The following is a 60,948-nucleotide window of genomic DNA, read 5'->3' as shown; positions in this document are numbered from 1 at the left end:
CCCTGCGCTATGGCCTCCTAATGCTAGTCTATGATCTCCACTTCTTTCTCTGCTCGCTCTTCTGTCTCATCCTCTGCATCTGTGTTTTCAGTGCTCATTGTCCTCAATCTCTTCTGATCTCTTTTCATCTTCCAGTGTTGCCAACTCCACAGTAAGGAACGTAGCTATTGGCTGTCTTAAAAGTTGTTAGAAGTCGCTAAATGACATCATTGCCTAATTTGCATAATTGATTACAATGGATGCTGTAGGAGAGCAATAACGTCGTGGGAGACATAAAAAGTAAGTTAAAAAAAATGCAAATTATGATTATAATTGTTAATCAATTGTATTCGGTTGATTCTTAGTTTAGTTGTATTTTTGTATTTATGTTTTACACCGTATCAAATTTGATCAAAAGACTAAAGGCTTGTGACGTTCACAAACTAACCAAATCTATTGACTGGACACAACATGAACAATAGGTTTATTTTTATTTGAAGCATGACAGTGATGACACATTTACATTAATCTCACACTGTAAACAAAGGCAGAAACAGGGGCAGTTTTGCACAGAGTGGGTGTGGGTCTCCTCTGTGCTCTGACTGGAATAGGATGGACTTTATTGACATTGCACTTAAAAGTACAAGGAAATGTGTTTTCAGTACAAGCTGTCTAAGAGTTGACATGCACTCGACGAGGCGTCGCCCGTGAGGAAAAGGCTTAGCTGCCGCTTGTGCGTTGAGGACATTAGAGTGATACGCGCGTTCATGTCTCCAAAACATCCAAAACAGTTGCTAGATTTAGTAGAAGTAGGACAGATACCACATTTAGCAAGAAAGTGGCCAAGTTGACAACACTGCCTGAAGTGTGAGTGAAAGATAGAGATGCCAAGACTTGCTTTAGGTTGCTTCTGATTGGTTAACATTGCGTGGTGCCTTCTGTGGTTGGCTAGATTTAGGCACAATAACTTATGGATTGCTTCTTTTCTGTCAATCAATCAGTACTCGTACTGCCACATGCTGCATGGAAAAAAATGTATTATTCTAAAAAAAAATTTTGAGTAGTGAATGGGGAAATATAATCATAAAAATGTCAAGTGTTGCGTGACTCTTACACTCAAAGCGTGAGGGTTGGCAGCCCTGGTTAAGAAACAGGTAACATGTATGCAACATTGCTCAACTTACAAATGTTTACAAAGTAAAAGGAAGAATTATGATAAACTTCTTGTACCTATGTAAAATAAGATGTTATTCATCACATAATGTGAATCATAACTGACTATTTAGGAAGAGAACTGTTGTATTCAGAATTAATTGATGTAATTATGTACAAATTAAGACCAGGAAGTAAAAATATGTGTTAGTAGTGGAATTGGCTATGAGGTAGAAAATGGGTAAGATTAAATAAACTTTGCTTCTTCCTACTCCATTTCGGACATGTTGTAAATAAATGAAAATATGTGATGTATTATATATAAATTTTACACGTGTTCGGTATAAACTTCAACCAACCAACCATCATGTCACTGGTTTGCAGTGGGCTGATCCGGTGCTACACTTCCGGTGGAGACGTGGCTCTGTCCTGCTGCCATATTGACACTATCTAGCTAACTATTACACACACTCTCGTCAGCAGAAGCGTCGTACTTTACCGATTTGGAGTCTTTAAGATAATCAAAGCAAAAAAGACCAGAAACTGCAGGCCGACGCCCTAAGGATAGTAAAATAAAAATGGTGAGTAAGAATCATTGGATCCTAAAGTAAATACGTCTTGTCGGGCCTAGCACTTCAAAACATAGGCTAAATAGCTAGCTAGCTAATGCGAGATCACAGTTAGCTTAGAGCTCACTCTCGATTAACTCAACGAATGTGTTATTATATTTTGTAACAAAAATCTGAGGCAGAGTATATTTGAGTCGTTCGAACTGAGTAATGACGCGGAATGAGCGGCAGTTATGTGTAGACTATGCTGACGTGAACTAGCTCGTACCTGTGTGTAGCCGTAATCATTGCTAACGTCGTTACCTGCTGTCAGTTAAAAGTGCATTTCCCTGAGACAACATTTTACTGATATAGATTTTTCTGAAGAAGATAATGCTCTGTATTTTGTTGTTGTTTTTACAGTAAGTGTTCATTGGTGCATCATACATTATAACTTACCACATCTAAGACACTTGGCAACATCGGCACGTTTGTTACAAATGCAGTATTGCTTTGTGTACTTTTGTTAACAATAGTTTATATAGTATCAAATGTTTATAACATTTATGGCAACATACCTGCAATTACATTAAATAAAAAACTACAGTACAGGCAGAGAACTGTTGTATGTATGCACTTTTTTGTATGTCTGTCAGCACAGTGTTTGTTGTGTGAACAATATAGCATACTCTCATTTGCAGGTGCTGTTGGCAGCGGCGGTTTGCACCAAGGCTGGCAAGGCCATCGTTTCGCGGCAATTTGTTGAAATGACGCGGACACGAATCGAAGGTCTCCTTGCGGCATTTCCTAAACTAATGAACACAGGGAAGCAGCATACTTTTGTGGAAACGGACAGTGTCCGTTATGTGTATCAGCCACTGGAGAAGCTCTACATGGTCCTAATCACCACCAAGAACAGCAACATCCTTGAAGATCTTGAAACACTAAGACTCTTCTCTCGTGTGGTAAGCTTTTCGGCTAGATTAAATTGTCACTTTAGTCTGTATCCCGCTCAGGGCTGTGCGATTTAGGAAAATATATGACTCATGATTTTCTTGTTTAGAATTGAACTCACGGTACTCAAGACTCGTCATTGCCCAATGCTGCCTTAAAGAAACGTGCAATGGTCTTCCTAGCTTTGCGCATGGAAGGTCCTAAAAGGACAGTTGACAGGGGATTTTAATATACATTTTTAAAAGGCTAAAAATTATGCTCTAGGTCAAAACCGCTCACTCCCTCAGAAGTACGATCATGGGCATAATGAAAACATGTAAATTAATGAATGCGATTACTCCGACCGCAAGTTGATGGATGACTTGCTGGTGGGTGGGAAGCACGACAATGAAGTGTTGGCCGTCTAGCCTGTAACAATGCAGCTTGAGTCCTTCATTGAAATGACAGTGCACGTTTGGGACAGAGCTTGTTCAGTAAAAGACAAAATTGTTGTTAAGGCGCGATGCCACAGGCTTCTTTTTGCCAAGGTGTTGGTGATAAATGTGCCTTCATTATCTCCCTCTGATCCAGTTGTGTGTTGCAGTTTTAGAGTTTAACTCTGTACAGGGGCAATTATTCTAAAACTACGAGGGAAGCTCGGCTTCCACCAAAATATTAAAAAAAATAGTGGTCAAATATTTACTATTGTTTTTAAATTTCATTGGCCAATTATGCGTTCAACTTTTGTTTATAATCTGCTACTTTCGCGATATTTGATGCGACTTTCCTCTCATTCATTGTGGTAGCGTCAAGTGTTGAAGCCGAGTGTCCATTGACTTCAACGGGGGAGCACAGAGTTTGTTGTTCCACAGTAGCCAAACTAAACAGTCATTGAATATATGCTCCTCTTTGTTTTGCCTATTGTACGCAGAGCATCTTTGCAATTGTATGAAAAGTGGGCTTGACCTCAGCTGTCCTGGACGCTGAGCATAATGATTGGAAGATCTGTCTGAGGCTGATTCCTATATGATTGACAGCAAAATCAGCGATCTTAATTTGGGGTGCAACGATTTTAAGTTGTGACAGATCTTGTCTCACTTGAAGACATAGCATGAAGAACAGTCCAGAGACCGTGTTAAAATTTTACAAAGTTTTACCGCAAAACTACAAAATGATGAATAGAAAAACACTTCAAGCGAGCCTAACAAAGTGTCTATGACCAGCAGTCCCACATACACAAATAAATTACAAATGCCATCTCTAAATTCAGATACGTAGACATGCCCTCTTATTGATTGTGAATCGAAAATCGATTCTTAATCCAATTGTTACCTCAAAAATCGGAATTGAATCGAATCGTGAGGTGCCCAAAGATTTGCACCCCTAATACCTTGTGGCGATCCAAAGCACGGCCACACAACCGACGTCGAGTTAGCTTTTTTTTTTAGCAATAGCATCTTTGGAGGATAACTCCAAGTCACGGCTTGGTGCATTTTACCGCTACGTTCGATCACCGCAAGTGGAACTGGAAAAGGTCAACTCTTCCTGTTTGAGTTATTTTGCTCACAGCTCACCGTAAACTACCTGAAATTGATCATGATCATATAATCGCCCGATGTCTATTAAGAAGGCATTCTTTTCTTTGTGCTGGTTAGACGTTATCTTTGTGCGTGTTATCTATGCAAACACACTGACATAAATTATTTATTTCACTAAATCTCACATCTGGCATTTTTTAATTCACCATATTCCAAATATAGGCTTATACCTATATTTATATATTCATACATGGAAATGATATCCCCTTTATGCCTATCCAGATACCAGAATACTGCCGTGTGCTGGAGGAAAGTGAAATATCTGAGCACTGTTTTGACCTGATCTTCGCTTTCGATGAAATTGTGGCGTTAGGCTACAGAGAAAATGTCAACCTGGCTCAAATCCGCACCTTCACAGAGATGGACTCTCATGAGGAGAAGGTTTTCCGTGCGGTCAGAGAGGTGAGTTTAATTCTGGCTTTGGTTCTTTAAATGTACTCCTACTGATTAGGTAATACCATAACTGTCAACCTTCCCAGTAGAAATTGTAGAAGCTTTGTGTAAATATCTTTACAAATAGAATTATTATCTTGATTTACCTAAAGAAGAGCAGGTAGTTTCTCACACATCCTAATGGTTTCGTAAAATCGAATCAGACTTCACATGAGCTAGCTTGAAAAATGTAGGAGCCGTGTAGAAGCCCAGAATTTTTTTTGATTTTCATTTATGCAATATCACAGGGTTCCCAATAAGATGCCTTAAATTGTACATGCTAACTGTAAATTGTGAGTGTTAGAAAAGATGCCACAGTGGTATCACGTACGTGCAATATTGTTATTGGAAAACTGTGAAGAAATTTTAAATTCCTATTTTAACCCATTTTCCTTGGAAATTTCCCATATTTTGAAATGCAAATGTTTTAACAGGTATAGTTAATACAGATCTATCAATGACTATCAGGCATTAAAAGTCAACAAATGGACATATTTTTTAAACTAATATTGACACTTTTTTGCTTGTCTTTGATAAGTTAAAGCTTTGATTAGAAATTTGTTGGTTCAATGACTTGTTTGAGTTAAATGCTCTTAAGTTAAATGCTTCCATAGAGCGTACTTGAGCGCGGTGTACCTATTGGCGATGTGACCTGTGTTTGTGGTGGGGACAGCGGAGTTCCGTACTTTGCTCAAAGAATAACAAGGTGGAAAGAGAACAAAGGGCCCAAATAAGGCGGCAGGTTTTGCGATCATTTACAACTGAAAAAGATCAACATTGTGGTGAAATGTTAGCACTATCAAATAGAGCTGGAATTTCACAAAAGCACTACATAGATGCTGTGGCACAATTCCTGCACATTTAAGAATAGCAAACAACCAGATACATTGTAAACGATTATTTTGGCTGCGAACCACATCTTATGTTTGACTTGCATTCCGTATGTTTTATTGAAATACATGGGGGCATGTAAGGACATACCAGCCTCTACAGATTGTATGTTAATGCTAACAAGTTTTTTTTGTCCGAAAAACATTCTTCCAATTAATACCTTTTCAAATGTTAAATTGTTAAATACTTCTTCTCAATTTATCATACTTCATCAGTGTCGTTTTGCTTAGTTTGGTTACTTACCTATTACATACAGGCATCCCAGACTGCCCCTCTCCGCTATTGTGTTAGCACAGTGATTCTCAAAATGTAGTGGTACGCGGGCTCCATCTAGTGGTACACCAAAGAATCACTTGGTTAAATATAGTAATGCTCCAATGCCAATAGGTTGTATTCAGTCATGTGAGTTTTTAATGGAAGTAAACAAAGTGTTGGGCCACCAAATCAATATGGCTACTGTGCAGCAGAGTGTGAACAATCTGAGTACGCAAGGGCATTACAAACTTGATCATACTATTAAAAGCAGATACAAGCAAAAAAACAACAACTATTCAATGGAATCTATCTGTATATACATTATCACAAAACGTTTTGTGTAGTGATCTCAAGCATTATCTGTCGGGAACAGACATGCTGAACTATCTGGTACTCCAGACGTCATTCTACACGGCAAACAGATGAAAATTTGAAAAAGCATGAAGGTGTAGAAGTTAGTTGTATGTGGCTGGGTCAAGGAAATTGGTATCAAGATTCATGCATAATTTTTGCACGGGTAAGGTTGTATTTCATGATTTAACTTGGCTTCTACAGTGGTAATCGAAGACCAAAACACAAATGAAGGACTGTGCTACCAAAGCAAACATGATAGCGGTGTGGCAACATTACAAAGCCGAGCAGCCTACAAGTCGCACTGCAACATGCAAACTTTACAATATCTTTGTTTCAAGGGGTGGCACATATGGAGGACGTTTCAATTCAAGCAACTTAATAAAGCATTTGAAAGCTCGCCATGCAGACGCACACAAAGTTACCGCGGTTTAAGTTAGCAAGGCCGGACAAAAACAATAAACCCTGACAAATGTGCTTGCATGGTCGTAAATACAAGACCGAAACAGCTTTTCCCAACTTGTATTAGACTGTTGGCGAACTCATCTCCACAAAGTTACATGGCGCAAACTTTTGTCAGCCGCACGACAAGATATTCGTAGCAGGGATGTCACGTCTTTCAGTTATTATCTCTACAGCACATTGGGTCGGCCAGGCGGCTCTAGCATCTAATAGATAGAAAACTTTAGTAAGTTTTCTTGTATTTTTACAGAATTTCTATGCAGGAAATGTCTTCCAAAGCATCTCAAAAATGGTAAAATCTCTTCAACTTCAGGGGACGATGCCCCCTGGACCCCAAAAGGGCCATTTTGACCCCAAGCTGATATTTTTCAATTCCTGTATTTATTTATTTTTACGTCGCTGGAATCTCTGTACCTATATTTAGGCAACACCTTTTTTTACTTATATACTTGAAAGACCTCTTAAGTAAATGGTAAGGGATAGAGCAGAAAACAGCCAGTGGTGAAAGAGTATTTTATAAGTTATTAAAATATGGTAGGAATGTCCCGCCGCTCTGCCTCCTCACCCTCACGCTCTTTCTTGGTACCATCACACAAGTGCCCTGTCGCCCCTCAAAATACCTTAGCTAGAATTCTTGCCTTCTTCCTTAATCTACCACGTGAAAAATAAAATGTTGCATCAACTCCTTGAAATTGCCATAATATGCCAGGACTGACACCAACACGGACCTGGTCCATGTTTACTTTTGTAAACACAGGACTCCACGTATGACATCTAATGCTTTGTGTGCATGCGCGTCAGTTCACGAACGCATCCGGCTAACATGAAACAAACATAGAATTTGCATATTTTACAGTAATATGAAAGACTTCATAAAAACGATTGATGTAACAAAAAATCTAAATTGGGCTGCACACTTTGCAGTGTGGACAAAGTCAGAGACTCCTAAATGCATAATCAACAAAGTCAAAATCAAGACATATAATTTAATCAATGTGATCCCTCCTCTACACGTGATACAGAAAGTATATGAGCAATTGTAAACGGTTGTAATGTAGAGGCAGAACAAGATCGGACTGTCGTCAATCCTAAAATTATTCATTATTCATTTAACATGTGCTTTGTGTTTTGGCCCCTTCTGTGATTGGGTTTGACACCCCTAACTATATTACCCAGCACCTAAACCTTTGTTTTGTTGACTCATAGACTCAAGAACGAGAGGCCAAGGCAGAGATGAGGAGAAAGGCTAAGGAGTTGCAACAGGCTAGAAGGGATGCTGAGCGATCTGGCAAGAAGGTGCCAGGTTTTGGTGGCTTTGGCAGTGCTGGCATGACCAGCATCTCTTCTGGATCTATCATTACGGACACCATTGTTGAACCTGAAAAACCCAAGAACATACCCACTACAGTCAGGTACAAAACAATCAAAATCAACAGTTGAACAGTACTTGTTATTCTGCTTATCTCTTGAATGGTTGAGAGATGATAGACTGTTGGAGAACCTTAAATGACATTTTTTTTCCTATTTGCCTTCTTTTTTGCTTTGTCCAGACCAAGTGGACCAAGTAAGGCACTGAAGCTAGGTGCTAAAGGAAAAGAGGTGGACAATTTTGTGGACAAGTTAAAGTCAGAGGGTGAAACCATCATGCCATCCACTGGCAAGAGAGGCTCGGATGTTTCTAAAGCTCTCCCACCACCAGTGAATGTCGAAAGGTACGGACGCATTCAGCTTCTCTTTCGGACTTGGAGAGTTAGAGACGGATTGATAATGTATCATAGAATTAAAAAAGATTTTAAGTAATATTTTTGCATTGTGTAGAAATTGGTGTTGCAATTGTTCTTTAACATAAATTACCATATTTTCAGCACTATAAGGTGCACCCACAAAATTTAAGAGAGAAAAAAAATGTCCGTATACAAAACTCAAAACCATTGAAGTTGGCATCTTGTGTAAATCACAATACAGTGATTTGCACATTCTTTTCAACTTATATTCATTGAATACAGGACAAAGACAAGATATTTAATTTTCGAATTGAGAAACGTAATTTTTTTTTTGCAAATAATCATTAACTTAGAATTTATTGGCAACACACTGCAAACAGTTGGCATAGGGGCATTTTTACCACTGTATTACATTGCCTTTCCGTTTAACAACACTCAGTAATCGTTTGGAAACTGAGGAGACCAATTTTTGAAGCTTTTCAGGTGAAATTCTTTCCCATTCTTGCTTGATGTACAGCTTAAGTTGTTCAACAGTCCGGGGTCTCTGTTGGGGTATTTTACGCTTCATAATGCACCACACATTTTTCAATGGGAGACATGTCCGGACTACAGGCAGGCCAGTCTAGTACCTGCACTTTTTTACTAGGAAGCCAACGCTGTTGTAACACGTGCAGACTGTGTCTTGGCATTGTCTTAATGAAATAAGCAGGGGCGACCATGAAAAAGACGTTGCTTGGATGGCAACATATGTTGCTCCAAAACCTCTACGTACCTTTCAGCATTAATGGCGCCTTCACAGATGTGTAAGTTACCCATACCTTGGGCGCTAATACACCCCCATACCAACAGAAATGCTGGCTTTTGAACTTTGCGCCTATAACAATCCGGATGGTTCTTTTCCTCTTTGGTCCGGAGCACACAACGTCCATAGTTACCAAAAACAATTAGAAATGTGGACTTGTCAAACCACAGAACACTTTTCCACTTTGCATCAGTCCATCTTTCCCGGGCGCGGCATTGCTGCTGCCCACTGCTCCCCTCACCTCCCAGGGGGTGCTCAAGGGGATGGGTCAAATGCAGAGGACAAATTTCACCACACCTAGTGTGTGTGTGACAATCATTGGTACTTTAACTTAACTTTAACTTAATCTTAGATGAGCTCGGGCCCAGCGAAGCTGGCGGCGGTTCTGGGTGTTGTTGATAAATGGCTTTCACTTTGCATAGTAGATAGAGTTTTAACTTGCAGTTACAGATGTAGCGACCAACTGTAGTTACTGACAATGGTTTTCCGAAGTATTCCGAAGCCCATGTGGTATCTTTTCCACACTGATGTCGCTTGTTGATGCAGTACCGTTTGCGGGATCGAAGGTCACAGGTATTGCAGATTCTCTGAGCCTTTTGATGATATTATGGACTGTAGATGGTGAAATCCCTAAATTCCTTGCAATAGATCGTTGAGAAAATTTTTTCTTAAACTGTTCGACAATTTGCTCACGCATTTGTTCACTAAGTGGTGACCCTCACCCCATCTTTGTTTGTGAATGACTGAGCATTTCATGGAAGCTGCTTTTATGGCACCCACCTGTTCCCAATTAGCCTGTTCACCTGTGGGATGTTCCTAAAAAAGTGTTTGAGCATTCCTCAACTTTTCTCAGTCTTTTTTGCCACTTGTACCAGCTTTTTATAAACATGTTGCAGGCATCAAATTCCAAATTAGCTAATATTTGCAAATAATAACAAAGTTTATCAGTTCGAATGTTAAGTATCTTGTCTTTGCAGTGTATTCAATTGAATATAGATTGAAAGGGATTTGCAAATCATTGTATTCTGTTTTTATTTACAAATTACATAACATGCCAACTTCACTGGTTTTGGGTTTTGTATTAGCCGCACCAGACTGTAAGCCGCAGATATATATCTATACGTTGCAAAATTAGTTATCTACACAAAAAGTTTTTGTAAATGTTAATTTATACACCTTAATTGCTTATTAACAGTGCTTGCAACTTGGCAGTAAAACGTCTGATCAAACAAAACCGCCGTCATCGTCATGGACCCATTAGTTGCGGAAGCGAGCTCTCCAATCAGCTAAACAGACTCTGTAAGTCCACGGTGATGTTTTGGTGAATTTACTGAGGAATTTGTGAAACTGAAACAATACAAAAATAATTCCATTGTAAGTTAATAACACAAACAGAGGCACTTGTAAACGTCTTAGCATATTAGCTATGGCTAACAAACATTACTAGCTTGATTCCATTACGATAGCACGTACAAATATGCATGAAAACACTCCTACAGACATCACACATGGGGCGGTTTAGTCAGTATAATCGGTTTTAGTTATATTGTAAAATTTAACAAACGTTGCTTGGAGTGATGAATGAAGAATATATACAAGTAGGAACGCTATGGACGACTAGAAGACAGAACGGCATTTGTACTTCCGGTTGAAAGCACTAAACAGTAGGAAATACTGTAAGCGTTCAACCCACAACACCTGCTGTGAGCGGACTCGTCAAAAAGATGGCGCTATAGCACAAACAATTACACACGTTTTCAGTGTCTATTGAAAAGTATTTGAATTCAAAACATTATGGCCGAGAGCAAAGAAAAATCCATAGACTAGCCTTACTGTTTTATAAAAGTAGCGGCTTATAGCATACTTGCCAACCTTGAGACCTCCGATTTCAGGGGGTTGGGGGGCGTGGTCGGGGGTGGGGCGGGGGGCGTGGTTAAGATATATATATATATATAAGAAATACTTGACTTTCAGTGAATTCTAGCTATATATATATATATATATATATATATATATATATATATAATAAATACTTGAATTTCAGTGTTCATTTATTTACACATATACACACACATAACACTCATCTACTCATTGTTGAGTTAAGGGTTGAATTGTCCATCCTTGTTCTATTCTCTGTCACTATTTCAGAACACACACATTATACAAATATAGATTATAAAATCAATAAGAAAACGGGAGCTCTAATTTGGGTGTCTGAATTAGGATCAGAAGTTCCTATATAAACATTGCGCACTCACGTCGCCTTTTTGTAATGATTACTGCAGCTGTGCACTGGATTCATTCACAAATACAAACTACAACTCACAAACACTTTAGAGTTAGGCTCCACCATCAGAATGTGTACTTAAACTTATAAAGATCACATGGATATTATTCAGTGAGTTGATTCACCAAAACTAACCTGTTATACAGGAGGAAAAAGCACACAGGACGTTTCAATTGTTCACAGACTGGTCGCGCTCATCAGAATGACAAGACACTTATGGTCTGCAGGTGATAGCATTCAATTGGGAAGAAACGCCCTACTGCCCCCTACTGACCAATGTGAATACTGATAAATGTGTAATGACAGCTCCAAAAACGAATTCAAACCATAAAATAAATAAATCAACACAAAAATGTGACACATTATGGGTGGGTCACATATGCATGTACGGTAGATGGCAGTATTGTCCTGTTTAAAAGTGTCACAACATTGCTGTTTACGGCAGACGAACTGCTTTACGGAAGACGAAAACTTGACTGCTGTTGTTGTGTGTTGTTACCGCGCTGGGATGACGTTAATGAAACTGCCTAACAATAAACCCACATAAGAAACCAAGAACTCGCCCTCGATCATTAGCTGTTTATATTGTGGGAAAGCGGACGTGTGAACAGGCTGTCAACACGTCACTCAGGTCCGCATGGAGCTGGAGGGGGCGTGGCTTCCAGCTCCGCCTGAATTTCGGGAGATTTTCGGGAGAAAATTTGTCCCGGGAGGTTTTCGGAAGAGGTGCTGAATTTCGGGAGTCTCCCGGAAAATCCGGGAGGGTTGGCAAGTATATGGCTTATAGTCCGAAATTGACGGTGATTAAATGATTGATTGATTCATCAGAAAGACTTTGGAAAAAAAAACTAATGCATAAAATAAATAGAACAAACACAAAAATACTTAGTCCCACAACAACACTTTCTATCTTTTAGCCATCTTTAACTGTTTTGTATGCATTAGGTATACTTATTACTGCAATTTCCACTTTTTTTTTTTACACAGTGTACATCTGCGTGTTGAAGAGAAGATATCACTGACTTGTGGGCGTGACGGCGGGCTGCAGAACATGGAGCTGCTGGGGATGGTAACACTCCGCGTTACTGATGACAAGAATGGACGCATCCGACTCATTATTGTCAATAATGACAGTAAAGGATTACAATTGCAAGTAGGTTTTTTCTATGATATAAACACATCCTTGTACAACCCCTCTGGGAGACAAAACATGTTCCTCCTTCTGAATTGAAATCCTAATGAGAAGTTGGCAATATTTATTTTATGTCCTCATTACCAGTAAGTTGAAGGGTTATGTATTAGGGCTATGTAGTTGGGCTGCACGGTTTTGAAAAAAAGCTTTATGCTAGGGGTGTAATGGTATTGAAGATACTGCGGTAATGCAGTTTCAATGTCTTCACAATAGCGCTGTGACGTGTGACTGTATCAAACAAAAATTGTGTCGTTTTTTTCTGCCGCATTCACTTTGGCTGTGTCTGAAAATCCCAAAATCCATTGCGCAGTGTGGAGCCGACAAAGTGGGGGGGCGTGGAATACCGTAAGCAGGAAGTGAAGTGTGTTCGTAGAAGATGAGAGGAATTGTATTCCTGAAAAATTCATCAAAATCTACTATTTGAGTTATTTTGCTAACAAACACAAACAGATCCTGGGGAAAACATAACCTCTTGGCTGAGGTAAGAAAATATGCGTTCTTGTAAAGCAAATTTTGTCTGCAGCGTTTCCAAGGCAACACAATCACCAAAAACAACTGTACGCCACCGGAAATAGGAGTAAACTGAAAAGCTATTCTATAAATCTCAAATCCATCCATCCATTTTCCACCGCTTGTCTCTCTTGATGTCCCTCTTTATAGTCTATACATTTAGAGTGATGTGATAATCAAACACTCTAGAAGTCTAGAATGAAAGAGCAGCAGTATATAAGAGAATTGACAGAGTGTGTACCTTCAGTGCTGAATGATGAGCAGAAGCAGAGTTTGGAGAGTTTTCTTTAGCTCGCTTTCCATTTTTATGTCCTCACTGTCCAGGTACTTGGAACATGTTTTCTGTGCCATTTGCTGTTTGACGCCGGTATCGTGCTAATTAGCTGCTTGAAATCGGGTGACTCCACTGTAGAAATAGCCTGCATGTCTTCTAGCACATAAGCTGCAATGGCTCTATCAATGTTGTCCTGGCTAGCAGTGCCTCTGTTAAAATCCTTAGGTGGAGTTGGAGGTGAAGGTGAAGTGTGTCTCTCTTTACTAGCTTCGTCGAAGCATGTTCCTTTTGTAGGTGTTTCAGCAGATTTGAATTGCTGTTTTGGGCAGTAGATAGGATCTTTGATCCAAGACAAGACACAACTTACATTGAACTAGAATGTGCTTTTCTATGTGCTCGACAAAAGAAAAGTAGTGAGAATATCTCCATCTTAAAAAACTGGACTTCGGCTCCGCCATGATGTCTTGTTAGTAAACACAGACTTGCCGCTAGTTTAATGCTAACGTATAATGAACGAGCTCATAGACAAGCTAACTCAAATTAGCATAGCCAATAACAGGGCACAGACAATCCTTCACACTCAAATTTATATCTGTGGACAATTTGCAGTCCCCAATGAACATAACATGGATATCTTTGGAATTTGGGAGGAAACTGGAGGGCCCAGACCAAACCCAGAGATGTCCAAATGGAGGTTCAAAGACACCCTCGGCGTAAAGTTTGATGTTATTGTCTGTAGTAATGTCAAAAGTTAGAGGGTTGTTTACACTGTCTTAAACAAGAAATGCATTAGTTAACTTAAATTACCTTTCTCTTCAACTTTCTCTCCTTACTTTTGCCGGTTGTTTACTCGTTTAGGTGCACGGCCAGCTGCTGACGCGCTTCTGACAGGAGATTTGGATACACATTTTAAAAAATTAAACAATGAACAATTTTATATTATTATAGCCAAAAGTACGTAAATATTAGACTTTATACGGTACACACATTCATACAATATATCACTTAAATTAGTCTTTCAGTGTTTCCCACAGGACAGGCATCTATTTGTGGTGGTGTGGTCGAGGGGTGGGGGGTGGCAGCGGCGATGACCAAGAAGAACGCGCAGTTGGAATATAATTACAACACTTTATGTACATATTTATATACAGATTTGAACAATTAGTTATTCACTGAAATATATTTATTAATTGTGGCTCTTACAAAAAATATATCTTATAAAATATAAAAGCTAAAATGTCTCTTAAAGCTCTGCCCCTTTAATTAGTGAATACTAAATAATTTAACTTTAGCCTACTATTACAACCATATTATTTACCAGCATCATGAAGTGAAACAGAGGCAGAGGTGTCCTGCCACAGTCAGTCAACCTCCTCCTCCTCCTGCTGCTGCTGAACAGGTCGCACCTGTGGTCCGGACTGTAGGCTTACCTCCTCTCCAAGTCGAGCCCTTTTCGGCCGTTGAAAATATTTTTCTATACTCATCTGTGTGAAGGAGTGAACATCCAACATTAGAATTTATTACTAACGAGCAGAACCGCTCTATGTACAGTGCCGTCTAATCTTAAGCGGCAGCAGCTCAACACATGCAGGGTTCAACGTTAAGGGTTTTTTCTACTTGCCCGACTTCTCAAATCTACTTGCCCCAATATTTTTACTTGTCCTGCCTAGGTTTTTTTCTGGCTGTATAGTGCTCATGGCTTATATCTTACTAAAATACTTCCCGTTGACTATTTACAACACTACACAGTATTTATTATTATTATTATTATTATTATTATTATTATTATTATTATTATTATCTATAATTACATTTAAATGGCATTGCATACATGTAAAATTAAATGCTATTTCACATTATTTGACCAGTAGCAGTTACACTCATCTGAACAGGTCAGCCACCTGTTTAAAGCCCGATCACAGTTGAAATCTTGAAATGAAGGGCCTTTAATGGCCAAAACATTAACCTGGACAACATTTTAACAGCTGGTTGGCTCAGATTTTATTATTTTCATTGCATTCACATGCTGCAGTGGACAGTGGACAATTTAGCTTCAGTCCACGTGTGTTTATTGACAACAGGGTTATAACCTGGACACGTTAGCTCGTCGGTATGAAAACAGGTGGCTGTTACTACGTGCGTCTGCCCCGGCCCCCGAGTCAAACAGCGGCGATGTTAATGAAGCAGCGTCAGTGAAACGCTCGGTGAAATCGCGGATTAACGTTAAATATATGACGAGCCGCGAGCGATGCAGCTATAACCTATCTACCTATAACCTATATTACCCTCGTATTTTGATCCTTCGTCGTCGTCGTCGTCGTCGTCGTCGTCGTCGTCGTCGTCGTCTTCTTCTTCTTCTTCTGGCCAACCAGGTGAATTAAGTGCTATTGGCGGAGTTACAATGCATAGTAGGCTACTGCCACCTACTGCACCGGAGTTGTAACTACAAGGTACATTCACAGACAGAGTCCCATTGCTTTTATGAGCGGTCGAGCGAGTCAAAAGCCGAAAAATCCATTTGTGGCGGACGTAATTCTTTCGTGGCGGGCCGCCACAAATAAATGAACGTGTGGGAAACACTGTCTTTTAATGTTGTAAAAAAAAATTCATGTAAAAAAAAAAAAAAAAATTGACATTTTTGAAGGTGTGGCGGCAGTAATCTTGCCCTGGCATTGCGCTGTGATCTTTACATGTAGGGGAAACCCTGCCCATAATCAGCCACTTGTTCCTAGTTTTACAAATGATATTACGAATATTCTCACCATTTCTGACAATCAAATACCATTGTGTGCCCTTAGACCCATCCGAATGTGGACAAGAAGTTATTCACAGCTGAGTCAGTGATTGGCCTGAAAAACCCAGAGAAGGCGTTCCCTCTCAACAACGACGTTGGCGTGCTTAAATGGAGACTACAGACCACAGACGAGTCACTCATACCTTTAACCAGTAAGTCTAAGGGACTTGGACAAAAGTTGGAGATCTTAGTTTTAGGCCACATCAGCCAACCCTGTATAGCAACCAGATGTTCCTCCAAAGGGACAACTCTATTGTCCTTTTTAACAAATGCATGTCATGGTTTTGCATTGTAAAATATCTATGGTAACTGTCATGCATCCCTCAGTAAACTGCTGGCCTTCAGAGAGTGGCAGCGGTTGTGATGTCAACATTGAGTATGAGCTGCAGGAGGAGAGCCTGGAGCTCAACGATGTGATCATTACCATTCCAATACCGTAAGTAGAGCAACATTACTTTTTTGATTGTTATAAAGTGTGAAGGATATACTATCTTCTCTTTAAAAAAAAAAATTAAAAAAAATACATATATATATATATATATATATGTCTTAATAAGGTTATCCAAAAAATAGTGCTCGATACCGTAGTAGAGCGCAATCATCAGGAGATTGAGGGTACCCCCCTCATGAAACAGGCCTGTAGAGATGAAATAGTCTTGTGATTTTTTTCCCCCACACATACATATATATATATATATATATATATATATATATATATATATATACACATTTTATTTGTCAGGAACAACACATCGAACATTATTTCATATATTTATCATAGTCAATACCATAATAATGTAACGGAGCAAAAGTAAACATGTACTAGATGTGGGCCGTGCATCAACGACATATCAGGATTGTGCCTTTTTGATGTTTTTTTCAAGGTCTTTACTTCAACAACAATCATGACAAAACTGTCCTCAAAGACAAAATACTGTGTTAGGAAGCCATGAAGGGTTGTTTGCATGGAGTTTGTAAAGGTTTTGACCAAGTATGACCATACTGGAACATCTTTTGGAACACCTGATCCCAACTTGTGTAAAATATTCTTATTTGCGTAGTATCATTGTCAAATTTTAGTCCTTACCTGGTAATTCATGGTCCCATTTAGGGATGCAACGATTAGTCGACATTGTAGACAATAAAATTTGTCGCCGATAATCATTTTTGTCGACAATAGTCTTAAAGTCATCAATCGTGTTTTTCCGGGCAGAAGCAGATCCACGGCGCAACTAACAAAAACATTGCTGTGAAAACATGTATAGTGTGAGAACATGTCCTCCTATTCCTGTTAAAGACATGAATACCTTGCTCATTTTGCAAAGCGGACCTTGTTTTTTATGGCAGTACATCTGTGGTTTGTGAGCATTTATAGCGGAGGCATGATGTCGGACGTGTGGATGATGCGGACTCAACCTCGTTGATACAAAGTTGTGTGAAAAATAACTATAATTTTAGCCAAAGTAAGCTACCTAAACTTTGTCTAAATAATTTCAGGTACTTTTGAAAGCAGCGTTAGTCGGCAATGCAATAAAAAAAAGAGTTCAATAACAAACGCTAACTGCGCGTGCGCACACAAACACACACACACAGAGACAGACATTAGGCACCAATGTGGAGGTATCATACATTTAAACATACAATTTATTAGATAGCTAACATGTTAAGAATTAATCAATAATACAATTCCATACGTTGAGTCTATTAGATTGCTAAAACTGCCAGGAGTCAATCAAGAGTCAATATAACATTGTGCAGCTTTTTAACCACATCATCGCAAAATGCTTTTTTTCTTTTTGAGGAAATAAGAGATTTGGTGGTTTGATTTTTTTGCTGCTTTTTTATATACATGAACAAGGTTTTTGTTTTTTTAGCACATGGTCATTTTAATTTTTGTAACAGTTGAATAAGCAGCACAGTTACAGTATGAATAAATATTTATGAATGAATTATTCACCTTTCTTGTTTGTAAGCAAATGCTTAAAGGTGCCATATGTAGTAATGTGGCCAGAAATGGTACTGCAACCACAGTCAAACTTCTGTAGTCCTCTCCCACTCTCCTTTGCTGAGTTTGCCAGATACGCAGCCCAGTCCGAATCCTACTCCAAGGAACTTCAAATGGCAATCGACTAGTCCTACGCTATAGGTTGCTCTTGTTTATGCTACTTGCAAGATGGTTTACTAAGTAATTATGCCACATTTTACTGATGTCGATTAGCCAAATCTATTTGTAAAGTTACGCAGCAATATTTTTTGTTAGGAGTCGGGACAGATTGTTGGCTTTACCCTGCTAAAATGTCCAGTTTGACCGCACGGACCACCATTGAAATAATGATATATAATAATATATAGTATGTTATATATCGCATAGGCCTTCTTTGATGGCAAGCCAAGGCCAACAGTTAAATTACCGCCACATTTCGTTCAGTATAACTCCATGTTGCATCCAACCTGACGCACTGCATTCTCTTCCATGTACGCACATCACCATCTTTCAGTGCAGAGTGCAATTCTATGAGCCAACCCACGTTACGCAAAAACTACATTACGCGTAAATCATATACACCAGGGGTGCTCATTACGTCGATCGCGAGCTACCGGTCGATCTCGGAGGGTGTGTCAGTCGATCACCAGCCAGGCATTAAAAAAATAGTCCTAAAAATGAGCGATCATAAATCTTCACTATGGCGTCACTTTCGTCACTTGATTGACATTCACGGCACCCGAGGGTCTTCTGAGATGATGCTGGCTGCTGCCAGCTCATTAAATAATAAATAATACCGATGTTGTTTTTGCACTTCTGATCCGATACCGATACTGACCGATACTGGCCTATCCGAGCATGTATTAAAGTTTAAAGTTATTTAGCCTACTTAGTTGTCAGAATCATGTTGAAAAGGGTTTTAGTACTCTTGATAACAACTAGCCAGCTGAATTAGGGGAGTTTGAATAATACACAATGGTTGGTAACAAGAAACTGACCTGTTTATTCAAGGATAAACACAAAATAGACAAAATTATACATGGCAAACAGAAATGGCATCATTGAACTAGGGCTGGGCGATATGGCCTTTTTTTAATATTGCGATATTTTAAGGCCATATCGCGATACACGATATATATGTGGATATTTTGCCTTAGCCTTGAATTAACACTTGATGCATATAATCACAGCAGTATGATGATTCTATGTGTCTACATTAAAACATTATTGTTCATACTGCATTCATATATGCTACTTTTAAACTTCCATGCAGAGAAGGAAATCACAACTAAAAAAAATCACTATTTTTTTCATACAGTGTTGATCTGGAAAGATACCGTATTTTTCGGAGTATAAGTCGCACCTGCCGAAAATGCATAATAAAGAAGGAAAAAAACATATATAAGTCGCACTGGAGCCCGGCCAAACTATGAAAAAAATTGCGCCTTATAGTCCGAAAAATACGGCAAGCGTCTCGACAGAGTTACAATATTTGAACAATGATGACGAAAACTGTTTTCTCTGTCGTGTCTGTGTGTCGAAAATTTTTATGCGCTTATTTTTTTTTATTTGATTTTGTGCGTGGCATAGATTTGCCGTGCGCAGAGGACGCTTCAGCAGTGCGCAATTGCACAGGTGCGCACCTTAAAGGGAACGTTGCTCGCACGGCTGCGCTAGCATCACAGCTAACGTTAGCCATGCTGCTACCTCTCTGCTGGGAGAGGACGTATACGTATGTGACGTATGACGTGACAGTATGTGACGTATGTAAGAAGGTGCACTTGCTGTCTGTGAGAAGGAGACACAGGAAAAAGTGAGAAGAGCCTGTCGTGTAATGCCAGCAGCTAAAAGCAACTGCGTGAGAATCCACAGACCTGTGGATGTTGAAGGTGTGCTGGAAAATGCGGAACGGAAATTAGGGAGCAGCAGAAAAGTGGAATCCGTGTATTATTTAAATCGGTGCGCTGGAAAACGGACCGGAGTCTTTTTTTTAAACTGGATCTGGATTGGCATTTTCCCATGCCTTGCCGATAGGTATTTTTTGGCAAATATCGGCGGCCGATCCGATCCAAATATCGGATCGGGACACATTTTTTTTTTAGTTTTATTTGTCGAAAATATATGTTGCCCTGTCAGTTGGAATACACATCGACATACAGGCTTACGGGCATATATTTCTCCTGTTGCTATATGTCAGGGGTCGGCAACCTTTACCAGTCAAAGAGCCATTTTGACCAGTTTCACAAATCAAAGAAATCAATGGGAGCCACAAAATTCTTTTGAAATTTGAAATGAAATGTCACTACATACAAAGTTTTTTTTTGCTTTGTGCTATGTATAAACCAAGGGTTTCGAGTTTTGTATGAATGGCGCTTGACAGCGTCATACTTGTCAACCTCCCAATTTTTCCAGCATACTACGAAATTCAGGGCAACTCTTCTCTCGAACGTGCCGTGATGGTACAGCATTCAGCGCCCACTACATCCTGCGTGCCGGCCCAGCTACACATGGTATGGGACTTCTGCTTGCTCACGTAGATGACAGCAAATCAAATCAAATCAAATCAACTTTATTTATAAGGCATAGTTGGTCAACAACCACACAGGTTACACTGACGGTGGGGGTATATACTTTAACACTCTTACTAATAATGCGCCACACTGTGAACCCACACCAAACAAGAATTACAAACACATTTCGGGAGAACATCTGCACCGTAACACAACATAAACACAACAGAACAAATACCCAGAATCCCATGCAGCCCTGACTTTTCCGGGCTACATTATACACCCCCGCTACCAAACCCCGCCCACATCAACCGACGCACGGAGGGGGGGGGGGGTGATGATGTGTGGGGGAGCAGGGTTGGGGTGGGGGCGGGGTTTGGTGGTAGCAGGGGTGTATAATGTAGCCCGGAAGAGTCAGGGCTGCATGAGATTCTGGGTATTTGTTCTGTTGTCCAGGTGCAGATGTTCTCCCGAAATGTGTTTGTCATTCTTGTTTGGTTTTGGTTCAAAATGTGGCGCATTATTAGTAAGAATGTAAGTTATTTTATATGGCCACCGTCAGTGTAACCTGTGTGGCTGTTGACCAAGTATGCCTTGCTGTCACTTACGTGTGCAAGTAGAAAATGCATACAACAAAAGGCTGAGCTGGCACGCTGTTGTACAGATTGTAGAGGGTGCTGAATGCTGTACCATCATGGCACGCCCTTATTATTATTGTTAGAGTGAAAATCAAAGAATATTACTCCCGGGAGTTTTCTGCGAGAGGCACTGAAATCCGGAAATCTCCCGGGAAAATCGGGAGGGTCGGCAAGTATGCAGCTGAGCCGCATCAGAGTGATCAAAGAGCCGCATGCGGCTCCGGAGCCACGGGTTGCCGACCCCTGCTATATGTTGATTTGTCATTGACCGCGCTAGCATGCTAAGTAAGCACTCGTGTGATGGTGCTACGCACCTAAGCATTCGTTGCAGGAACATACTAGCTTTATTAGACAAGATCATAGACTGTATTGGACAATGTAGTTTACATTCGAAATGTCCATTTCCATTTATTACAAGTAATAAATAAACGTAAATGCCTTACTTACCTATCGAGGAAATTAGCATGTTTGGCGTCAGATGAAAAAATCTTCTCCGCCTTCTATCGTCTCCATCTTTCAAAGGCATTCCCGATACAAATCCTCGTTTTGGCTTTGTCATGAATACGTTGAGAATAGTAACGACACCATTTAGATTTATTAAGGTCTGACATGTTTAGTAATTTTAACAGTGGCTCGACGAAGAGGGCGGTGCGTAACTGGCAACCTGGATGTGACACACTCTCAGACTTTTTAATTGGTCAAACGGTGGAGGGCGGGGCATCGAAATGAAAACAATAACAATATTTTTTGGCTGTAAATCTAATTTTGAAATTAGCATATCCCGTCTGAACTACCGTTATCAGTTATAAAGGTATTCGAAAATAACATGATTTATTTATGCCTTTTGACATATCTGGGCCATTTAATGATGACTTGACATGAATTTATTACATATGGCACCTTTAAAGTTAAAGTACCACTGATAGTTAAACACACACACTAGGTGTGGTGAAATTACTCTCTAGGTTAACCCATCCCCTTGTTCCACCCCCTGGGAGGGGAGGGGAGCAGTGAGCAGCAGCGGTGGCCGCGCTCGTGGAATCTAAATAACTAAATAAATAATGGTAAATGGGTTATACTTGTATAGCGCTTTTCTACCTTCAAGGTACTCAAAGCGCTTTGACACTATTTCCACATTCACCCATTTACACACTGATGGCAGGAGCTGCTATGCAGGGCCCTAACTGTGACCAATCAGGCGCAAGGGTGACATGTCTTGCTCAAGGACACAACGGAAATCATGAGGTTGGTAGGGGGTGGGTATCGAACCAGGAACCCTCAGGTTGCTGGCACGGCCACTCTCCCAACCGCTCCACGCCGTCCATTTTAATAATAATAATTAAAATAACTTAGTTGCATTTAAAAGTTGATGGAAAAATTAGAGCCATCAAATATGTGGTCGCTTTTCATACAACTCGTCGACTAATCATTTAAAGGGGAACAGCATTTTTTTGGGAGTTTTCCCAGTCGTTCACTATCATTATGAGAGACAAGAAAACAAAAGGGTTTTTTTGTTTTCACATTCTTTCATTTAAAAATCTGCTCGTTCTTGGTGACTACCTCTAAATCATTTTAAAGCATTCAAAAACCGTAAACAATACATAATTTACGTTCCATAATCCGTATAATGACCAAGCTGTAGCGACATTGTTATTGTAAGAGCGAACACTCACTAACTTTCCATGCACTAAGTTAGTTTGATTTCTCAAATAGTTAGTTTTTTTGTATTTTCACACCTGCGTGTGAAGTCCTAGTGTCCATGCACTCTCTCTAATGCCACTATTGGTCATACGCCATGTGCCTCCCGTACACTTGGGGGTGCTATTTTCTTTTAGAGCGGTTAAATCACCCTAGCCATTTGTGGATCCTTACAGCTTGTTTTAACTGATATCCGCTGTAATATTGGCACATATTACAAGTAATACGTCGCTAATGGTTATGCCAATGTTAAATAGCAGTCAGCATCAAGAAATTATCTTGGATTGCGCTACATGACGCGACTACCAAGAATGTATTGGGGCGGATGCAGGTCGGATGCAATTTAAAAACTGGCGAAAGAGTTTTTTCAAAGGGATTTTCGGACGAAAATATTGGAAACAAAACTTTTGAATGTCTTAAAGTTCATGCAAAAGGCTCTGTGTATTGATGGAAGGATTTTAAATCCGAAGAAAAGACAGTTCATGCCGCGACTGAAGTCCAAGGGAAGGTTACTATTGTTCTGGATTATCTTGAAAATTGTGCGGAAAGTGAATCAGTTGGCTTGTGCAAATGCAGCGTGAAGAGGTTTGTGTACACTTTAATATTCGCCTTCATTCTATTTCATCTCATTCGTATTTCGTTCGGTTGTCCAAATTAAGCCGGCATTCGACCTTCTTAGATAAATCTGTTTCTTTTTTTCTACCATCGATGCACTTCAAAATGTTTTGTTCTTTTAATTTATGAAGCAAACAAACAGTGTCCTCTTCATGATTGTCGCTTATGTTTTTATTTAATGGTATCTGTTTCTGGGTTGTTTCCCGCGCCTTGAGCCTGGCGCATGCGCGAAGGAAAGGGACCTCTCCTGCCGCACAACCCGCCTCGAGAGATCTGGTTTCCAATTGCATAATCCAGGTGTGTTAGTCCGACTTTTCAAAAACCGAACACGATCGGATTAAGGTGTTTCCATGGACTGTAAGATGCTTATTTACAGCCGAATTATTTGAGAAGTCAGACCTATTTAGTGCATGGACTGAGGAATTATTTTTCTAGCCTAGTAACATATCGGCGTGCTGCGGTATTAACCGTAAAAGCTAACTATGGCAAGTAATAAACGAGATGCACTAAACATGTTTGAATTTGTAATGCACAATACTGCGATAGAACACCAATCTGTACTGACTGAAAACATTTTAAATCATTGTGACAGTCTCCTTCATATGGGTTCCCCTGGGACCGACAGAGTCTTCGTGAGCCCGAAGTACAGGGTTAAACACATTTTATATTTTTTATATTCTGCAATGTTCAGGGCTGTCTCGCCAGCGGCCTCCTTCTCGCTCGTGTGGGGGTTTTCCTCTGCTCTCTTCAGCGCTCCCCTCATGGCCTCGGACGCTGCTGATAAAGGAGACAGGTGATTAGATAACCAGCCCCAGCTGGGCAATCTACTCACCTGCCAGCTGGGTTTCGAAGCCGGGCCATACACACTCCCTTCCCGCAAGAGGGGCGCCGACCATGCCCCCTCCACAATCATATTACAGTATCTGTAAACTATTAGCCGACATTTCTTGGTTTGTTTGTACACAGTTAGCCGATATAAAGAGTGACTCACTCGAAGAACAGTTTTCTGTATGGTCCAGGTGACCAGGGACGTTTTTTCTGATGTTTTTGGGTGAGCACTCCATTTACATTCGAAATAGCATTGCTTCAAATTCCACATTTTGCAGTTTCGAGTGACTTTCACCTCACTCTCTCGGCTTTTGTCTGCTCCAACGTCTCACTCTTCCTTTGTGCTGACTTCTCTAAGCAGCAGTTAATCCTCTGTATATTCAAGATTCAAACGAATCCTCATTGTCCTAAAATAGTTCTCTTCGTTGTTTATCGAATCTGCCATGGTTAGAAGACACACGTGCCTTGTTTCCGGCCTTTGAAGGCTACAACGCTGACTCCCATTAGCCACATCTTTCAAGCGTTTTTCTAATCTTTAAAATAAAATTTAAAAAAGCCAAGTGTGTCTCTCATAATGATTGTGAAAGATGGGCAAAATTCCCAAAAAAAGTGCAGTCTCCTTTTAAGATAGTCGATGACAAGTCGACTATCAAAACAGTTGTTAGTTGCAGCCCTAGTCAGTTGCAGCCCTAGTCCCATTGTGTTTTCCAGTCCATACAACCGAACTAGTTACTTAGAAGTTTCTAAAAAATAAATATGTACAGGCAAACCTAAACATATTCCTAGTGTATTCAAACTCCTATTCCTCAGTGTCAGTAGCACTTAGAAAAAATTTTCCTTTTGGGGAAAAAAAATCTTATTAGCTTTCTGGAGAGCCAAAGTCATGATTTAATGACAGATATTTGCTTTGAGTATGACTCATTTAGGTGTTTAAACCAAAAAATCCAGGACTGCTTGGGGTTGATTATAACTTTGTCCCATAGCCATTGCAGAGTCTGTTTCTTCGTTTGGGACTATGCTTCAATTTGTAGCCAGTTGCATGTGGAACGCCCCTTGTATGACACATTAAACGGTTGTTGAAGCCGAGATACTGACTTGCATGCAGGGTTTCCCCTAAATTTCCAAAATACCTGTGGCGGTGTGGGTGTGGTCAATTGATTAACGTGGACCCCGACTTAAACAAGTTGAAAAACTTATTCGGGTGTTACCATTTAGTGGTCAATTGTACGGAATATGTACTGTACTGTGCAATCTACTAATAAAAGTCTCAAAACACATGATTTGCTGTGATGCATATATCCTTTAAAAAGGCAACAAAGTGAATATACATTTAAAACAAACCAGTTAAGTATAGTATTAACATACATATTTTTGTTGCATATTTTCATTTGTTCTATTTTTAAATTATTGTTGCTTAATATACAATGTACTTTGTTGAGAATTGTATTTTTTTTAGTTTCGCTCATTCTACTGAGCAGCATCTCTCAAGCTCCCATCAGGTTTTCAGATGTCTGAGAGATGTTCAATCAGATTCAAGTCTAGGCTCTGGCCGGGCCATTCAAGGGCATTTAGAGTTCTCTTGAAGCCATTCATTTGATATCTTGGCTGTGTGCTTAGGTACTTTGTCCTGCTGAAAGATGAACCATCACCCTAGTCTAAGTTCCAGAGCACTCAGGAGCAGGTTTTCATTCAGGTTGTCCCCGTACATTGCTGCATTCATCTTTCTCTCCATCCTGACTAGTCTCACATTTCCTGCCACTGAAAAACATCCCCACAACATATTGTGGCCACCACGCTTCACTGTAGGGATGGTATAGGCCTAATGATGAGCTGTGCCTGATTTCCTCCAAACATGACGCCTGGCATTCATGCCAAAGAGTACAATCTTTGTCTCATCAGACCAGATAATTTGCATTTTGACAAACTTTTACGAATTAATGGCTTCCGTCTGGCCACTCTACGATACAGGACTGATTGGTGGTTTGCTGCAAATCAACCCTGATCGTTCAGTTTCGACGGCCAGCCAGCTCTAAGGAGAGTCCACGTGGTTCCAACCTTCTTTCATTTATGTTAGATGGACGCCACTTTGCTTATTGGGACCTTCTAGGCAGCAGATATTTTTCTGTACTCTTCCCCAGATTTGTGTCTTCGAAGGTCTACAGACATTTGATTTGACTGTCAAGTGTTGTACATTGAGACGTGTGTGCCTTTCCAAATCATGTCCAAACCAACTGAATTTACCACTGGTGGAGTCAAATTAAGCTGTAGTAACAACTCAATGATTATCAGTTGAAACAGGATGCCATTGAGCTCACTTTTGAGCTTTATGGCAAAGGTTGTGAATATTTTTGTATATTGTGATTTTTTTTTTTTTGATTTTTTATTGATTTGCAAACATTTCTTAAAAAAAAAAAGATTCACATTGTCATTATGGGGTATGGAGTTTAGAATTTTGAGAACAAAAATTAATGTATTCCTCTTTGGTATTAGACTGTAACATAATAAAATGTGTAACAAGTGAATCGCTGTAAATACTTTTCAGATGCACTCTTATATCAGTATTATCACTTGACTCACTATGGAAGAATAATGAAAGAATAAACAGAAAAGCAATAATTTCCCATATCGATATATCGTCACACTCCTTATGTTAAACATTATAATGGTTGATTTGGTCCTGGATAGAACATATTTCTGTCTCTTTCCAGGTCTGGTGTGGGTGCTCCTGTCATTGGAGATCTGGATGGAGAGTACAAACATGACAGCAGGCGAAACGTCCTGGAGTGGTGCCTACCTGTCATTGATGCAAACAACAAGTCCGGCAGCCTGGAGTTCAGCATTAGCGGACAGCCCAGTGACTTCTTCCCTGTCAGTGTGTCATTTGTGTCCAAACGCAATTACTGCGACATTCAGGTACGTTGTTAGTTAGAAGCTTTGTTAGTGTAGGAAGTCTGCTTTAACAAGGTTCCAAAAAATAATTCCAAGGATGTTAAACAGATGATTTCACTTTTGATGTCGTTTTAGTCTGTTATGCATGCACTCAAAACAAATTATTGTATAAATTAGCTTGAAACTAGATTTTTTTTTAATTTCTTCACGCTTAATTAGATCATGGTCGACTTTTTAAAGATCGGATTGAAATACCTAGATTGCCGTTCTGTATTGCATATATACTTTTTAGTCAAGCTATCATATGCACCAGTCTCCATGGAGGATCGTGGCGCCACTCTTAACAAAACAAATACAACATTAAAAGTGAAGAAAATAAAGCCGGAGGTAAAGGGGACTGTGTTCACGTTACACCAACAACAAAACAACCTTAAGATACAGAAGCTGAAAAAAGGTAATATTTGTAAAGCCTAAGATATATGTAAAGCATAAGATATAAGTAAAACCTACCTTTTTTGATAAGTGTCTGAATGTTTTCAAAGAAGACCGTTTTAATACAATACATGACAGCTCTATAAATATATTTAAATTAGTGACAAAAACATTCACTAGCTAAATTCTTAATCTTGCTTTAATTAGCTGTGATGGGTCAACTCAAACAATACTGAAGCATCAAATGTTTTTAGTTTTTCAGTGTCTGTGTTTCTGAGTAATTGATTGTGGCGCGTCGCCACAGCAAATTAAAAGCTGCCACACCATAAAAATAAGGGTCTTTTACATAAAAACAAACGTTTAAAGTAATACGTTGTGAACATGGATTAGGGCTTTAATGGTAAACGGTATAATGATAAACCGTGGTAAAATTCCAGACGATGAGTAATACTGTTTAAATTTTTAATTATCAAAAAAACTTAATTTATTAATGCATTTTAGACAACAGTTACTTCCTGGAAACAGAGTCGCAGCAGCGCCGGCGAATGCACACAAGTGCTGTTTGGCTTTAGAAAACATGGCAGCAACTACCGTATTTTCCGCACTATAAGGCGCACCGGATTATTAGCCGCACCTTCTATGAATTACATATTTCATAATTTTGTCCACCAATAAGCCGCCCCGGACTAAAAGCCGCGCCTACGCTGCGCTAAAGTGAATGTCAAAAAAACGCTGCGCTAAAGTGAATGTCAAAAAAACAGTCAGATAGTTCAGTCAAACTTTAATAATATATTGAAAACCAGCGTTCTAACAACTCTGTCCCAAAATGTACGCAAATGTGCAATCACAAACATAGTAAAATTCAAAATGGTGTAGAGCAATAGTAACATAATGTTGCTCGAACGTTAATGTCACAACACACAAAATAAACATAGCGCTCACCTTCTGAAGTTATTCTTCATTCGTAAATCCTTCGAATTCTTCGTCTTCGGTGTCCGAATTGAAAAGTTGCGCAAGCGTGGGATCCAAAATGGCCGGTTCCGTCTCGTAGAAGTCATCGGGAGTCAGTGTCGCTGTTGTTCTGTGAATCCTGCCTTCCGGAAAGCTCGGACCACAGTTGTGACCGAAATATCTGCCCAAGCATTTACGATCCACTGGCAAATGTTGGCATATGTCGTCCGAGGCTGTCTGCCCGTCTTAGTGAAGGTGTGTTCGCCTTCGGAGCTGTGTGAAAAAAGCCACCCGGCCTCTTCGCGTAAACTTCCCTTAACCACTCGCTCATCTTTTCTTCATCCATCCATCCCTTCGAGTTAGCTTTTATGATGACGCCGGCTGGAAAGGTCTCTTTTGGCAAGGTCTTCCTTTTGAATATCACCATGAGTGGAAGTTAGCATGGCAAGCTAGAACCACAGTGAAGGATGACTTCTCATTCCCTGTGGAGCGAATATTCACCGTACGTGCTCCCGTTCCACAGTGCGGTTCAGTTGCTGTGAAATACGGTAGTAATCCGTGTGCGGATGGAGAGATTGCGTCTTTTTATGAACCGGATCGTTTAGTAGGAGCCATTTTGTGGTCTTTACAGATGTAAACAGGAAATGAAACGTACGGTGATATCCGCGCGTTTTTTCTTCTTCTTCCGGGGGCGGGTGAAGCGCTTCCTGTTCTATGGGGGCGGGTGAAGCGCTTCCTGTTCTATGGGGGCGGGTGCTTTCCTTGGCGGTTGCTTGCGTAGAAGAAGAAGCGCTTCCTGTTCTACCGGGAAAAAAGATGGCGGCTGTTTACCGAAGTTGCGAGACCGAAACTTTATGAAAATGAATCGTAATAAAGCGCACCGGGTTATTAGGCGCACTGTCAGCTTTTGAGAAAAATTGTGGTTTTTAGGTGCGCCTTATAGTGCGGAAAATACGGTACACGGACCTTGCTCTGGAAATTATCCCTTTGAGTAAACGTAGCCGATCGTTTTTGTTTTTGGTGTCAATAAACAGGATAATAAATATTCATACCGTGACATCCCTAATGTAGACTATTATTTACGCACTATTGACTAGTGATGCTATGAAAATGTGTTTACCGAAAGACTTTGATCACCCAAATGAGACTCCCTGTTTGAAGCGCAAGGCTCAACAATTCCAATTGGCAAACTCCGCTTTAAATGCTCGCATATCACAGATGTAGAGCCAAAAAAACAAGGTCAGCTTTACAAAATGACCTGCTTCCGCCCTGCGGATCAATAAAGGCGGATTGTCTCGTGCAAGATGATACCAAGCAACGTTGCTGTTTACTACTGCAGTATTTTCTAACAGACATTTCCTCCATGTTTGATCGAGATAATTTTGGTAACAGCTGATCACCGTGATCAAATTGAAATGAATTGCCCAGCCCTGATATCAGTCACATTTATTTTCCTTAAAGTGGTACACACACAGTGTAACACATTATCACTCCTTGTTTCATAAGGCATCTTTGCTTCGGTATCGTTTGATCCATCACTAGAATAAACTACCAATTCTGCCGAGAATAATGCATAACACCAGAATCTTGTTGAGGGCTACAAAATTCTAATTAAATATACTGTACATTCATACATGTGCACACAAATCTTGTTTTTAACTATTCTTTCATTTTCAAAATAATCTTAATTATCTCATCATATGAAATATAACTTACTTCACCAATTATTATTTATTATTGATTATTATTGTGATTACTTATGGAGTATATTGTGAATAAATTGAGAACAGGAAGTGAACAAAAGTTTTAGCAACTGTTAAGTAAAAGAAAAGGGGTAAGATTGAATAAGCTCTGCTTCTTCCTACTCCTTTTCGAACATGTTGACAAGAGAAACTGGAAATTGTGATGTATCATGTTCGAAATAAACTCAAACTTATTGAAGATGGATTTTGTTAATCATTCCACTCAAGTAAACCGTGAGTAATCATTAGGAGTCCAAGACTGATATTAATTGATATCAATTCCCATGATTAATATATGTAACTTTTGACCAATGTCGTACAGAATGATTTGCCATCAACCTAAAACATTCTAAAGAAGAATTAATTAATGTTTTTCTTTCTCCCCTCAGGTGGCCAAAGTGACTCACATAGATGGCGACGGCGCTGTTAGATTCTCTTCAGAGACCTCCTTTGTTGTTGACAAATATGAAATCCTGTAAAAAATGTTTAAAAAAAAAAAAAATTAAAAAATGGCCCACAAAAACAGTCCAAATCTATGCTACAGAGATCAATTGAAGATTCGTTGCCTGCCCATCTTGTATACCACCACAGACTCTGCACATTAACAGGACTCCCATCAACTCTGGCAACACCGCTCCATGTGCTGGGGAAGAGCTGTAGTGGTGTATGTATATTGTTTGTACGACAGAAAGGATAATCTATATATAGCGTTGATAGAAATTTTAAAACAACAGTGATACTGTTGCTGACCTACATGGAGGCTAAGTTGGCTAACAGATTGCAGGGCAGGCCACTGTTCGCTTCATGGTCAGTTTATCAGTACTACTCTCGACAAGGTTGTAGAGGTCCTTAAGAATGTGAGACAGTGATATCAGCATTCACTAGAATTGGCCTGAGTACTTCTCGCAACCCCCAAAATCATTCATTCTCATCAACAGGTTTGTCTCCCCTCTGTGTTGCTTTACTGTTGGATAAAACTCATTGGGGTGCTTGCTTTCTTTTTCAGATTTCTTTGACTTTTATAATTACAGAGTTATTGTCAAGATAAGCAATCACTAATCTATTGTGATTTGTTCTACAATATACAGATGTTTTTTCTTTTTCTTTTTGAGAGGACATTTTTATACAAAGGTAACATCGACCTAAGCTGAAAAGCAGATTCTCAATATATTATATTTTCTATCTGCAGTTACCTTCAGTAATAATGTTGTAATGTGTCCTTTTTGTTTAGAATGTTGGTTGTTGTTTCTTTTTGTCATTGTTTTCTACTACAAGTCATGAAGTCTGGCATTGATGAGCAGAACCCATCCACCAGTGAATACATTTGGTTATTTCAGCGTTTATATTTCTGAATGATTATTTCTCCTGTAGCCACTTGACACACAAAAAGGTGAGTCTTGTTTCCATTGCTGTATTTTGATTCCAAAAATAGTAAGATGTACTTTGATCATGGGCCAGAAACTACAAAGCTCTTAATTCAGCGTTCACAGAATTGGAAAAGCTCGCTCATGTAAAATGTTTAAAAACACAAAAACCCCTGCTCTTCCATCCCAGCATCAACAATGTAAAAGACCGTGACTCTTTTACTGATCCATTTGGTTCTGTATTTGCTAATTAAAAGTACATCAAGATTATTCAAAATTGAATGTGTTTTTCACTTGGACTCCCCAAATTTCAAATAGTATTGGTTTGTAGATTTGTTGCAGTTAGAAATAAAAAATCAACCATTTATATTGACACATCTAAAGGGGAATCTTAACATTCCATTGTACAATTAGGGGTAAATAATCTTTAATGTAATAAAATGTATTCTTGAAAAATATACTTGCTTTTTGTGTTCTTTTGTGGACCACTGACCCCTTAGAAGAGAGCATTTCCCATGAGCCACTTTATATTGCCCTACTGTCATTCAATCCTGCCATTTGTACTCTATGCAATAGGAATTATATTTCGAACTTAAGCGTCAGACCAATTTTATAAAGATAAACTAAAACAAATGGTAATTGTAACCAAATCTTGAATTTTACAGAAAATAATCTGTGAAAAGCACATACAGAGTTGTCCTGAAGACATTCACTTCATATCTTGGCTGTGTGCTTGGGCTCCTTGTCCTGCTAAAAGATGAACCATCACCCCAGTCTGAGTCTTTTTAATTTGTTCATTTCTTCTGTTATTATTTGTATTATCTTCTGTGTGTTCTCTCCTGAACAAAACGCTGTTGTATCATCCGCAAATAATACTAACGTTAAATCTTTTGTAACTTTACAAATGTCATTTATATAGAGATTGAACAATTTTGGTCCTAGTATTGATCCCTGAGGTACACCACAGGATATATTTTGCGTTGTAGATGTGTGTTCGCCTAGCTTCACGTATTGTTTCCTCTGATGCCATATCATTCTATTTTTTTGTTTACAACATTGTGATTAATTGTGTCAAATTCTTTAGTTAGATCCATAAACACGGCTGCCGCACATTTTTTACTATCTATTGCATTGGTCATTTCTTCTGTAATTTCAATTAAAGCCATCAAAGTTGAAACATTAGCTCTCTATCCATATTGGTTCTCATCGAGTATTGTATTTTTGTTTGTGAAACTCTCTAATCTGTTATTAAACAGTTTTTCAATGATTTTAGAAAATTGTGGAAGTAAAGAAATAGGTCTAAAATTTGTAAATTGGTGTTTGTCTCCAGTCTTACAAATTGGTGCAACTTTAGCTATTTTAATTTTGTTTGGGAATTTACCTGTTTGAAATGATAGGTTACTAATATACATTAATGGCCCTGAGATCTCCAATAACCTTTTTTATCGTTTCCATATCAATTCCATTACAATCAGTTGAAGTCTTGATTTGCATTTTTTCACAATTATAACTATTTCCTTCTGTGTCACATTACTGAGGAACATGGAGTTGGGATTTCGCTCTATATCATTATAGTCCTAAATTGAAACTGGGTCTGGAATCCTTTCTTCCAATTTTGGTCCAATATTTACAAAGTAATTATTGAAGCTTTCAACTACTTCCTTTATGTTGTCATTATTTTTGTTTTTATCTAAGAAGTATTGGGGGTAATCCCTCTTAGTGCCATTTTAAATAATGCTATTGAGGATGCCCCATGTTGCTCTCTTATTGTTTTTGTTCCTGTCCAATAATTCACTGTAATATTATTTTCTACATGATCGTAGTATGTTTGTTTTTTAATACTTTTTGTACTTATTTTCCGCCACTGTAGTTCTTTGTGCTATACATGTTGTATATAATGTATTCTTCTTATTACAAACATTTTTTAATCCTTTTGTCATCCATGGTTGATTATTCTTTCTCTGCTTTCTACTGAGTTGTTTCCATGGACAATGTTTGTCATAAAGTATTATGAACTTGTTTAAGAAATGTTCATATGCTTCATCAACCTCTTTTTCATTGTACACATTGTGCCAATTTTGCTTTTCTAGCTCAATTTTGAAAGCAATCATCCTCTAACTGTGGAAAGTCTTCGAAGTGTCCTTTTGTCTTCCATGTTCTTTTTGTAGTCTCCATCATATATTGTGAAAACTGGCAGATGATAATTAACGTCGGTTATAAGTAGGCCACTTGTAGTGTTATTATCAAAATCATTGGTAAAAATATTATCAATAAGCGTGGCACAGTGTCCTGTGATTCTGCTTGGCTTTGTGATTTTAGGATATAAACTGATGCTGTACATTGTATCAATGAAGTCATCAATAGACGTTTGCTTGTTAGGGTTCAATAGGTCAATATTAAAGTCACCACATAAGAAAGTTATCTTTTTACCATTGCCCATGTAATTTGTCTTGATCCATTCTTCAAATGTTTCTATACTTGATTTAGGTGATCTATATATACAGCTGATGAATATGTTTTTGATTTTTTTCCTGACATATTTTCAATGGTTATACATTCTAAGATATTATCTATAGCAAATGACATGTTTTTGTTTACCACTTTGTAGTTCAGGTTCTTCATCACGTACACAGGGGGGGTTCTGTCATGTCTGTGTTGATCATGTTTTTATTTGGCCATGTGCTGTTTGTTTTTTGGACGCTTTTTAGTTCCTGGTTGTGCACTCTTTCTTGTTTCGTTTCCATGACTACTCATTAGTTTCACCTGTCTCACGTTTTGCACTCGCGCACCTGTCACTAATCATGTCTGTATTATTTAAGCCCATAGTTGCCAGGAAGTGAGCCTGGCGACATTAACTCTGTTATCCCTGTTACTCCATTGATTACGTGTTCCATGCTATAGATTCCTGCTCTGCCAAGTAAGTTTTTGTTATTAATGCCGCAGTTAGTGACTTTAGTTTCATGTTCATAGTTTCTGCCTTTGTGCTATAATTGTTTTCATTAGTCAAGTTTGTTCTCCGCCTTTGTGTGCGCCTTTAGTTTTGTACCCCTTTTGTAGTTTAGAGTTAAAAATAAATGATGTCCTTACCTTCACGCCATGTCCAGTCCAACATTTCTTGCATCTCAGGAAAACAAAACCCTCACAGTCCACGTTATGACAAACAGTGGGCCAGCCACTTTACGAACTGTTGAGATACCGAACTGAATGGATGTGGGACCATGCACAGCAGGAGGCGTTCCAGCGCATAAAGGACATTCTGTGTACTTCTCCAGTTCTAAAGTTGTACGTTGTGAATCGACCGACAACAATGTCTGCTGATGCTAGCAGCTACGGCATCGGCGGATGGAGACTGGAAGCCAGTCGCTTATTGCTCACGTCGTCTGTCTGAGGCGGAAACCAGATACGCCCAGATCGAAAAGGAGTGACTGGCAAGCGTCTGGGAATGTGAACGGTTTGAGAAGTACCTTGTGGGCCTTGAGAACTTTAGGCCAGTCACTGATCACAAGCCCTTGGTGCCGCTAATGAACAAGAAGGATTTGGACAATGTTCCGATATGGTGCCAGAGACTGTTAATGCGACTAATGAGATTCAAGCCAACCACTGAATATGCACCAGGCAAGACCTTGACTGTAGTGGACACCCTGTTGCGTAGTCAACTGCAGAACGTGACAGAGGTGACTGACACTCACTCGGACGTGGAATGTTACATTGCAGCCGTTGTTGACAACATGCCAGCTACACCACAAAAGCTGGGGACCATAAGAGCAGCCACAGCAGCTGACGGCAACTTGCAGATGCAGATGCAGGTGCTTAAATGTGTCAAGTCAGGATGGCCGGACTATGTGGCTGATGTTCCACTAGCCATCAAAGACTATTACCCTATAAGGAGTGAACTGTCGGAGTACAACGGAATCATCACAAGAGGATGTTGCATGATAATCCCAAGCCCTCTATGAGCAGTTGTCCTGGATCGAATCCATGGTGGACATCAAGGACTGTCAAAATGCTGAAATCAAGCAGAAAGTCCAGACCTGTCAGGTTTGTTGTGAGATGAGGTCTACACGCACAAAGAGCCCCTCATCTCGACCCATCTACCTGACCGGCCCTGGAAGAGAATTGCTATTGACCTATGTGATCATAACACACATACTCACCTCGTCGTGTCAGACTACTTCTCCAGGTTCCTCGAGATACTCCACATGCCTACAACCACTGCTTCGGAGGTGGTGCTAAAAGTGTTACGGCGCACGCGCATACTGCTACTCCCTCCTCGGCGGGAGCACCTAGAGGCTCCGCTGTGAGCTCAGCAGGACACGCCCCCGCACTTGCCGCGCAGACCGCGCCCCGGAGGCAATCTGCAATTTACGCACCTGGACCTGACGAGAGGCAGCAGTATAAAGGATCACTCCACCTTTCGTCTCCCTCGTGCCTTGTCCTGATCAGTCCATGTCGTCTCCTTTTCCCACAGTCCTCCGTGTCTCAGCATTGAGCCATGCCCTTCTGTTGCTGATCTCCCCCCGGACTCTGACTGCCTTCCTTGTTCCTCGACCCCCACGCTCGGACTTGGACTTCTGGACACCTCTCTCCTGCCCCACGGACCTCGCTCGGATCAAGGACCTCTTTTGCTTCTCCCCTCTCTGGACTTGGTTGCTGCCCCAACCTACACGCACTTACAACAAATCTCCGCTAATTCACATTTGGTTAATTTCCACACATAGTATTACATCCACACACATAGTAGCATACACACCCCACGTGATCTTCAAAAGCTCAATAAAACCTGTTGAGCTAGACCTCCTGTTGTCGTGCCGTCTCCTTCCCTCTTGTCGATACATAACAAAAAGCAGTCTTTGCCAGATTCGGTTGCCCAGACCAAGCAATTAGTGACAATGGACCCCAGTTCACATGTGAGGAGTTCCGAGAGTTCGCTAGAGAGTACGACTTTGAGCACATTACCTCAAGTCCCCATCATCCACAAGGAAACGGACATGCTGAGAGAGGGGTCCAAATCGCAAAAACTATTCTAGAACAAAAAGATCCTCTACTCGCTCTCATGTGCTACCGCTCTACACTCTGCACCTCCACTGGTGCAAGCCCAGCTGAACTGCTTATGGGCAGGAAGATAAAAACAACACTTGAGAAAAACTTACTTCCTTGATGGCCTAACCTGAAAGCCATCAGGTGCAAGGATGCAAAGGAGAAGGAGAAACACGCATTCTACTTCAACCTCCGACATGGAGCAAAGCCCGTGTCGTCGCTGAGACCTGGTTATCCTGTCCTCGTCAAACTGGACAATCAGCACGCCTGGGGCACACCCACTGTCATCACCGGTGAGTCAATAGGGGGTGACACTGAGGCGCAACCATCGTCACCTGCAACATGTCCCTGAGCCAACCGGAGACACACCAACTCTACCTCCAGATGGACAGACAGCTACGTGACACTGCTACACAGCAGCCCTCCCCTGTGAATACTAATGACACTACTTCACCAACACTCAAGGCCCGTCCACCACCTGCAAAAGATGGACTGTACACACGCTCGGACAGACTGATCAAACCTGTGGACAGACTGACTCTGTGAATTTGAGAGACTTACCAAAAAAATAAAAAGACAAAAATAAGAAAAATATGAAACAGAAAATGTGCTCTGATGTTGCTATTGTTTTGTTGTTCTGAGCAGATTGAATATTGCTTGATTATTGTATTGATTGATCATTGATGGTATGTGATCTTGTTTGTGAAGAAAAGCTGTGAATGCATATACAGTAGAGATGTCCGTATCGGCCTCCCGATATTATCGGCCGATAAATGCTTTAAAATGTAATATCGGAAATTATCGGTATCAGTTTCAAAAAGTAAAATTAATGCCTTTTTAAAACGCCGCTGTAGAGAGCGGTACAAGTCCGGTAAAACACAGACATAGGGAGAAGTACAGAGCAGTTGCGTCTCCCATTCAGCAGCCCCTCCCCCTCTCTCGTCTCCCCTCTCCCACACACAATACAGGAGTTGACGACTGCAGCATGAGAGGTTTACTGGCGACGCTTGATGACCTCATCAAACCGCCGCGAGCGGAGCATAACAACAAAAAGAGTGTGTTGTTGCCGGTGCTGTAGCCGTGACTAACAAGCGAGCTCGCTCGGTGACTGACTAACGACACCATGTCTATGGTTTGGGATTATTTTAAAGTGAGTCCGACGGATAAAAAACTGGCAATTTACAATGACTGAAAAAAGTTGGTTATGCGAGGATGAACCAAGACGTCTTCCTTTAATACGAGCAATTTGATCTCCCACCTCTTCAAGTATCATAAGGAGATACACGATAAATACAAGCTGAAGATGGATGAAAAGCAAACACAGAAAAAAAAGTAGTACCACACAGTTGTCGCTTAAAGACTCCGCACAGAAAAAATTAAAATACAACAAAAACCACCCCAGGGCCAAAGCCATAAGTCAGAAAATAATGGAGTGTATCGCCCTGGATAACCTACCATTTTCGATTGCACAAAACTTGTGGAATTCCTGGAGCCACGCTATGCCATACCCAATCGCAAGTTTTTCTCAGAAGAGGCCTTACCTGAATTGTACGTAGGGATGATGTTCGTTAAGAAATTATCGAGTTCGAGCCCATTATCGAATCCTCTTATCGAACCGATTCCTTATCGAATCTTTTATTCAATCCAGATAGGTTGTTGTGTGTGCACTGAGTTCCAAAAGCCATAGATGTTATATGACTGGGCCGGCACAATGTTTATATGGAGGAAAAGCGGACGTGACTGAGTACAGAATGCGGCCGTTATAGGGTGAAGGTTTCAGGTGAGAGAGGACGCTAAAGGCACGCCCCCAGTGAGCATATAGTGCTGCTATGTGCGTTGTAAATAAGAAAAATTGCAGACAAACAAATCACCAACATGGATGAGGTGCTGCTCACTTTCGACATCCCGGTGAAGCACACCGTGAAGAAGGGGGCCAGCACGGTAGAGAATCGATACGCACAACGGGGCAAGAGAAGTCGGCTTTTACTATTGTGCTAGCTTGCTATGCTAATGGACAACGAGACTGACTTTGAAAACGACGAGAGGGAATCTGGTGTGCTTGATGGAGAACTTGCCCAGCTGTTCATTCGGGATACAGAAGATGAGGACTTTGGTGGATTTGTGGATGAGGATTGATCAAAAAATAATTAGACTTAGACTTCCTTTTTATTGTCATTCAAATTTGAACAAAAAAAATAAAAAATAAAAAATAAAAAATTAACTTTACAGCACAGTTAAGAACGAAATTTCGTTATATAAGCTCATCGTAGTGCAGGATAAAAAAGCAATAAGGTGCATATATAAATAAATACATACATATAAATAATATATATATAATATATATATATAAAATAAATAAACATATATAAATATATATAAATAAATAAATAGATTACTGTGCAGATAAATATATTGCACTTTTTCACATGCGTCCACGTTTATGGATGTATGTTATATTGTCTTTTTTATTCCAGCAAGTTAATCCATTTTGGGGGGAGTTGAGGGGCTAATTTAATTTAATTATGATGCGTTCAAGAGTCTTACGGCCTGAGGGAAGAAGCTGTTACAGAACCTGGAGATTCTGCTTCGGAGGCTGCGGAACCTCTTTCTAGAGTCCAGCAGTGAAAACAGTCCTTGGTGGGGGTGGGAGGAGTCTTTGCAGATTTTCTGAGCCCTGGTCAGGCAGCGGCTTTTTGCGATCTCCTGGATAGGAGGAAGAGGAGTCCTGATGATCTTTTCCGCCGTCTTCACCACTCTCTGGAGAGACTTCCAGTCTGAGGCATTGCAGGCTCCAGTCCAGACAGAGATGCTGTTGGTCAGCAGGCTCTCTATAGTGCCTCTGTAGAATGTGGTGAGAATGGGGGGAGGGAGCTGTGCTCTTTTCATCCGACGCAAAAAGTGCATGCGCTGCTGAGCTCTTTTTACAAGAGCTCCGGTGTGTAGGGACCAGGTTATATTGTCAGTTATCTGCACCCCAGGAACTTGGTGCTGCTTACTATCTCCACCGCCGTGCCGTTGAGTGGAGCGTGGCTGGACTGGTGCTTCCTGAAGTCAACGATGATCTCCTTGGTCTTGTTGACATTCAGGACCAGGTTGTTGGTTCTGCACCAGTCAACCAGATGTTTCACCTCCTCCCTGGCGTCCATGTCGTTTTTGTCACGGATGAGGCCCACTACTGTCGTGTCGTCTGCATACTTCACAATGTGGTTATTAGTGGACCTAGCGCAGCAGTCATGAGTCATCAACGTGAACAGCAGTGGACTCAGGACGCAGCCCTGGGGGAAGCCGTTGCTCAGGGAGATGGCACTGGAGGTGTTGTTGCCCACTCTCACAGATTGGGGTCTATCTGTGAGGAAGTCAAGCAGCCAGTTGCAAAGGGGGGTACTGAATCCAAGGGGGACCAGTTTGCTCACCAAGTGCTGCGGGATGATGGTGTTGAATGTTGAGCTGAAGTCCAGGAACAACATTTGCACGTGTGTGTCCTTTCCTTCCAGATGTTCTAAGCTCAGGTGGAGTGCAGAGGAAATGGCGTCCTCTGTGGAGCGGTTAGGGCGATAAGCAAACTGGTATGGGTCAAATGTGGAGGGAAGTCTGGAGACAATATATTCCTTTACCAGCCTCTCAAAGCACTTCATTATGATGGGGGTGAGTGCAACGGGGCGGTAATCACAGAGGGAGGAGATTGTGGGTTGTTTTGGCACTGGAATGATTGTGGTCGTCTTAAAACATGATGGTACCACAGCCTAGGTCAGCGAGATGTTGAAGATGTCTGTGAGAACCCCAGCCAGCTGGTCTGCACATCCCTTAAGCACCTTGCCCGGAATGTCATCAGGTCCCGGTGCTTTCCGGGGGTTCACTCTCCTCAGGGTTTTCCGGACATCCGCTATATCCAGGTTGAGCGGCTGCTCATCGGGGCGAGGGATGGATTTTCTCGCCGGAGTGGTGTTAAGTGCCGCAAACCATGCAAAGTAGTTGTTAAGGTCATCTAGGAAGCTGATACTGTTGTCACAGGGACAGGCGGCAGCTTTATAGTCCGTGATGACCTGTATGCCCTGCCACATTCGTCTAGTGTTTGTATGGTTCTCGAAGAAGTCCTGCACTTTCTGACTGTGAGCACGCTTTGCAACCTTAATGGCACGGTTCGGGTTAGCTCTGGCAGATTTCAATGCCACCATGTCGCCAGACTTGAAAGCCTTGTTCCGAGCCTTCAGCATTGCACGTACCTCACTGTTCATCCAGGATTTCTCGTTGGCCCGTGTGGGGATGTTCTTGATCACACGGATATCCTCCATGCACTTCTGAATGTATGGGGACACAGACTCTGCATACTCCTCCACACATGTGTGGTGATTTTCGGTGGCGGCTGCTTTGAACATGTCCCAGTCTGTGGTTTCGAAGCAGTCTTGTAGTGCTGACATTGCTCCCTCTGGCCAGGTCCTCACCTGCTTCACTGTAGCTTGCTTCCTGATCAGCAGGGGCTTGTATGCAGGAATTAGCATCACAGATAGATGGTCTGAGGAGCCAAGGTGGGGGCGTGGTGCAGCTTTATACGCCTGTTTAATATTACTAAAAACCAAGTCCAGCTTGCTTCCACCCCTGGCTGCAAAATTCACATATTGATGGAAATGAGGGAAAACTGTTTTCATGTTAGCTTGATTAAAATCCCCTGCCATGATGAAAACTCCCTCTGGATGTGTAGTTTGCAGTTCATTGATGAAGCAGTACAAAGCATTCAAAGCTTCTTTGGTGTTAGATCTGGGGGGAATATACACTGCTGTGAAGATCACAGCACTGAATTCCCTGGGTAAATAAAATGGCCTGCATTTTATAGTTAATAGTTCAACATCAGGAGAGCAGTAACGTGATACTATCTTCCCATTATTGCACCAGTTATTGTTGATGTATATGCAAACACCACCACCACGGGATTTACCAGTGAGAGATTTGCTTCTGTCCGACGGAAACATAGTTAGCCCCTCGATGCTAACTGCCTCGTCCGGAATGGTTGGTTTCAGCCACGTTTCTGTTAGAAATATGGCTCAGCAGTCTCTCATCTCGCGTCTTGCATTTAAATCCAGCTTCAGGTAGTCCAGTTTGTTCTCCAGGGAGCGGACATTTGAAAGCAGGATGGACGAAAGCGGCGTTCTGGGGGATTAGCCTTTAGCTTTGTTGTTAGCCCCGCTCGGCATCCCCGCTTCTGCTTCCGATCACACCGCTTACGTGTCTTCCGTTGACGGTCCCCGCTGGTACTTGACTCCGCTGCGTCCAAGGTCGCTGGATGTAGCCGGCGAAGTATTCCCATGCTAGCGAGGAGGTCCAACGTACACGCATCTTTCAGTCCAAAACGGCCCAATCTATCCACATCCAGAATTGTCTGGCTGTCGTATGTGACCAGGGAGTGTCCACGCTGTAAGCCAGCCATGAAATTTAAATAATTGTACAGTATTTTTGCCAAATTGTTCTATTTCTCCCATGAGCGTCTGCAAGCCGCAGCCCGTCAGGGCGCCGCCATCTTGACGTATTGTGTGTGAGTACATTGATAAATACTTCAATAAAGTACAACCGAACTCAGCTTTGCTCCTGCTGCCTTTTTAAAACAGCGTCCATGCATGCTAGCGTATGTTATAAGCTAGAGTATGTTTTAAACTAGCGTATGTTTAACCATGCCTGTGCCCAAAAATACGCTGCGCCTTATTTATGCGTTAAATACAGAAATAGCACCCGTAACTGACACGGCGCTTTTTAATATGGTGCGCCCTATGGTCGCGAAAATACGGTATAGTGGCTTTGATAAAGGGAACCGGTTCTCAAAAAGGGATTCGAATCCATGGAATCAGTTCTTTTCTTATCCAACAATCGGGAGAACCGGTTTCGAACATCATCCCTAATTGTACGGCATTGTTTCCAATCACATCGAGAAGTTCATTTCTAATGCTGTATCCCTTAGCTTCACCACAGATATCTGGTCTTCAAGTGTTAGCCAGGTTAGCATATTGAGCTTGACTACGCAATGGCTAGATGAGGATTTTGTGATGAAGAAGGCTGTGCTTCATTCTCAAGAGTGCCGTGGCTCTCATACATATGATGCAATCTCATCTGTATTTGAAGGGATATTTGAGAAATGGAAAATCCCCAAGGCGAAAGCCCACGTTGTGGTCAGGGACAATGCACGCAATATGGCAAAAGCTATGGTAGAGTTTGGTGTGGCTCGTCTGCCCTGAATGGCGCACACTTTGCAGCTTGCAGTGAACGGAGGTGCCCTGTCTCAACGCAGCATTTCAGAAGCTCTGGCTGTGGGGAGGCGACTGGTAGGCCACTTCAAGCACTCACCACTCACTAGCTTGCAGTTGTTTGGAGGACATACAAAAGGAACTCTATATGAAAGCCAAAAAGCTCCAGCAAGATGTGTCCTCCAGGTGGAATTCCACCTTTTACATGATGCAGAGCCTGGTGGAGCAGAAGAGGGCATTAAGTGCATATGCTGCTGATTACGACCTCCCTGCAATGTTGACAGCAGGGGAATTATGGAGAAGATGATCACCCTACTGCAGCGTTTCTCAAAGTGTGGGGCGCGCCCCACTGGTGGGGAATAGAGACATGACAGGTGGGGCGCGAGGAACGGGAGGAAATTTCACTTTAAATTTTTTTTTTAATTATTATATTCTTAGATTTTCTTTTTTATTATGCTTTCATTTTCTATACACACTGTAAATCACTTTGTGATTCTGTCTATGAAATCCGCTATATAAATAAATGGAAATTACCGGTACTTATTTTTACTGTAGGCTTTAAATTTCTCGGTAGGAGCGAAAGTTTGACAGACATAGCAACAGTAACTAATGGGGGCGGGGCTAAGCGGAACAAACTTTCGCGCGGATGGGTAGCAGGCTAATGTGTGGACCACAATTACACAAATATATACATTTGTGACTCGCACCTCAACGGTCGTCGAGGCAGAGCCAGCGCCTGCAGAGAAACAAAAATGTGACGGGCACACACTGTGTCATTCACCGGGAAGCACTCGCGTCAAGGCAGCTCAGCCCCGAACTCAATGAGGTTTTAACAGATGTTGTGAGCGCGGTAAATTTGATCAAAACACGACCACTGAAAGTGCGACTGTTCTCTGCACTGTGTGAGGAAATGGGAGCTGATCATACAGCCGTGCTGTTTCACAGTGAAGCAAGGTGGCTCTCCTGGGGCAAAGTGTTGTCACTTGCCCTGTCTTGCCAAATGCATAGCTCCTCCTTTTTTTTTTGCAGAGATTGCAAAGTGGCACTTTTATTTAATTTATTATTGAACTTGATGTTATTTTATGTTATTGAGTTTGAATGTATACAACTTGATATTCAATAAATTTGAAAATGTTAAAGCTTGGCATTAGCGCTCTGTTGGGGCGATGCGGGCAGGTGGGGCTTGAAAACTCCTCCTTGTCCAAAGTGGGGGATGACAAAAAAAGTTTGAGAACCACTGCCCTACTGGGACCTGTTGAACAAATAACCAGAGACATCAGCTGTGCACAGGCCACTGCTGCAGACAGGCCCGGCCCTAACCAATCTGGCGCCCTAGGCAAGATTTTAGGTGGCGCCCCCCCACATCGGCAGTGAAGTGTATATACGCACAAGAAACCGAATAGCTTTGTCTTTGACCTTTTTTTTACTTAAAGAAAGCAAATTAACAATCAGAATAGTTAACAAGATAAAAAAAAAAAAGAATAAATAAATGAATGCAAAAAATAAAAAATGAATATATGAAATACAATATTTTTTACATACATATTGCTTAATTTACATTAATGATGTGCACTTTAACAACTAGGCTTACAACTATACCTAATATATAAAGGGGCGGAAAAGTGACTATTACCTGCAGGGCAAACATTAGCTAACCAGAAGGCAATAACAATGTAAACAAAAAACACCTGCTTAAAAGATCTAATACAAATGTCCCTGAGGAATGTAAGGTGGGAGTACTGTAATTACCTAACGTTACATTATTATTTTCCATAACAATTTAGCCCCCTCCACAATATTAACCCGACGTTAAAACAGAACTAGCTATTTATTGATTAGCAATTGCCGAATCATGTAACATTAGCTTAATGCTAAAAAGCCAGGTTACTATCACATTCTGTAACAGACAAATAATTTCATGTAGGCTAACGTTACCTACCTGCTACCTCTTGTCTTTTTCTCGTTTCTCCTCCTCTTCTTTTCTCTTTTTTCTTCCCTGGGCACCTGACAGTTTTGGCCGTTTTGACATCTTGTGTTGATTTTTTTATGTGCTGACGTCCAAAAAGAGTCATGATACGGTAAGGGAGAGGGGGGGGGGCGTAATGTTGTAACAAATAATATTTCTATTATATAGGCTTTACTTTGCATTTTAATTAACGTGGGATTATTTTTTGTATTTAGAATTAATAGTACCAACTTTTTTTTTTTTTTCCTCCAACATTTGTGGCACTGGCGTGGCGCCCCCTGATGGACGGCGCCCTTAGCATTTGCCTATACGGCCTATGCCACGGGCCGGCCCTGGCTGCAGATGTTGTCCCTGCTGTAGTATCTCTGACGCGGCTGCTTGCCAAGTAGGATGACTCCGATAAAGGTGTGAAAAGAGTCAAACATGTACTACTGGAAGCCGTTCGTGATCGCTTCAAAAGTGTCTATAGTGAGCCTCTTTATGTCATCACAACCATGATCGCTATTTTGACATGGATAAGAAGGGTCAGCACGCAGTATGCTTCTGAAAGTGGCGGATGAAATGGCCAGCCATGAGAGTGAGGATCAGCAAGGAGAGGCTGCTGGTGCCTAAGGAGAGGCTGCTGGTGCCAGTACAGATGACATGGGCCAGGAGGAGTTGGACCAGGAGGACTGCCCCCCTTAAAAAGCCAGAACTGCAATCTTGACACTGCAGGACATTTACCAAGAAATCCTCGAGCAGAATGATGTCACTGAACAAGCAGCTGCAGGCGAGACAGCATCAGAGGTGAGTAAACAATCAACTTTATTAACACATTTGATTTGCTTAGTGCTTCAAATGAAAATGTACATAAAATAAATGAAATAAACACAAACATGTCTGCCAGTGCTTTGAAGACAAAATTAAATATATATATATATATATATATATATATATATATATATATATATATATATATATATATATATATATGTGTGTTTTCTTTATTTCCCCCCTTTTCTTTAGGTGTATGGATACCTGGGGGAAGCTATCCTCAAGAAAGGATGGCCCTTTGGAGTACTGGAGGCTCACCTAGGACCGCTTCCCTGCTGTTGCCCGTGTTGCACGCAAGTACCTCACCACACCTTGCACCAGTGTCGACAGCGAATGTCTGTTTAGTGCTGCCGCCCATATCATCGACAAGAAGAGAAATCGCATATATTGTGACAATTCTGAGATGCTTGTTTTCATTCAAAAAAATATACCTCTCACACGTGATGACAAGGAGAAAAATAATTAGTGCACTTTTTGAGCTTCATCTGTTGCACAAATAGACTAATAGTCTGGACTGAGTGAAGCTGTTTTATTTATGTTTTGTGCCTTTTTTCCCCATGCACTTTAAAGGATTGCTGTGTTATCTACTCGTTTAGACTGAAGCAGTTTTTTATTTTTGTGCCTTTCTTGTTTTTATTTGCACATTTTTGTTACTCATACGAATACGTTAGAGCAAGGCAGATTGAGCCCAGTTTATAATTTCCTGTTATACAGTATACCAGGCAGTCTAGCACTAAAGGAGGACTATGTTATTGTTTACTTTATTACTCTAGTATACTCTGGACTGAAACTGTGTGCCTTCATTGTTTTTGTAGCTGTTGTTTTGAGGCATGTTTAAACATTTTTTTTAAATAATGCACTTTTTGAAAGTCAAAGTATAGTATTTCCCATAGTTGTAGTGGGTATCAGGATTATCTCAGGGAGAGCATGTCCCAAATTCCAAGCTGCTGTTTTGAGGCATGTTAAAAAAGATAATGCACTTTGTGACTTCTATAATAAATATGGCAGTGCCATTTTGCCATTTTTGTCCATAACTTGAGTTGAAGTTGTTCTCTTATTTTGGAAAGCATTCTTACATTGTTTAAAGAATCCAGTGCGACATCACAACAAAATTAGGGATAATAATGTGTTAATTCCACGACCGTATATATCGGTATCGGTTGATATCGGAATCGGTAATTAAGAGTTGGACAATATCGGAATATCGGATATCAGCAAAAAAGCCATTATCGGACATCTCTAATATACAGCGTGATTTTGTTTTGTTTACAAGGAAAGAAAAACAAAAGTTAAAAAGGGGAGATGTCATATATATTGTGTATATATATGTGTGTGCTGCTGTTGCTTTAAGAATGTTGCGACGGCTGCCGTAAAGGAGATGCGTTGCTCGTTACTATGTATCAGTTAGTCGTAAAAGTGTTTGTCATGTTGTAGTACATTCCTACCACGGCTTGTACCCTGCTCAAATCACTCAGTAAAGTTCTTCATTGGGTTATACCTTTCGTTTGAACTTTATTACAATGGAGGCGATTATTAGTGATTTAGAAGTAGCTAAAACATTGCCGACTGTGGACGGACGTTAGCCGCTCGCGAGCTAACCATGATTTAAAGCACCTCTTGTAGAGCGGCGTTTCAATGTGATAGCTTCACCTTTATTGTTATTTATTAAGCCAAAATGCGTCCATTCTCCCTTTTCTGTCTACATACTGTGTGTGCTTGTAAGTACTCCGTGATTGTGCGCTGGCCAACATGCTCTCCTTCTCATAAAACCAGCAATGTCACGACGTGACGACGGCGCGCCGTCTTCCCATTAAAAAAAAGGAAAGAGAACCGGTATTTTTCAAAGGGACCACAGTATCGTTTTTGATTAATTAGTAAATAATGATAAATGAATAAATGGGTTGTACTTGTATAGCGCTTTTCTACCTTCAAGGTACTCAAAGCGCTTTGACACTACTTCCACATTTACCCATTCACACACACATTCACACACTGATGGAGGGAGCTGCCATGCAAGGCGCTAACCAGCACCCATCAGGAGCAAGGGTGAAGTGTCTTGCTCAGGACACAACGGACATGACGAGGTTGGTACTAGGTGGGGATTGAACCAGGGACCCTCGGGTCGCGCACGGCCACTCTTCCACTGCGCCACGCCGTCCCGTACAGCGTATTATACTGGTACCGGTATACCGTACAACTCTAGTATTTTGGCAACATAAGTTTTTATTATTCGTAAAAGAGCTTGTCAAAGCAATTATTGTTGGAAGTAATTATGCCACCGTACAGGGTGAGGGTTAATCCTAACCATCCATGCATTTTAGGTTGATTAAGCTTCATACCGTTTGTTTCCTGGAATGTAAAATAGTGCTAAAAATAACCACAATAAATTAGTTTTTTATGCCTATTGTGCAGAGGAAACAAATGGCCCTATATCCAGATTAGATTTAGTTATTCAGCAGCGGGTTCAGGGACTATATATTACATATCAGCCTGTAACAGGGAACTTGCTACTCCCAACCGAGTCTCCAAAACAGCTGCTGCATCGGTTTTGGTGCTTAAGACACCATGGTGGTGCAGAAACTCTTCGGCAAACTGCAAAAATAAATTAGATGCAATTAGTTACATATGATTGGCTGACAAGGGAGGATGAAACAGTTTTCTATAAACATTCCTAATTGAAATCTTTACCTTCAACACCAAAATCCAGCAGGTACTGCAGTCCTGCTCATTCTGGTGGGAAGCAGTTTTTGCAGTCCACTTGTCTCCTTGGCCTTTTATCTTCAAGAAGTTCCTAATTATTGTTCAAGACGTATTGGCAAGATATGAGATATTCTCGTCCCACAAAAAAGACAAAGCTTGAAAATCTGTAAACGGCATTTTAACATTTGACCTTAGTTTTTACAGTGAAACTTTCACAAGCTGTTACCTCCAATTTCGTAGGATCTTCCGCTTGTGGTCCTCTGCTTTTCCAAATTGATCAATGTAGTATAGTGTCCTCTCTGAAATGTTGACAACCTGTACATTTTTTACTCAATTCATGTTATTCCATCACATTTACTTTATAAAGTTTAACTGGTTGCATCAGGTCGGCAGAAATGCCCAATTAATACATGCCAACAATTCCTCTAAAGAAAATATACGAGGCACTGACCACTAAGATCGAGTGAACCTTCCACTGGAAATGTTCACTGAAAAACAAATGCCAAGTTATTTTTAATTCAGGCTACTGATTGTTGGCAATATTGCTAGCTAATAAACATAATGTTTTTAAAAGGTTGATATTGTTCCGAAAACAGGCGTCCAGTGGCCACAGCACTAAATGATGAACGGGCTTCTGTTTAAAAGAGAACAAATGGGTTATAACGCATTTGTTCTCTTTTAAACAGTAACTGTACTCCAGAGGAGGATTAAAGGTATGCCTTCAACATATCCTTTTATATCCAGCACTAGCCTGATGTTTCAGGAGAATGGAAATGTATGCATCAATTACCTTTACTGCAAAAACAAAAAAAACAATCATTAACAAGGGAAAACCTATTATTCTTTGACAATAGATTTAATTGTAACCGCTTATATCATCAACCAGCCACGTTGTCTCTTCCAGTGTACGGAAAGATGTGTCGTACAGTTTATATGGACCGACAAGAGCCACCACTTTTCCTCGATCCTCTGCAGCCCATAACTTTTGAACTAAAAGCACAACATTAATGTTAATCAGTAAATGTATTCGAGCTTTAGGCAATGTAAGCCCAACGACCAACAGGTCAGAACTTTGTAACGGAACAGCCCAAACTGCCATCGTACACAAACTGGTGAAGGCAAATCGGATGACCAACAGGTCATAACTTTGTTTTAAATGTCCAACCTTCGTCTTCAGTGCTGTCAGTTTGGGGTGACGATACTTGTTTCTTGAGGATATTCGTTAGGAATAAAGATAGTCAACAATCATGTAAAATATACAAAGTAAAGACAGCCATATCAATCTATTCAAAGGAGGAAATTATTTTTTTAAACAAGGCCAGAAGCCTCATTCGTATGGATGCTACAAAGACAATATTAAAGCCAGGCACCGTGTTGGTCACAAAAGTATTCCAGTGAAAGGCAGGTGTAAGTAAGCTAAAATTATTGTTAATACCTCTCCCATGGGTGCAAACTGAATAACTGTTGGCCTCTCTTGGATCTGACACAATTCCTCACTGAAGACTGGAGACTCATACTGTATTTATTTTGTTCAGGTTGCCCTTTTAAATCAGACAGTGTACCCTGCTTGCCAGTTATTGACTGAATAACACACGGCCCAGTAAAATCTGTCAAAATCCAGTCCAGCACTGTATACAATACCTTTGTACTTCAGAACTCTCTTTTCATAGACCTGCATCTGTTTTTCTTGTGATATGGAGATGTTTTCTTTGGTTGTTAATTTTGTCTTCTCCATAAGGGTCTTTTTCTTCCCCAAGTAATGGCCTTTGGTACTCTCTCCAGGAAGCAATATCGTGGAAAGCTGAAGTACAGAAAAAACATTTGTTGTATTAGCCGATAACATTGCATGTAAAAAAAGTAATTTCACATCATGTCTGTTGGCTCGGCTTTCAAACAAATTTGTTGACGGAATTGTCAACGCTTACTTGTTATTGTTTTGCTTGAAGATGGTCAGGTTGTAGTGCGTGAGTGTTTGAATGAGCAACTAATGAAATATGTGTGTATGCTATGTCAAAGTAAACAAACAAACAAACTCAAAGCCGATGCATGCATCAAACTGTTGGCTCAAACCTAAATCAATAAACAAAACCAAAACAGTGTCACTAAAACGCTTTCTACTTTCTTTTCATTCAAAATTAAGGTTCAGTAGTGAGCGGTACCAAGCGGTTAAAAACAATTTCTGCTGGCGTCTCTTGTGTGCATCCCGCGCACCTGTCAGCTTGATTATCAAGGCGACAGCCTGCATTGATTGCGTCACCACCCAAAACCAACAAAAACGCATCATTTGTAATTTATTTATATATGACTCCAACAATGTCTTTAATCTTAAATAAAATTCTTAAATAAAATTCTTAAATAAAATTCTTCAATAAAATTCTTCAATGGGAAGTTCTGAGGGGAATACTGTCTCCCTCCCATACATCGATAACAATAGGGAGTGTTAAGTTGTTGTGTGGACCTTCGATCGTAATGAAAATAATGTTGCATCCAAGAACATATCCCAGTTGTTTTGCTTGTCATTCACCAGTTTTGTAAGTATATATATATGTATATATATATATCAGTGACGTGCGGTGAGGTTCATGGCTGGTGAGGCACTGACTTCATCACAGTCAGATTTACAAACATATGAACCCTAAAGAGTATCTTATTCACCATTTGATTGGCAGCAGTTAACGGGTTATGTTTAAAAGCTCATACCAGCATTCTTCCCTGCTTGGCACTCAGCATCAAGGGTTGCTGAATATATATATATATATATATATATATATATATATATATATATATATATATATATATATATATATATATATATATATATATATATATATATATTCAGTGACGTTCTTTCCACTAGAGGCCTCACCTGCCTCTAGTGACTGCACGTCACTGAATATATATATATATATATATATATATATATATATATATATATATATATATATATATATATATATATTTTTTTTTATATATATTCAGTGACGTGCAGTCACTAGAGGCAGGTGAGGCCTCTAGTGGAAAGAAAAAAAATGTAAAAAGAAAAAAAAAAAATTCAATTGTTATATGTATCCAGTGATTATACTATAAAGTTATTTTCCATTTAACTTCACCAGTTTTAGATTAATTTTATTCAAAATCGCTGAATTTTCACATTTGCCGTTCAAATACTGAGAAGAGACGGTGCGGTGAGCAGCAGCCAGTTGAGGCACGTCACTCAATTGTGCCTCACCGTGGATTGCGGACTCGGCTAACTGCTGGCCTGCTGTGCAGTGAGACCGTATTGCTATATGAATTATACTATACATTTCCATAGTTTAGTTAGCTGATGTATATAATGTACAGTGTATTTTGTCAACAACTGTATGTGTGTAACGTATTTCTTGTGCTGAGCAATCATAAAACTGCTGCGAAGACGCACTGTGTGAGGCTCGCGTAACCCCGCCTCCTGGTTCCGGTTAATGCACCTCCGCGCAGACTGCATCCCCGACCGGAGCGCCACACCAACCAAAGCCCACACCCAAACCCTCCACGTGCAAGACCGAATCCACCCCAAAAAAGTCACTTAACAAGAAGCCAAAAAGTGCAAAAACAACATTGCTCGCGCCGGAGGAGCCGTGAACGACTGCAGGGACACAACATTAGGTACACCTGCAGACTGCAGCACGGATTTCATATTTCATTCATTCACAACTCCTCCAACACGAACACCAGTGTTCCCGCACTTACAAGTCAAGGTAAGACCATAATAACGTTTTTTTTAAATTAAATGTGCTTTTTTGTGTGCTACAGTTTGTATGTGTAAAGTTAAAGTTAAGTTAAAGTACCAATGATTGTCACACACACACTGGTGTGGTGAAATTTGTCATCTGCATTTGACCCATCCCCTTGCTCACCCCCTGGGATGTGAGGGGAGCAGTGGGCAGCAGCGGCGCCGCACCCGGGAATAATTGTTGTTGATTTAACCCCCAATTCCAACCCTTGATGCTGAGTGCCAAGCAGGGAAGAATGCTGGTATGAGCTTTTATACATAACCCGTTAACTGCTGCCAATCAAATGGTGAATAAGATACTCTTTAGGGTTCATATGTTTGTAAATCTGACTGTGATGAAGTCAGTGCCTCACCAGTCATGAACCTCACCGCACGTCACTGAGATATATATATATATATATATATATATATATATATATATATATATATATATGTATATATATATATATATATATATATATATATATATATATATATATATATATATACATACAGGTAAAAGCCAGTAAATTAGAATATTTTGAAAAACTTGATTTATTTCAGTAATTGCATTCAAAAGGTGTAACTTGTACATTGTATTTATTCATTGCACACAGACTGATGCATTCAACTGTTTATTTCATTTAATTTTGATGATTTGAAGTGGCAACAAATAAAAATCTAAAATTCCGTGTGTCACAAAATTAGAATATTACTTAAGGCCAATACAAAAAAGGGATTTTTAGAAATGTTGGCCAACTGAAAAGTATGAAAATGAAAAATATGAGCATGTACAATACTCAATACTTGGTTGGAGCTCCTTTTGCCTCAATTACTGCGTTAATGCGGCGTGGCATGGAGTCGATGAGTTTCTGGCACTGCTCAGGTGTTATGAGAGCCCAGGTTGCTCTGATAGTGGCCTTCAACTCTTCTGCGTTTTTGGGTCTGGCATTCTGCATCTTCCTTTTCACAATACCCCACAGATTTTCTATGGGGCTAAGGTCAGGGGAGTTGGCGGGCCAATTTAGAACAGAAATACCATGGTCCGTAAACCAGGCAAGGGTAGATTTTGCGCTGTGTGCAGGCGCCAAGTCCTGTTGGAACTTGAAATCTCCATCTCCATAGAGCAGGTCAGCAGCAGGAAGCATGAAGTGCTCTAAAACTTGCTGGTAGACGGCTGCGTTGACCCTGGATCTCAGGAAACAGAGTGGACCGACACCAGCAGAGCACCCCAAACCATCACCCAACCATGCAAATTTTGCATTTCCTTTGGAAATCGAGGTCCCAGAGTCTGGAGGAAGACAGGAGAGGCACAGGATCCACGTTGCCTGAAGTCTAGTGTAAAGTTTCCACCATCAGTGATGGTTTGGGGTGCCATGTCATCTGCTGGTGTCGGTCCACTCTGTTTCCTGAGATCCAGGGTCAACGCAGCCGTCTACTAGCAAGTTTTAGAGCACTTCATGCTTCCTGCTGCTGACCTGCTCTATGGAGATGGAGATTTCAAGTTCCAACAGGACTTGGCGCCTGCACACAGCGCAAAATCTACCTGTGCCTGGTTTACGGACCATGGTATTTCTGTTCTAAATTGGCCCGCCAACTCCCCTGACCTTAGCCCCATAGAAAATCTGTGGGGTATTGTGAAAAGGAAGATGCAGAATGCCAGACCCAAAAACGCAGAAGAGTTGAAGGCCACTATCAGAGCAACCTGGGCTCTCATAACACCTGAGCAGTGCCAGAAACTCATCGACTCCATGCCACGCCGCATTAACGCAGTAATTGAGGCAAAAGGAGCTCCAACCAAGTATTGAGTATTGTACATGCTCATATTTTTCATTTTCATACTTTTCAGTTGGCCAACATTTCTAAAAATCCCTTTTTTGTATTAGCCTTAAGTAATATTCTAATTTTGTGACACACGGAATTTTAGATTTTCATTTGTTGCCACTTCAAATCATCAAAATTAAATGAAATAAACATTTGAATGCATCAGTCTGTGTGCAATGAATAAATATAATGTACAAGTTACACCTTTTGAATGCAATTACTGAAATAAATCAAGTTTTTCAAAATATTCTAATTTACTGGCTTTTACCTGTGTATATATATATGTATATGTATATATATATATATATATATATATATATATATATATATATATATATATATATATGTATATGTATTTATATATATATATATATATATATATATATATATATATATATATATATATATATATATATATATATATATATATATATATATATATATATATAGGGATTTTTTTTGTTTTGTTTTTTGATGCATTTTTAATATCCACATACTTCATTCACACATTCTCTTCCCTGATCAGACACAATCCGTTTGGGGCAGCAATGCCTATAAACAATTGAACAGATCCGTTGTGCCACTTCAAGAGTAGTTTTGGTCTTTCACGGAAATGCCTCAACCCATTTGGAGAAATAGTCTGTGTCTGTGAGGATGTTTTGAAGGCCATCCTCATTTTTAGGAAGAAGTCCTGTTAAGTCTATCTCGACCAACTCCCAGACAGCAGACACCTCCAAAAGCAAATGAAACATTAACATTTCCCTGTACTTTAAATGACAGCACCTCTTACGGCTATTCCTCTGTATCCTCTGTGTCTGAAGTGGTTAAAGCTAAGCTCCCACCCTGGCATGACTAACTCCCCTTGGGCTCAACAGAATAAGTATAAGACTAGTACATATGCCCAAATGGCATGAAAGTAGCATGGAGTGAGACAAAATATTTTATTTTCTTAAACTAAAATAGCAGTACATACCAATATGCTTTGTAAGGGTTGTGTAGCAGCCAAAGATGTACCAGTTATCTGGCATTTGTCGCATTCCAAGACCTTTTGTTACGGCTCAGGCTCCTGCCAACGCCGCTTATCCGTCTGTGCGCACCTCGGGACACGCCCACGGGTGCGCACATCCAGGGACGCGCCGCGCGCGTCCCCGCCCTGCAGCAGCCACCAGCTGCAATCAATCACCGGCAATCATCACACCTGAAACTGATGAGGGCGAGCTGGTTAAAAGACCAGTGGACCCTAGGATCGGCGCGGGAACTTAATTTTCTCATGGTGTACCTGCCTTCCCGAGTCTTCCCTCCTCGAGATCTCCCGTTGTTTCCTTGGTGTTTTGGACTGCCTTCTTCGTTTCCCGACTCCTCACTCGCCCCTGGACTCTGACGTCTCTCTCTGCCCCCACGGACCCCTCGCTGATCTTGGACCCCTTTGCCTTGCCCTCTTTGGACTTGTCTGCCTTTTCTCATCAACACTTGGTAACACACTTCAGATATCTACACACATAGTCTTACACCACACACACTCTTGTATTTTAGTCACACACTCTATTTCTATAGTTTAGTTGTATTGTTTATTATTATATATATTTATTATATATAATAAATTATTGTGCCCCCTGGTGTCTGAGCCGTCACCTCTCTCAGTAAACACAACACCTTTAAGAAAATACACGTTAGATATAATGCTAAACTAGTCAAAGACACCAAGATACAGCCATAAAACACATACATACCCATATCAAGCGTCATGCCAAGCAAGTAAAACCTGGAGCACATTGCTGCTCTCTTTTTGATGACCCCCATATGTCCACCAATTGCAGATGCATGGAACTCATTGGAAAGTGATCTGGCTTCACTTTTCGACTGCATCACCCTTCTGGTACGATACAGGAGCTGTCCTTCTGCAGTCAACATTCAAAAAGCACATATACGGACATTTTACCAAGACATTAACACATATCTTTAAATTTACCTTTGCCTGTACTCACCATTTATTTTTTTAAGCTTTTCAATAATTGGTCCTCTAATTGCATGAATGTTTGACTTCCACGTTAAAACTTCATGTTTGGTAGTCGAGCACGATTCGTCGTAGTTCGGCTGTGCAAACGCAACCTTTGTTTGAATTGAAATTAATATTCCTAAAACAAAACTGAATGCTACCACTGTTTGCGTCAATGTGAACTACCTCACGCTGTAATTGTCTACTAATTTAATATTCCTGTCTACAAATTTAATAATCCTGTTTAAACGGAGATTACAACTAAAATGTACATGTAGAATATACAATAAATGCAATACAACAAGAGGAGTGCTGTTGTTTTCGATGGGTATTTTGTTTAAGGAAAATAGTTGAACTATTTACATTTTTGCACACAAAACTAATATGTCTACACAAGGAGTGTGTAATGATCCGCTGCCGGGATCATGTTCAGTTTGGTTTTTGGACTCCCTCAGTTCCCGTTTTTGTGCACTCCTGGGGTTGTTTTCTGTTTCCATGGGTGCTTATTGTTTCCACCTGTCTCTGATTGGTGTTTGGGAAGCTCACCTGTTCCCCGAGCACTAACCAGTAGCACTATTTGATACTGCCTTTTCCTGGTCAGTCAGTCTGGCTTCCTAATTTGCTACACGCAACGACTTTTGATTCCTGCTACCTGTATACTAGCTTCCACGCTAGGCTCTGTTTGTTGCGAGCTTCCATGCTAGCCCCTTTGGTTTTTGCCTTCCCTGCTTTGAGCACGTTTTTGTTTGTTACCGTCTGATCTATTTCTTAAATAAATACTTTCCTACCTGCACGCTGTGTCCGAAGTCCATCTGCATCCTGGGAGAACAAACCCCGCATCACCATGCGACCCGGTCGTCACAGTGTGTACATGAGGGTGCTGCTGTTTTCGATGGGTATTTTGTTTAAGGAAAATAGCTGAAATATTTGCGTTGCAAGACATTAATATTTCTGTTTAAACTGTGATTAAAATTAAAGTAAGTAACAATGTCTACATGAGGAGTGTACAAAAAGGGAGCTGCTGTTTTCGATGGGCATTTAAATAGTTGAAATACTTGCGTTTGTGCACATGCGTGCATATGCTCAGTAGCGAAATCAATGGGTGCCCAAAATTAATAGAACATCGGCCCAAAGGTTAAGAGACACTGCATTGATGTATTTTTCAAAATTCAACATCAAAAAGTTTATTTTTCAGTTTTAAAGTTAATTTGTTCACGTGCAAAACTTTTGGGCATAATGGATCTCCACAGAGAACTAAATATAAGTGTTTTACAAAAATAGGTAAATCATTTTTATTTGGGAGGAGGAGGTAAAAGTGACAGGAAAACAAATAGCGTTTAGCCTTCTACTATATCACCATAAGGTTAACTGGGATATAGACTTAATTCTGGTCTATTACCCAAAGCGATAGTTACCTTTTCATCTCAATAATGAGACCTCTATGCTGTTGAGTTACTACTCTTCTTTTCTCCATAGAAGCAGATTTTTAACATGCTTAAGGATATAATCTTTATTCATAATGATGGCAAAGGTCGAGTGATGTAGCCCACAAAGCAACTAATAATGGTGGAGAGTTCTCCTTTTTTTTGAGCTTTTTATTCATTTTCACTTCCCTCAAGCGCTATGTAAATCAAATCCATTTTTTGTTATTATTAATATTATTACCCTTTTCTTTGGCACACAGTCTGCCTCACGCTTGGGAGACATTAGGAAAGTTAACTAGTTAGTAGGGCTGTCAAAATGAATGCTTGAATATATATTAATCCACCCTAAAATTAAGTGCTGACTTGTGAAGTACAGCTGGGATAGTCTACAGCCCCCCCACTTCTTGCACCGTGATAAAATCAGCAGCCCATAAATGCGCACTGTGAAGGCTGCAGATCCTTTTTTAGTGTTTCCCTTCAGGTGCCTTGACTCCCACTGACCGAGTGGTTGCAAAAGGAAAACCATGGGTGTCACCAGGTTTGAAGAACAGGGGGGCTTAGCCCCCAGGAGGTTACTGGGATGCAAGTGTGCGAAGCGCCCAAGCAAAAAATATTTTGCACTTGCAAGATCTTTTCTCTCACAACGTTTTGGCTCTGTGTTACAAAACAAACGCTGAATACATATAAATGGTTGAAAGTGGAAGTGTAGGAAAGCTTCAGCCATCTTTAGTAATCATGAGATGGCCAAGCACAGTGTTGTTGCATGGAACAGCTAGCAAGCAACTTGCAAACAGGGAACTTCGCACAGATGATAGCAAGGGTTAGACAGGGTTGACCTGAAGACAGAGGGGGGTTTTGGTGGAAAGAAACTTTCTTGCCAGAAAAACAGGGGCTGGATGTCCACCCAAAAATATGTTGTCTGTGCACAACCTCTTTGATTCAGAATGTTTGCAATTACAATATTTTCTGTCTAACAACTTGTTTCTGTATTAGAATTACACAGCAAATTCTGAAGAAATTGAAATGGTTGTAAAGCAATATTGATACTTTCCTGTTAATACTGTAATGGTAATTTAAGGCATTTAGACTACAGATGTCAAATTCAAGGCCCACAGGCCAACCTGGCCAGTAGGGATGGGTGATATGGACTATCACAATGACCTCTGGTCCGCCCTCACTGGCACTTATCGAGGGCGGACGCTCACCTTCCCTCTCCCTATTTATCCTGCTTGTTTTGTCTTAACTTTCTTGTTGCCTCTTTTTGCTCTGCTCTCCAAATCTAAACAATGGAACTAATTAACCAGTCTCTCAACAAAATTGACAAGATATCGGGTTTGGGGGACCCTGCCCTTCTTGAGAGAGCGGTTGTTGATGGACACACAACGTACTCTTGGGATAACAAGGAGTGCCGCGTGCCTGGCGACCCTTCAGTTGAGGACGTGAAGATATCCACCTATTCGAAATTATGACAACAGGACTTTTGCTGATCAGAGTAAGCTTTGCTCTGGTTTGTCGACAAATTGGAAGTTGCTGGCAGTCTTCAAAGTACCCCAAGGCTGCCACAAATAATTGGAGGATGCGGGCAGAACTGTGGACACTTGTGATTTGGATAACATTGGCCCGTCTGCCCTGCAGGATGAATTTGAGGACCAGTAATAGACAATTAACAGTGAAAAGCAAATTAGATTTTCGCTCGCAAACAAATCATTCTAACTTGGATTGTTTTCCTGAGACTTTCCCAAAGGACAGTGCAGTGAAGACACAACAAACTCTTTACCTGTTTCTGAACACACACCTGTTGTTGTTGACTTTGGACTGACTGGCGGCTGCAAGAACACCAAGGTCACGAAACAAAGACACGCTTCAGGCTTACACACACACATGCATCCACAAAAAATATACGCCACACACACATACCCCACCCCCCAGCCCACGCCTTTGATGCTTCTCTATCTGACCGACCACATCAAATATGAGGTGGACGCGGGCAAATACTGCGGCATGGTCATGCTGGACCTTCAGAAGGCCTTTGACACCGTAAACCACGCTATACTGTTGGATAAGCTTAGAGCAATCAGATTTGACAAAACCTCATCGAGCTGGATGCAATCATACTTGGAGGGGAGGAAACAGGTGGTAGAGGTGAACGGCACTGTGTCCTTGTCCCCCCCCCCTCTCAGTAAGCTGTGGAGTCCCCCAAGGCAGTATATTAGGACTTTTACTGTGCCTAACATACGTAAATGACATGTCATCAGCATGCGACTGTGAATTGTTCCTGTTTGCGGATGACTCGGCCCTGCTGGTATCCGGCAAGGACAAGTTACAGGTGGAAAAAATCTTCAGTGCTGAACTCCTTAGTATTTGCACCTGGCTCGCTGACAATAAACTATTCATACACTTAGGTAAAACGAAATCCATCCTATTTGGGTCCCAAATCAATCTCAAGAAAGTCAGTGACTTCACTATAAAAGTGGGTGACATTGTTATCACCAGGAAAGATGAGGTCACCTACCTAGGTTCCATTCTAGAGGCTAATCTTTCCTGTGATAAAATGGCAACCAAGGCAATCAGAAAGGTCAACCAACCAACAAGATTTCTCTACAGAATCTCCACTATGGTCAACAAAAGCACCCTGAAGATTCTAGCGGGAACTCTCGTTCAACCCTTTTTCGATTACGCTTGCACCTCCTGGTACCCTAGCACCTCCAAAACCCTCAAATCTAGACTCCAAACATCCCAGAACAAGCTAGTCAGGTTACTTCTAGACCTCCACCCCAGATCACACCTCACTCCAACCCACTTCTCCAAAGTGGGCTGACTCAGGGTGGAGGACAGAGTAAAACAACTTGCACTGAGCCTAGTCTATAAAATCCGCTACACCTCCCTGATACCGAAGTACATGTCAAACTACTTCCTTAATGTAAATGACCGCCATAAGCACAACACCAGGGGAAGTTCCACAAACCACGTTAAACCCAGATTCCAATCTAACAAAGGTCTAAACTCATTCTCCTTCAGTGACGTGCGGTGAGGTTGATGGCTGGTGAGGCACTGACTTCATCACAGTCAGATTTACAAACATATGAACCCTAAAGAGTATCTTATTCACCATTTGATTGGCAGCAGTTAACGGGTTATGTTTAAAAGCTCATACCAGCATTCTTCCCTGCTTGGCACTCAGCATCAAGGGTTGGAATTGGGGGTTAAATCACGAAAAATTATTCCCAGGCGCGGCGCCGCTGCTGCCCACTGCTCCCCTCACCTCCCAGGGGGTGATCAAGGGGATGGGTCAAATGCAGAGGACAAATTTCATTACACCTAGTGTGTGTGTGACAATCATTGGTACTTTAACTTAACTTTAACTTTACACATACA

At 40.7% G+C, this 60,948-nt stretch overlaps 1 protein-coding gene and 2 long non-coding RNA genes across 3 annotated transcripts; 1 reads left to right on the top strand and 2 right to left on the bottom strand.

Moving 5' to 3' along the window:
• The first annotated feature begins 1,522 nt into the window (after positions 1-1,522).
• On the top strand, positions 1,523-31,575 carry LOC133572664 (coatomer subunit delta). The gene is made up of 10 exons (XM_061925529.2): positions 1,523-1,712; positions 2,381-2,644; positions 4,433-4,612; positions 7,808-8,013; positions 8,152-8,313; positions 12,402-12,567; positions 16,189-16,336; positions 16,512-16,620; positions 27,166-27,370; positions 30,861-31,575. The coding sequence occupies exons 1-10, from the start codon at positions 1,710-1,712 to the stop codon at positions 30,948-30,950; spliced, it is 1,533 nt and encodes a 510-aa protein (XP_061781513.1). The 5' UTR covers positions 1,523-1,709; the 3' UTR covers positions 30,951-31,575.
• A 16,790-nt stretch (positions 31,576-48,365) lies between these two features.
• LOC140676728 (uncharacterized) lies at positions 48,366-50,094 on the bottom strand. Its single transcript, XR_012048632.1, has 4 exons — positions 50,017-50,094; positions 48,808-48,896; positions 48,570-48,672; positions 48,366-48,473 (listed from the first exon to the last, which is right to left on the bottom strand). It is a non-coding gene; the product is annotated as an uncharacterized lncRNA (long non-coding RNA).
• A 5-nt stretch (positions 50,095-50,099) lies between these two features.
• On the bottom strand, positions 50,100-55,517 carry LOC133572666 (uncharacterized). Its single transcript, XR_009810565.1, has 3 exons — positions 55,433-55,517; positions 55,127-55,357; positions 50,100-50,382 (listed from the first exon to the last, which is right to left on the bottom strand). It is a non-coding gene; the product is annotated as an uncharacterized lncRNA (long non-coding RNA).
• Positions 55,518-60,948: the final 5,431 nt, after the last annotated feature.

This window comes from Nerophis lumbriciformis, linkage group LG30 (genome assembly GCF_033978685.3).
Source record: "Nerophis lumbriciformis linkage group LG30, RoL_Nlum_v2.1, whole genome shotgun sequence".
NCBI classification, from domain to species: Eukaryota; Metazoa; Chordata; class Actinopteri; order Syngnathiformes; family Syngnathidae; genus Nerophis; species Nerophis lumbriciformis.
This window is presented reverse-complemented; position numbering and strand designations above follow the sequence as displayed.

What these genes read in the sequence shown, in the direction of transcription:
- LOC133572664 (XM_061925529.2), top strand. An exon ending in TTTTCCGTGCGGTCAGAGAG is followed by an intron (nt 4,613 to 7,807) that starts GTGAGTTTAATT and finishes GTTGACTCATAG; the next exon opens with ACTCAAGAACGAGAGGCCAA. An exon ending in GTAAAGGATTACAATTGCAA is followed by an intron (nt 12,568 to 16,188) that starts GTAGGTTTTTTC and finishes GTGTGCCCTTAG; the next exon opens with ACCCATCCGAATGTGGACAA.